Source organism: Gossypium raimondii, chromosome 4 (assembly GCF_025698545.1).
Source record: "Gossypium raimondii isolate GPD5lz chromosome 4, ASM2569854v1, whole genome shotgun sequence".
NCBI classification, from domain to species: domain Eukaryota; kingdom Viridiplantae; phylum Streptophyta; class Magnoliopsida; order Malvales; family Malvaceae; genus Gossypium; species Gossypium raimondii.
This window is the reverse complement of record NC_068568.1, coordinates 6,397,786-6,469,874: the sequence shown is the minus strand read 5'-3', so window position 1 is coordinate 6,469,874 and position 72,089 is coordinate 6,397,786. Positions and strand designations below refer to the sequence as shown.

At 32.9% G+C, this 72,089-nt stretch overlaps 2 protein-coding genes and 1 non-coding gene across 3 annotated transcripts; 1 reads left to right on the top strand and 2 right to left on the bottom strand.

The window, feature by feature from the left end:
- Nucleotides 1–2,340: 2,340 nt before the first annotated feature.
- LOC105780301 (NAC domain-containing protein 83) lies at nt 2,341–3,664 on the bottom strand. Its single transcript, XM_012604543.2, has 3 exons — nt 3,398–3,664; nt 3,021–3,310; nt 2,341–2,928 (listed from the first exon to the last, which is right to left on the bottom strand). Exons 1-3 carry the CDS (start codon nt 3,576–3,578, stop codon nt 2,635–2,637), a joined length of 765 nt encoding a protein of 254 aa, XP_012459997.1. The 5' UTR covers nt 3,579–3,664; the 3' UTR covers nt 2,341–2,634.
- Nucleotides 3,665–32,885: 29,221 nt separating this feature from the next.
- Nucleotides 32,886–48,918, top strand: LOC105779083 (ethylene-responsive transcription factor ERF113). Its single transcript, XM_052629147.1, has 4 exons — nt 32,886–33,062; nt 33,669–33,770; nt 45,938–46,259; nt 48,123–48,918. Exons 1-4 carry the CDS (start codon nt 32,886–32,888, stop codon nt 48,659–48,661), a joined length of 1,140 nt encoding a protein of 379 aa, XP_052485107.1. The 3' UTR covers nt 48,662–48,918.
- On the bottom strand, nt 43,161–43,264 carry LOC128040750 (small nucleolar RNA R71). Its single transcript, XR_008195556.1, has one exon. It is a non-coding gene; the product is annotated as a small nucleolar RNA R71 (small nucleolar RNA).
- Nucleotides 48,919–72,089: the final 23,171 nt, after the last annotated feature.

The following is a 72,089-nucleotide window of genomic DNA, read 5'->3' as shown; positions in this document are numbered from 1 at the left end:
AATATTTGAAACTATAATCTTCTTAATTAAAATTAAATGTATTGAAAAGAAAAAACATGTATATAAATGTGTTGCGTAAAGATGTGCAATAGCGTGAGATGATCTATAACCCATTTTCCGCATTTGCTTATCTTAGTGAGCTCCTTAGGATAGGAAGATGATGGAATTTTTATTTTAATACTATCATTGATTATTATTTTAACTTGAATTTCAGTCAAAATGATTTTGAACCAATCCAATCTGTTTATTTATTATATTAAAATATATCATAAATTCTTTATATTCCTCGTAAGTTTTAAAATTATTTTGTTACTTAAGCTTCATTACAAGATCATTTTGTTCAGTTACATTGCTATCGAGTGGGTGTTTCTTTTTAATTTCAAAATGTCACACCAACAAAATTAACAGTATGAACAATTGGGTCTGAATTTTGAAATCTGAAAAGTAGAGAGATTAAATTCTTAAAAAATAAAAATATGACGACTGAATTTCAAATCTATGAATAATACAATTCTTAACTAAATCCAACTCAACTAATTAACCGATGGAAGCAGTAAAATTTTGAATTTATAGGCTCAAAGCCCGAATGCCAACACTGTTAATAGAAAAATATTTCATTACTAAATAAAAAAGGAAAATGATTGACTCATTCAATAACTTGTTAAAGTTTAGATTGCACTATTTGTTTTTCCCCAAAACCAAATTACAGACTGACCTCATCAATCATCCCTCTCATATATTAAACTTGGATCGTGTTGTTTTTGCCTTGCCTGTTATGGCATTGCACTCAATTATGGAGATAGTGAAGATATATATAATTTTATGCCGCCCTCCGCCTGTGTGGCATCCACTTGGCGAGCACACAAAGCTCCATCGCCCACTGTTCAAGCTTTCAGGTTAATGATATCACATCCTTATGTAAGTAAGTATCTAATTTTATATTGTTTTATAATCATATTTTGGCTCAACAAGTCATGGATGATTACCATCATTGATAACTTGTATTTTCGGCTTAGGTTTATGGGGTTTAATTAATCAGGAGTGAGTCAACAATAAAAGGGGACATCCTCCTTTGCATGCAAGACACGTGTGCTCCGCAACAGTAAAGCTGCTCCTTAGTCCTCCCTTCTCTCACAAAATCAATAATTCCAAAAGGTACCACTCATAGAAGGAGACTACTGCCCCCTAAAACAAAATACAATAAGTTATTTGTGGTACAATTACAATAGAGCCCCTTATATTATGAGTCAAATTGTATTTTACTTCTTTTTTCTTTTATTTAAAAGATAGATAAATTAATCTTTATACATTAAATCAAAGAGTAAATTCATCCTATTTGTTAAGTATTTCATCTATTTCCACGGTAAAAACTAATGTGGTTAATGGAATCACGCATATAGACCAATTTTTAACAGTAAGAAAGAATTTGAATTAACTTTTTAACAAAAGGATCAATTTACTATTTGATCTAATATACAAGGACTAATTTACCTATTTTTTAGTAAAGGAGGCAAAACACAATCTGACTTCCAGTACAACTTTTACCGTTATTTTTCTATATATCTATTATTTTGGTGCAAATACTGCAGGGTAGGTGCACAATCGTGGGAGAATCTTACTGTTGAAATCCAATTGAGCTACAAAATTTCAAAGCATGAGACTATTTTTCTATTGTGTACCAAGTTAAATGAGGGTGACCATTTTTTTACCTACAAGTAATACTTAAATGGCGATACGTAGAAAGGAGGTGAAAAAATCTTGGAGTTTCAAGTTTAAGTTTTATGAATAAAAGGATCTAGTATCATTAACAATTTAGTCTCCTTACTTCCACCAACTAGTCTTTTAATTTCAAAGTTTTTAGTTAACCCTGTTTGCCTACAACCTTGGACCTACACACACTTCCCTGTTCATTGTACTGATTTGAAAAAAATTAAAGATCCGAATGTCAGTTTCTGGTTATAAGAGTTGGTTGGGCTCATCTTTCAATGATATCATACTGGAATGGAGTGTCGATGAAGGAATATGAGAACTAGGTGCCGCCGTTTATGATATCTTTTTGGTGAAGATTCTGACCATGGTGAAGTAGTGGATGTCAATGGGAATTGGGTTCTTTTTCTTTTCAAGTGACTACAAACTCGCCCAAATGCTGATTTGCAAAGATCTTATGCCTTATTCTCGTGCTTCCCAAAAAGATTTCAGCTTTTGCTAAAGTTCTCATATATATATTACTGTATGCCTTTTTCTTTTTCTGCATTTCCTTCTTTTAAAAACCATTAGCCTTTTTTACCTAGCTTTACAATGCTCATGTGCAAATCAAAGTGAAGTTGACCATAAATGAGGTACCAAAAGGAGGGTAATATCACTAACTTGATAACATTTAGAGATTACATTAAAAGGGGATAACCATGTTTTATAACACGGTTTGCTCTTTCATTTAATAGTTAATGCCGAATTCTATCTCTTCCTTATAATCACAGACAAAGAGACACAAAGACATAAATTACCAAACACTAGACTAGTTTTTTCTTTTCTTTTCTTTGAAGATGTTACACTGATTGGCTAATCAGAATCCGAGCTACTGGTACAGGCAGGAAAAGAGAAAAAAACAAAAAAAGGGGTGTGAACTGTGACTTTTTAAGGTTTTCTTCTGAAATAAGGAAAACTATTGCAACAACTGCTTTCCTCGTGGTCATCCGCGTCATTATTTGAAACTTGGGTGATCCCACTGGAGACAGATGACGAGGAAGAAGGGGCTAGGTTTAAGTCAGTCCTGTCTTTGGTCAGGAAATCATAGAAGACAGGCTTGCTTGTCCTTAATTTACCAATTCTTTGGTTGCAAGATTGCAGGCCTTCTTCATCGTTTTTAGCACCTCTTTTCTTCAAGAATATACGGCACAGCACCCAATTTTCCATCGGCACCACATTGTTCTGCACAAAGTTTTTTAATACAAAATCAATGATTTTGCTTTGACCAACACATACAGGCATAATGAAAGCAACAATGTAATATGGCAATTGACCTGAGTTTGGTTCTTCTTATTGGGTGGGGCATTGCAAGCAGCTGTCTCGGTGCTAACAACGCGATATTCATGCATAATCCAATCAGTCCTACATCCATTTGGGGCTTTTCCTCTATAAAAAACCAGAGTTTTCTTCATACCCACAGCTTGGTTACTCCTAGATGTTACAATTTGTTTGTCGATTCCAGTTGCTTTCCAGTAACCTGAAATTGTGGCTCTGTTGGATCTATTGGTATTAGGATACTTGGCTTCTCTAGTGCTGAAAAAATACCTCTCCTGCTCCAAATCACCTGCTCAACCACACAAACGAACATCCAGAAAAAAATCTAATTTATGGTCCCAAGAGATTTGGTGGTAAATGAGAAATTAAAACCAACCTGGCAAATCCCAAGGGTCAGCTTTACAAACATCGACTTCGGGTATGATAGAGGCAGGCAAAGGGCAAGCAAGCACTTTTCGTCTCAAGTACTGAACCACTAACTCTTCATCCGTAGGATGGAAACGAAAGCCAGGAGGCAATCTCAGCACACCATTCTTTACAAAACTAAGCTTCTCCATCTTCAACACAATTGGCGATATGAGAGAGAGAGAGAGAGAGAGAGGGGTGGTGGGTAATTGAGAGGGAAAAGTGTGGCGTCTTTATAGAAGGGTAATGGTGGGGGGGTTCTTAAGAGGCGAATAGAATAAGGAGGGCAGGGGATCCAATTGGCGTAAACTAGACTCAATCTCTTTTTGACGTTATTTTAACAAAAAACGTTTAAACAAGCTTAAAATCGAAATGGTTGAAGTAATTGATTTAAAGCAGAAGTGAAAGCGTCTAAAGTTGGAAGCCTAGTTTACTTCGACTTCCTCCCTATGCGTATGGGAATAACCGTAGCTGTTTCCAATTATTTACTCATTTACCTACACGTACATCTGTGATCTGTGGGGGCAGTTTGAAAGTCCCATTTCTTCACTTCACTTCATTTTTAGAAATAAGAGATATCTTTTACGTATTTATTTCTCAAACATTCTTTCCTCATCTTCGTAATTTGAGTTATGATTTAATTCACTCTTTCATATCATCAAAAATTTTAAAAATATAAATAAAAAAATTCAAGAGATTTTGTGTTTGATTGGACGGACGACTATGTTATCCTCCCTGCGGAGAGTTTGAGGGATGGGAGGGGTAGTTTGGTCATGAAAAATCAGGTGGGTCTTTCGGTAAATGTACGAAAATAAAGTGGTCGGACATACATGCCCTCGTAATTAAGGATTGAAAGGGGTGAAGTCAGGTCGATGTCATTATGGTTACAGCTGGAGCTCACCCAAAGACATTATAATGGGTGCGGTAATGAAAGTACGCAAGTACCCTTCACAAAACCCCCTTTATAGACAAGGCAACCACTCGTCGGGCATGCATCGCAGGGGACAACATATTGTTAGCCGTTGGTTTCTGGATACAGCAAAATCTCAACATCCATTCTATCCTTTTTGCCCTCTTTCCTTCTACTTATTACATAAAATCAAAGGTTTCATTCGTAATTTCACTCTTAAATTATATCTCAATTTTTTTAAATATTTTAAATTCACGCTTAAAGTTTTTCTAAAATAATAGTTAATTAGAGTCTTTTTTATAAATTAATTAATAATTATAGTAATTTTAAATCCATTTAGAATGCATGACTCGCAAATGAACAAAATATTCCACAATATCAGTAAGTAGATTTATATGTAAAATTCTGAATAAAAACCTTGTGAGGATGTATTATAATAAAAAGAAAAGAAAATGAAAATTATGAAGCATTTGATACAATTATTAGTGCATGTTTATCGTATGTAGGCGGAGACGATTACTTGTGCCAATGGGATTTATATCTTTCAATAATAATAATAAAAATAAGCCGTCTTGTCCCCCAAAACAAATATCTTCTTCACTCATGCTAATTTTTTTTCCCACCCCATACCCTATTTTTAAGTGAAATATGTTGTAGCTTTCAGTCATGTTTACTTATTATTTTAAATAATAACTGATGTGTCATTTAATATAAATTAAAATATAGTATGAAAATTTATATGCTCAATATTGATTGTTTTAATTATAAATTTGATTACCATGTTGATGTTGTTAAATATAAATATTCTGTTACAATGGTTTTATTGCATTTTATGTTATTAATTAATGGTATATTTTAATCTTAATATAACAATAAAATATTTACAAAAATCAGAGTGTTAAGTATAAAAATATTATAAAGCTAAAAAGTAAATTTTTAAACAATGTTGAAAGTGAATTATTTTGTTATTTACTATTTAAAGGATAGTTTAATCTTAAATGAAATTATAAAATTTAATCAATGTAATTTTTAAGTGATAAGTTACTTGGTATGTACTTTGCTTTTTCAGTTAATTAAAAAAAATTCTATTAAGTGATTTTCAATGTCAAATAAAAAATAATTTAATTAGGGCGTTAATATTGTTGACAAAGGTTAAAGCCTTGTGCATTATGGTATTTAAGTTTGAATTCCTTCGTGCACACCTGTCATATGATTGGTGGATTATTTTGATTGTGTGCTATAATAATTTGATTTTGTTTTACAATTGTTCAAAAACATGTATATTTGTAATTGTATTATAATTATATTAAAAATGATCCATGAAAATTTTTCAATGCATATAAGCCTTAGACTCGCTTGACACTACATTTGGAGGTGGAAAATTGTTTTTCAACCCAAAAGTAATGTCAAACACTTGGCTTTTGGGGTTAAAAGAAGGTAAATGATCAAAATATTCTTATTTATACTAATTATTTAAAATACATTTTAGAATTTAGATTAATTTATATTTTATGTGTTATTATATTAAATAATTTAAGTATTATTTAAAAAAATATGATTATAATTATTTACATATGATTTATTATTATATTTAAAATTTAAAAACATTTCATGTGTAATTAAATTTAAAAATAATTTATTAATTATTTAAAAAATTAAAATGTATATTTTAAGTATAATTATATTAAATTAATTAATTTTTAAATTTCAATATTATGTGATAAATGAAGAAAGGAGCAATTTTGTAAACTAAACTTTGCGGAATTACCCTTTAATAAAGTAAGTATAATTAAGTATAAACAAGAAGATCACAAAATGGTGGGCAGACAAAATCAGTTAGAAACAAAAACTAGTTGTGGAGTGACGATCGGGACGAAGGGAGAAGACCAAGACGATGATAAAAATGAATAAAAGAGATGCTGCTGGAGAGGGGTCCTTGAAATTGACAATGTCGCTCCTTTGACATTTGCTATCCTACCGTCTGTCAGTTTCTTTTTCTTTAAGGATGATAATAAGATATTAAATTGAGTGGCAAGAATCGTAGAAAGTCGAGTTGTATTTTATTTTTAGGTAAATTAGTATCAAAAAATAAATGGAAAAATAGGGAGGGGTAAAGTGGTCATAAAAAGTCATATGGGATGCCTTGTAAAAGGGGGGGGGGGGGGCAAGGCAACGACGTCAGAGAAAGGGGTAACGGAGAAAAGTGGGAGCTTTCAACTTCAAATGTGACGGATGACCCCATTTCCAAAGATTTCCTAAATCTTTCTTTCTTGTCTCACTATTTTGGATGAGATGCATCCATTTCACGTATATTTACTCTCTCTCAATAATGCTTAGGATGGAATCTCTCTGTGAAAATGACAAATATGCCCTCCCAAAGTTGTTTGCTGTTTGCTTCCTAGTGCCAGCAACGTAAGTTTTGTGCAGGGTGTAGGGTTAGTTTGGGGATAAAAGCGAGGTAGCGTGGGGACAGTTGAGATTTAGTTAAACCGGAGCCTCTAACATTGACAAATGAAGAAAAAGGGCGTTTCCGTAGGGCGAAGAGAATGTCCTTTTCCACATTTCATCCATTTGTGTTGCCAGGACACAACTGGAAAATGCAAATTGTATAAATATATTCGAGAAAGAGAGAGAGAGAGAGAGAGATCCACAAGGAATGCTCCTACCCCACTTCTGTCTTGTATAATATAATATAAAAAATGGAAGGAAAATATGGGTTTCGTAATAAGCCAAGTTGCGGCTCTGATTTTGGCTTTCGAATTTTCCTTTTTATTAATTTGGCTTGGGTTTGGGTTCGGGGTTGAGTCAAAGAAGATTGCGTGTGCGTGTGGGGGTTGAAGAGGGTTTTAAGGAGTAAGAGAGAAACGTCAAAGGCTGCAATTATTGTATTTTTGAGTAAAATATGTTGTTCACTGGAATATGTCTTTCTACTCTCTCCTAAGTATCTTTTACATTATATTTCTCCCTTCTCCCCAAATTAAACCCCTATTTACTAGATTTCACACAAACCTAACCTTCCATCACGTTCACATCTCCAAAGTAATTGCTTTTTAGATCACATGGGTTTCTTTACAACAACAACCCAAAAAAAAACTACTTAAAAGGTACAGATTTCTTCTACTTTTTTATTATTTGAAATTATGTAGCAGGAGTTATTAATATTCTTTTTAAACTTCATCAACAAGTTATAACCCTTCAACACATCATCTTAAATTACTTTGAAAAGCAGGAGAAATTAGAAAGTCGTGTAGAGCATCAAAGCTTGCACAAAAAACAATTTGAAACGCCCTTAATTATCCCTCCACATCATACTTAAAATAGTGATTAAACACTAAAGCTTGCCTTTAAGTCGAACATGAAAAATTAAATAAACCATTTGTTAATGTCTTTGTGTAATTATTATATGATAAGAAATTGAATGAAATGATGTTAGCGTTAGTGCTTAAAAGCCCTTTATGTCAATCATTTATGTATAATGCCCCCTTTCTCCTTTTCTTTAGGCATCATTTGTCTTTGCCCTTTTAAATCAAAATGCTACTCTCTTTATTCCACACTTTGCTACTTATTCCATAATTTCGAATCCTCTTCTTTTTTTAAAAAAAATTAATTAAATAAATAAAGATGAAATTATGCCCATCAAAAGGAATTTCTAGAAACAAATTAAGCAGGGTGTAGAAATTTCAAAAGCAACCAATGTATGTAAACATTTCAAAGTTGACCTAAGGCAGCACATTTTCTTGAGTTTAAAGCCAATTTTGTCAAATTAAATGCGGCCTCAAGCAATACATCCATACGGACGGTATTCGATAATTACATTGGATCTTAAAAGAAACTCGAATTCGAATTAAAAAGGGGATTGGAGGGAGCTGTGAAACATGATTAAATTGAGACTAAGACAACAAGTAGAGACTTAAACCTCTCCTACTTGACTACGCAACCGGATGAAACAGACGGGTGGTGAGAGTAAGGTTTGTGGCTTAGGCAGGCCATTTAGGTATCTGTGTCGGGTGCAACCCAGCAACTTGCATGCTCCCAACCCTTTAGAAATGTGCAAATTTCATTGCTATCTTGGGATATAATGAGTCAATTCCTGAATAGTTATTTTCATTAAATACACCTACTTTTCTTCCTCTTCTTATGTATCCATTTAAATAAGAATCCCCCTCCTGGATAACAGTTTTATACGTATACGGACGGATATTACAATTGTAGTCAACTTCTGAAATATGTAACTTTAATGCAAAATTAGTTTAAATATTTTATTTTTTACAGAAGACTTTGGAATTTATGGATGTTAATTAACTCATCATCCTACTTGTGTATTGAGTTCCACTTTGGGAAATGAAGGAATTTCCTAACAGCAGCTGGCAAATAAAGCATGGGAAGTTATAATTAGTACAATGAGCTAATAATATATTTATTCAAGCAGCAGCAGGTCTTGTCTGGAAGTTGGAACCCAACAAAGTTTCATCCCATCTACGAAATTCTTAAATTTGTTAAAGAACCCATACCTAGTCCCAGTACTATAGTCGAATCTACATAATTAAAATCAAGTTATCAATGCAATTTGATTGATTTAGTTTGGTTTCAATTTTATTTCATTAAAAGAATTAGTTTCCATAGATTAACTCCATTAGTTATTAGTTTGATTTGTTCACAATTATTCATCATTGCAAGAAGCATTAGTGAATAAAAAAAAACATTTACAATCCCAACCCAACTAATATGAAAGGGAGAGTTCATACCCCTAAAAGAACACACTCCCTATAAAGCACCTCTAATCCTGCTAATAGTACAATTTAACCGCAACTCCTTGGTAGTAAAAAAGTACGAAGCACAGAATGAAAGCCCTATGTTTCCACATAAGTTCACACAACACGACAATAACGAGTACTGGATAGTTATAGGACCATTATAGCATATAAATATTGCAGACTGCAATGCAGTGCAGTAGTTGTCACATCTCATACCCCTTCTTCCTCTTCTTCTTCTTCTTCTTCTTCTGACACATCACTCTCCACCAATCCCAGATGATTTGGCTTTTGCCTTGACTGATTTGGAACCCAGTTTTCACTCCATATTTACATGTATGTTTCTCTGTTTCATATAATTTGCCTTGTGATATCTCCTCTTTAACAAGCTACTCCATGCCCAAAAAACATTGCCTCCTCTACCTGCCTCTAGCAAAGACCTATGGGGAATGACATTTGCCTTTTAAGAACTGCTCAATTTGAAACTTTGAATTAGCTGCCAAGGGGGGAAAACTAACTAAAAAGATGCTTCCATGGAATAAAGGAACAGAAGAGTGTTTGGTAGGATAGAAAATCCTCACTTGTTCAAAAATTTAGTTATTATATTTTGTATATTTAACTTTCATTAAATATGTGTGGATGCAAGAGGAACCATGTTTGTAAATGTTTTCTGGCATGGGGTAGAGTGAGTGCTGAATTGAAGAGGAAGCTGAGATAGGCTAATGGGTAAAGGTCTAATTGGGTTTTTTTGGGTGCTAAGGAATCACATCACTGATCCAAACTGTGTTATAGGATAAGCCCAATGCTTCAAGAAAATGACCAAAACCAATAATACAAATATAAATTTACCATTTTTATATCTTATGTTATGGTGCATCCGTAAAAAAATATATTTATAAAAGGAGAAATATTTAGTGCACCGACTGAAGTTTTCACATTCACAATTAAATTAAAAGTTTGGTAAGTGTATATTATAGGGTGTAGTAAAAAATATAAAAATAATTATTTAAATAAATATGACTCACACCTCAATTAATTTGTGGAGTCTAAATAATTCTGTCAAATAATTATCCTAAAGATGAGTAATTGGTACATTGACAGTATACTTTTTTTATTCCACAAATAATTTTAAACAACCGACATCGTCTTTTTTAAATATGTATTTTTAACATTTTATTGTACCTTTAAATGACACTTGTCCACCCCTAACATTGTTTGTGGAGTCTAAAAACTCGATAGTATACCAAATATTTACTTTTAAAAATCGTGTGAAAATATCATTTAATTGATGAAATAAGAAAGTTCAAGCTTTAAAGATAAAAATTTATATATATTTTATATTTTTGCTGTTTTAATTTAAATTATGTGTAAAGTTTTTAGATTTCAATTATTTTGGTAATATACCTTTCCAATCGTTCTCAATTTTAATATAGAGTAAATTAATCACCTTTAAAGAAATTAAGGTAATTTTGTTTCTATCAATTTCAAAGTTTAAGGAATATTAATCAAGAAATTAATATTTCTCATCAATTATATATTATTTTGGTTGGTATAATGAGAAAATTAGCCCTCAATGTTTATATACTCTATATAAATGTTGATAGAACATGCAATATTAACATCAAATTGATAAAATGTGTAAATGTTGTGGGCTAAATTTATTAATATATCAATAATAAATATGTACAATTGATAGAAAATATTAATGATGTGATTAATTATTCTTAATTGTTTATTTTTAAATTGATAAAGATTAAATTATTTTGATTTTTTAGGAGAGAAAATAAAGATCTTTTTACCAATTATTTTTAATAAATTTTATATAAAAATATAAAGAATTATAAAAACGTCATCATAGCACTATTTAATTAAAAAGTGTTTTAATATTTTTTCTAACTAAGTTGGTGCGAGATTAATTTGTGAAACCAAGCCAATTAAAACTTAATATTTATTAAATAAATACAGATGGTAAAAGTACCAAGAAAGCCCTTGTATTAGGAGGTAAATTGTATTTTCCCTCACTACTAAAAAAATGGACAAATTTGCTCCAACATGTTAGAAAAAAGAAGTAGAAATTGGCCCTTATGTTAAAAGTTTATCCATATGTGATGTTAAGTGATTATTTGGCTTTTTTTTTCAAATATTTTATATAAGTGACGTGGAATTAAAGGATGAGTAAGCTTAGGTAAAAGTATCACGGAAACCCTTATACTAGGAGTCAAATTGCATTTTGCCCACTTTATTAAAAAAAATGGGCAAATTAATCCCTATGTTAAATCAAATAGCAAATTGGTCTTTCTATTAAAAATTCTATCGATGTCTACTATAAAGCGATAACGTGGTTGAAGGAGCACCTAGACAATGACACACAGTGTGCCACGTATACCTTATGCTGACGTGACATTTTGTTGTGTCATTAAATATTTAAAAATTAAAAATTTCAAATAAATAAATATTTTTTAATAATATTAAAAAAAACCACATGTAAGATGAACCTAGACAAAAAATTATAAAAATATTGAAATTATTAAAAATTATCAATACCAATGTCCAAAATGAACTTGGACAAATGGTTTTCATGATTCAAATGAGCCTAAACAACCATGTGTCTAAATTCATTCTAGAGTGGTTTCTTAGAAAATGGTAGAAAATTATTTAAGAATTATAAGAAATTATAAATGATTTTAAAAATTTTAAAAATTAATAATAAAATGATTGTGAAAGGGTACTATTATATATGTTTATATATATATATATATATATTTGAATTATAAGAAATTAAAAAATATTAAGAATTAAAAGAAATTAATAAAATAAGACTCATCAACTTGATTGATTAAAAATAAACTAGATTAAGAAGATACATATATGTATATATGTATGTATATTTGAATTTTTAAACACACTATATGTGTTTTATAATTTTAAAAATTTTAATCATTAATTCTAGTATCTTATAAATCTTAATCATTTTAAATAATTTTGTATAATTTTAATAGTTATTTAAGAAACCACTCCATAATAAACTTGGAGAACAATGGTCTATGTTCATTTTGAATATTGTTTTAAAATATTTTATTAATTTTAAATTTTAATAATTTCTTATAAATTTTAAACCGATTTTAAAAAATATAAAAATAGTTATTTTAGGATTTTTTAGTTTTTTAAATATTATCATATCAACATGAGGTACAAGCAGGACGCCACATATTAGTAGCAATCACCTTAGCACTTAACAATAAAAATGGATGAAATCTTTAACAAAAGTATTAATTTACTCTTTAATTTATTATATAGAAACTAATTTACTATACCCTAATTTAAGTGAATAGCAAATGGATGTCACAACATATCACATGAGCTGTCACCATTTAAATGAATGTTATTAGGTGAAGCTCTTTGTTTTTAGCTCACTTTATGTTGCCTGGAAATCCAAATAATTGACAAAAAGATGGAATGGAAAATTTGGAAAACTTGATTCATTGGTTTGGGTCCAAAACCTTTACTCATTAATTAATTATCTTTGAATCCAGCTACTCGTTTAGCTACTGCTAGATGCCAAGCTCCAATAATTCCCATGGCTGGCTTATTAATAAAAACATTTCTCTCTTTTCGCTATTTAATGATTCTTTTTTTGGCATTAATCAGGTTTCTTTTCCCCAACTTCTTACAAATCAGACTATAACACCTGAAATTAAAAGTAAGGATAATGAAACATAGTCTGAGGAAAACTGCTCCCAAATTGTTGCTTTGTTTGGGTTATTGAATTGGTTCGAAAATAGATTTTTTTGTGTGTTGAGTTTGATCCATTATTTGACAAAACATGAAGTATGATTCAACTAGGATTTTAAAGACTCTTCATCAAATTGTTTAAGGTGATCGGATAGACATGAAAGTCCTAATCTCTTGGTGATTAAATGCTATTTTTCAGAGATAAATATCAGTTTATTTAAGAGGGTTTTTCTAGGACTCTTTAGTTCTTTAATCGAACATATTAAGAAGTTTAAAATGATGACAACGTTTATCTTTATCTCTTGAGAGACTTTTAGTGCTGTTAACTTTTATTGATAAATACTTAAGATAATTAATGAGAGAATTTCAGCTTTTAAATAGGACTTTAAAACTAATCAAAACTCTTTTGAATGGACTCTTGTATCAACCTATAAATAGGTTGCTTGTGGTGCCACTTTTAAGTGCAGTTTTTTAATGTCTTTGTTTACAACTTCTTGAGGTACTTGGGTGAGTGATTTGTGATAACTGGGGTCGTTATTGAGACTGTAATTACTTAGATTTTGATTAAGCCAATAGGTAGTCCAAACAATTGTTGAATAAATTCATTCACTGGACAAGGCTTCCTAGACGTTTTCGTTCTAACTGTCATTACAATAAACGTTAAGCAAAATTGATTTATCATATCTACAGACTAATTATTTTTCAAAAATCAAAATTTACTTTATCAAGCAACATAATTATATTGGATACTTAATTTTATTAACATACCAAATAATTTTATAATATAAATTTAGTGATTATAAGATTCAATACTAAAAATTCAATATTTAATTTTCAATCAATTACTTTTTTTAGTTTATTATATAACTGTCGAAACCATTTTTTTTAATTTGAAAAAATGGGGGTCAACTTTTAAAAATGAAAACCGAAGTCACCACCGATCTTTTATTAAAGTGTGATCGGCTCACTTTGAAAATGATTTTGGTCTGCGAAATTTGAGAAAACAGGTTCAGGAGTCGGTTACGCACGAGGAAGGGTTAGCACACTCGTGACGCCCAAAATTGATACCGAATTGATTGTTTAATGTCTTAATGTTGAAACTTTGAAAAGCTTTTAAAATACGATCCTTCCCCTCTCTTATTAGTGCTAATTTTATAAAAGATGCATGGATAAATCGATGCGGATACCAAAGACCTTCTTGTCTCAGAGTAATAAAATGACGCACCCAATACATTAGGGCACGCCATTTTTAGTCCTCGAGAATAAGTTGTCTTTGGGTTTTCAAAACTTGTGGCAAAATTTAAAAAGGGTATTCAATTGCTTTAAGTCAAATGAAGAATTGAAACCCAATACATTAGGGCACAATTCCTCAAAATATTAAACATTGAATATTGCAATTATAAGAAAAATCCTCGTCTCGAGAAAACAACGTGTCATATCCAATGCGTTAGGACACGACGTGTTGAATTCTCAATAATGAGCTTTAGGTTATGTTTTAAAAAAAATAGTTTCGATTATTTAGATTCAACGAAGGAAATCGGAACCCAATACGTTAGGGCTCGATTCTCTCGAAGATCCTAAATATCGAGTATTATTTTTATTTTGGAATTTTTCTATTTTTGACAAATCCGAGTAAGAAAAGTGAATATAAAATAACAATAATGATGATAATGCAAATAAAATAATACAAACATAGGCTATAAAATAAAATAAATAAAAGGGCAAACTAATATGATACACAATAGCAAGCATATAATCTATGAAATTAAAATATTCATTCTAAACAATACGAATACGAATAAGTAAAAACAACATTATGGAAATGTAAAAAGTATTCATATGTATATATTACAAGATTATAATTCATGAAAACATATGTAAGTAAAAGCATACGTATATGCATAGAAGCGTACATACATACATGCATACATAAATTCTAGAAGCCACACAAAAGTATATTTTTATATTCATGTATTTTTATAAAATGTGCATATACATATTTGTTTATAATACAATTAATTTTAAAATTTAAATGAAAAGGTGCAAATGAGCCAACAAGAACAATAATAGGTAATACCAATGGTGCTAATATTAAACTTATTAATTTTAAATAAAAATAAATAAAAAATAAACGGAATAATAAAAAGACTAAATTAAAAATTAAAATGAATTTCAGAGTTAAAACTGTAAATAACTAAAAGAATGGTCCAGGGACCAAAATAAAACGCGCTAAAAGGGCGAAGGACCAATCAGGCAATAGTCCCCACCCTAACACGCAGCGTTTCAACGCGGCCTAAAATGAAACTATCAGAAAATTACGCGGCCAAAAATATAAAAACCACAAAGACCCGATTACACTACAGCTCAAAAGAGGAGGGGCCTTGCGCGCAAATAGGCCATTGAAGTGAAACGCGCGGATCCTTCCCTCGGGTCGGGTCACCACGCGGGTCACAGGCCTTTAAACGGCGCCGTTTTGAATCCGGTGGTCAAAACTAAAACAAAAACTAAAAAAAGACCTAACCTAACATTTTACCCTTTTTTTTAAAGCTCTCTTTCCCTCACGGCGCCGCTCGACGGTTCATCGCCTCGTTTGGAGGCTCTCCGAACCACTCCCCAGACTCCGATGACAACAGAGAAAGAGCAACAGGTCCGGTCGAGAGGTAAGCCTTCCTTCTTACTGCTTTTATTTTCTTTAGCCAACACACAAAAGAAAAAAGAAAAAAAAATTAATCGAAGAATAAAGAGGAGAGGGTGAACCCAAAAATCACCTTTTTTGGTGTTTTTTGTATTCTGATTGCAAAAAAATGTAAAGGCTACAACGTATCCCCCCTTTTATAATCTCTATTTACAAGGTATATATGACAAAATCAAAATATCACCCGGTTTTATTTTCTCTCTCTGCTCCTTTTTGTATACTGTTGGAGTTTGTTGCGTTGCTGGTTTATGCGTCTTTTGCAAGTACGGCGTGCAGGAGGGCCAACGTGTTGCGTGGCTCGGCTCAGAGGTGGCTGGGGCTTGGCACGCGCGAGCGAGGAGAGCTGCTGCGGCGCTGGGACGTGCGGCTAGGGTTCCAAGGCCTCTTTTCGCTGAAATTGTTTTGGGCTATTGGGCTGGTTATTTGGGCCGGTGTAAGGGTATCAGGTTTGTAATGTTTGGGCTTGGTGGGTCTTGAGACTTTAAGCTAATTGGATCTACTAAGATTTGGGCTTATTGATGTAAAGGACTGGACTGTGTTACTTTTTGGATTTTTAATCTTAATTTGGTTTTATTTTATTCATTAGTATATTTGGTTTATTTCACTAATGGGCCGGGCAAATTGGGCCTATTACAATAACAATAAGTGAGTAGTTAAACATAATTAAATTGTTCAAAATTTAAAATAAAATAAAATAAAATTTAAAAATTAGAAGGAATCATTTATTTTGTTATACACATCCAATAGAGATAACTCTCAAAATTATACATAAACTTTTTTTAATGTGTACTCTTAATACATAAAAATTTGATTTTGTTCAATTTTACACATGACACTTAGAATTAATTCAATTTTCACAAACCACTAACATCGTTATTGATATAACACTATTTTGTATTTACATATTACATACAGAGATAATTATACTTACATAAAAGAAAAATAAGTTGATGTAATTGAATTAAAATCAAAGTTTTATATATACAATTGAACCAAAATCAAAGTTCATGTATAATTTTGATATTTATTTCTATCCAATATCATTTCTAACTTAAATTAACTTTAATTAGTCAAGACTTGCTTGGAGTAATGGTTAAAAATCTTGGGGCACCTAGATGACACGGGTTTAAATCTTATCACCCCTCATCTCCTCCTCAATACTATAATGATAAAAGAAAATTATTTAAAATTACATAACTAATTAAAATTTTGAAAGGAAAAACAGAATACAGAAACAGTGAAATTTTTCTAGATTTTCCTAGGAAATGGCTCCTACCTTGAGCCTTTTACAGCTTGTTTTTATCAAGCCAATGGAGACTTGCTTTCTACCATCGTTGGCTCTTTGTTTCCTTTACACTTTGTCGAAACCATTTTTTGAAAATTTGAAAAACGGGGATCGACTTAAAAAGGAAAATAGGATTCGCCACTGATATTTTATTGAGGTGTGATCGGCTCACCCTGAAAATGATTTTGGTCTGCGAAATTTGAGAAAACAGGTTCGGGAGTCGGTTACGCACGAGGAAGGGTTAGCACCTCGTAACGCCCAAAATTGGTACCGAATCGATTGTTTAATGTCTTAGTGTCGAAATTTTGAAAAGATTTTAAAATACGATCCTTCGAAAAGAAAATTTGAGTAAAATGAATTGGATGATAAGATTCGTTTGTTTCAAAGAAATAAATTATCGCACTCAGTAAGTTAGAGTGTAATATTTCAAATCTTCAAAGTTAAGTTTATCCTTTGACTTTTAAAACCTATGCATTTTGAGAAGGATATCGGATTATTTGGGTCAAATGAGAACATCAAAACCCAGTAAGTTAGGGTTCGATTTCACAAAATTCCTAAATATCGAACATTGCCTTTATTTTTTTTTAAAAATCCTTGTCTCGAGAAAATAACATGTCATATCCAATGCGTTAGGACACAATGTGTCGAATTCCCGAGAATGGGTTTTTTATTTGAAATTTGTATGTTTGAAAAATTTCGATTATTTAGATTCAACGAGGAAAATTGGAACCCAATACGTTAGGGCTCAATTCTCTCGAGGATTCCAAACTTCAGTATTTTGAAGATTTTGAATAAATTGGTTTTGATACTCAAATGATATTAAGCATAACTTTTAAGCGAATAAAGTATGATGGGGCAATAATGTACATCGTGAAGTGATAATTAAGTAAATTTAAATATACACTAATGTATGAAATATAACCAAGTAAAGAAGCAATACAAATACATAGGAGAGATAATTTCATATCCCACATTGTACAATATTCAAAGATTAAACGAATCATTAACCAACTTCAAAGATCTACTACATGAATAATAATATTTAGATGAATTTTGAAACAAATGTTATGAAAATTAAGGCACGCAAATAATATACATGTATTAATTTAAATAAGTAATGCATAGGGATTGAAAAACTTTATAAAAATAATGATTATATAATAATATGTAAAGGTTGAAATATACAAAATATTAAAAGGTAAACTTTAAAACAAAATATAACATCAAAAATATATAAATTTTATCAAATCTTAAAAATGCATATTAATAAAAGATAAATTAAGTAATAATATATTAAATTTTTCTTGAAAACGTATAATGAAAAAACTAATGTATAATGCATTTAAATGATATAATTAACAATTTAAATAATATATTTTATATTTTAAAATCATACTAATAACAAGTTTAACAATAATAACAAACCTAAATACAAAAGTATTGTTTAAATATTAGAAACAACAATGTCAAAATAAGAATTAAATGTGTTTATCATCAAATAAATAAAAATAAATTGCAACCGAAATTAAGAAAGAAAAGCTAAATTGTTAGTTGATTCAAAGTTGAAGGATTTAAGCAGAAATTAAACACACGAAATTGGATGCTCAAATCCAATAAATGAAAACATGGATCTAAATGAAATTAAAACCAATTATGCAGTTCAAATTAAAAGAATAAAATCAAATTGAAGCTATACAAAACATCGAGGACCAAAACAACAAATAAACGCATAGGTTTGGGCATTGAACAATGGAAACGACGCCGCATAACTATGGATTAAATTGAAATCAAAATAAAAATGCGATAACAAATTAAAAAATTAAAAGGAAACCGAATTGAAATGAAAGCCAATGTAGAGGGACTTGTTGCGCAAAAAAATCATTGAACAAAATGCGCGGATCCTTCCCTCGGTCGGTCACCGCGTGGGTCATGGTCAGCAAACGACGTCGTTTTGAAGCTATTATGTTAGCATCAAACGGCAACGTTTTAGTCCCGTGTTTAAAACCTAACTAAACCTAAAAATCTAACACCCCCACTTAAAAAAAACTAAACCTAAACCTCCCCCTTTGCGCCGTTCGCCAAATCGTTGTTCATCAGCCCTCCAAACCTCCGTTCGACCCCGATTACGACGGAGAGAACAAAGATCTGGCCTCCAGGTAAACTCCTCTTCCTTCTCACCTTATTTTCTCTTTTATTACCTTATTGCTAATGAATAAAAGAGCCGAGAAAAAGAACAAAGAAATGCGAAGAAAAAATGAAATCACCTTCTAAAACAAAAAAAAACTCTATTTTTCTATTGATATTGTGTGTAATACAATATGCGTCTGTCTGAAAAAAAAAAGGAAATTTTTACATATTTCCTTGGCTCTTTTATAGCCGAAACGAAAAAATAATAATAAAAAATCCTCTCTCTTTTTTTCGATTGCTATCTGTCCTTCTTGCATTTGATGCTGCGTTGCCCATTTTGTTTGTTGTAGGTACGGCTGTACGGAGGCGCGGTGACGTGGAGCGGCTCGGAGGCGTGGCTGATTGGGCACGTGAGGGCAACAGCGGCTGAAGGCTTAGGGTTTTGGTCTCTAAGGTTTGCTGCTGATTTTTTCTGTTTTGGGCTGCGGGTATTTGGGCTTAGTTTTGGGTTTAGGCTAGTTGGGTTTCTGTAACTTGGGTTGGGGATTTAGGGTCTGCTTGGTTTGGGCCACATTGAGCCCGGTATAAAGGGAGTATTTTTGGATTTTTAATTTTGGTTTTATATTTATTATTTTTATTATTTATTTTTTTATTTTGTTTATTTATTTGGACCGGGCAAAATTAGGGTATTACAGCTGCCCCTCTTTGCTCGTTGTTGTGTAACGGGAACGGAGCAAAGACTCTAAAAATAGCCAAAGTTTGCCCGGTCGCACTAGATCTTGTTGTTTTTTTTCTTCAAGTAGCCTCATTCCATCCTACTGCATCTTCAGAGGTATAGGAATTGGTGCTTGGATCCACTCCACCGCAATGTCGGGGAAGCAAGATTCACCGTTGTGGCTTTAATCTGCTCTACTGCAATGTCGAGGAAGCAGAGTACGCCATTGTGGCTTTAATCTACTCCACTGCATCGCCAGGGAAGTAACACTCGCCGCTGTGGCTTTAGTCTTTTTAACCGCAATGTTCGGGAGGCAAGATTCACCAATGTGGCTTTAATCTGTTCCACTGCACTGCCAGGGAAGTAAGATTCGCTGTTGTAGCTTTAATCTTTTTAACTGCAATGTCGGGGAAGCAAGATTCACCATTGTGGCTTTAATCTATTGCACTACATCGGTTGGGAGATAAGATCAGTAATTCTTCGGTCTATTCCACTGTGATCTCAGGGAGATAAGACCTGATGTGATCTACTCTACTGTAACTTCAGAGAGATAAGATCCTTTATTTTGATCCGCTCCACTACAATCTCAGGGAGATAGGATTACTAGCTTCCATCTACTCCACTGTAATCTCAGGGAGATAAGATTTCTGGCTTCAATCTGATGCGATCTACTCTACTGTAACTTCAGAGAGATAAGATCCTTTACTTTAATCCGCTCCACTGTAATCTCAGGGAGATAGGATTACTAGTTTCAATCTGCTCCGCTGTAATATCAGGGAGATAAGATTTCTAGCTTCCATCTGATGCGATCTACTCTACTGTAACTTCAGAGAGATAAGATCCTTTATTTTAATCCGCTCTACTGTAATCTCAGGGAGATAGGATTACTAGCTTCAATCTGCTCCGCTGTAATCTCAGGGAGATAAGATCTGTAATTTCCAACCTACTCCACTGCTGACCAGGGACATAGGACTTGTGATTTCACCGATCTGTTCTCTGGGCAACATGACCTATATAATTCGTTTATGAACTTAATTATGCCTAAAGTTTAGGATGGCATGATCAAAATGTATCAAATGCTCCTAACTAGACATGTGTGAATGGTGTTTGCATGAATGCAGAATTTTATTTTTCCGAAAATGATCCCGCTTAGGTTGTCATTACTCGAAGTTTATTAAGGCTTTGTCGCTGAAGTGCTATAACACCTTCCTTCTCGAATGGCGTTTTCTGAAGAAACACTTAGTCAGATTGCCCCCACTGTAAACCGAAAAAGTTCAATCCATTGGGGCGCAAGATTTGTACCTTCATTCTCCCACTGTAATCCAATGGTAAAAATATGTGGCTTTTCCTCAATCCCCACAATTCAAGGATTATAGGATCTGAATCGTTCTGGTTTCTCACACTATTTTCAAGATGTCATACTAGAAACTTATGTGTAGATGAAGGCTTTTTCGAAATAACCTCTTCCTCTTGCCTGGTGATCATTGCTTGCTTGTTTACTTAAGCTTCGTCATCAACATGGCATCTTGCCCATCAATGCATTTGACAACAAAATCCAAAGAGAAAGTCCAAATTTAGACTCATCTTTCTCAAATTTCCAATCTTTAAAATTGGGTGTGTTCTAAACAATAGTCCTGTTTTAGGTTCCTGTATTATTTTGGAACTTTTCAGAGTAATATGCAAAACTTCCTTTTGTGAAAGTTTTATTAGTCCATTAATCATTATTCCAATGCAACATGCTTGCAAAAATGGTCATAACAATGGATAAGAATAAAGTTGGTTCGAGCATAACTCAAAATGAATAAGTTATCACAAATAGTAGAGAAAGATAATAAAGAAATTGATTGGGAATGTATGTCTTGGAAAAGAGAAAAAAGAAAAGAAAAATATTCCAAGAATCAACAAATTCAATAATAGGAGAATGAAGTTCCTCAGATATCGTAGCTTGAACTCCTCTGTACAAACTTTCTAAAGGCCTTTTTGAGTTTGACATGTGTTTAGGAGATCTGCAATACTCCGTCAATGCCCCAAGATGTCGCCTACCCTTTCTTGTTGATTCAGGTATAACAACATTACCACATGCTTGAAAATTCGAGTTGCTCTGATCGCTTCATGCCCCATTCTGATCAATATTCGCCCTTTTTGGGTTTTCAACTCAAATCCCCTTTGGCCTAAGGTGCCCTTTGCGGGTTCTCCCCTTAGCCTCTCAATTTTCATTTTCATTTTTCATTTTTCATTTTTTTCATTTTTTTGACTCAGAGTGCCCTTTGCGGGTTTCCACCTTGGTCCTTTCTTCTTCTTTAAACGAAGTATTTTTTGACTAGATCCGAGTGTACAGAATTTGGCGAGTTTTACCATCTATCCTACTGAAGATCAGAGCTTCTCCGGAAAAGGCCTTTGGCATCCATTTTCCTCTAAAATCCTTTTGTGTTGAAAGAATATTTCTCCAAATTAGGTTCCCCTTATGGAATTCTCTGAGGCAAACCTTTTGATTGTAGGCTTACATTATTTGCCTTTGGTACATCTGACTGTACTGAATAGCTTTTAGTCTTTTCTTTTGATCAGATTGGATTCACTCTACTCAACTAAAACCCAGAGAACAGGGATTTCTACTTCAATTGGTAGAACTACTTTCGTCTTGTAAACCAGAGAAAACAGTGTTGCCCTAGTCGAAGCTCCGATAAACGTTCTAAAAAACAAAGAAGGCAGATGGTAACTTCACATGCAAACCCTTGTAAGTCTCAGTCATTTTTCTTTTTTTTTGCAATTCATTATTTTACAATATAGTGACAAATCGTGGTGTCTGATTTTGAAATGATTGCAGCCCTCAACTATCGTGCTGTCATTTAAATTCAATGCATTTTCCAACATCATCTTCTCTGGAATAAGCATATGACGACATTGGTGTATGAAGCAGCCTCTAATGATCTCAAAAATGAAGCAATGCCCATTAGAAGTCTTCGATAATGGTGATGTCCATGCCCCATCTTGCTCAAAATTTGAGTCGCCCTTTTTGGGTTTTCAACTCAAAACCACATTTGGTCACAAAGCGCCCTTTTTGGGTTTTCGCCTTGGCCTCTCCTTTTCTTTTTCTCTTTTCATATTTTATTTTGACTTTTATTGATTTCTCTTTTTTGCTTTTGACTTTGATTTTTTCTTTTCTTTTTTTGTTTTTTGTTTTTTCTTTTAATTTTGATTTTTCTCTCTCTCTCTCTCTTTTTTAAATTTGATCTGAACTCTTGGGATTAGGCAAGTCCTTGTTATCCCTTTCAAAGAATCTTCTCTGATATCAGATTTCCTTTATAGAGCCTTTTGGGGTGAAACTACAACTGGAAACTTTTGATCTTCCTCTTCCATCAGGATAAAATCCAACAACATCCTGAAGGGATAGAAACTCGACTTCAAACGGGCAAAGCTATGCTGAATTGACGAGAACGGTATTGCCCCGGTAAAGAATTGTATCATTCATACAAGTTTTGACATCGTGCTGTTGTGCAGATTTCATTATCAGCGTTTATCCTAGGCATATCCTGGTATGATCCTATAAAGACATCTTTAAACTCAAGAGGTCACTCAATAAGGTGTTGCTTCGTCTTTGTAGTCAGGTCAGTTCTAATCTTCACCAAGCCCACAATTTCTAATGGTTTCTTGTGAAGTAGGATCCGTCTATCCTCCTGCTCAACCTTCCTCAATAAGTCCGGAGATAAGCTACAATCTTTGTTATTTTCAAAGTCATGAGATCCCTTTAAGCACATGCCCCGCTCAAAAGGAAAATCTAGTTTGTAGCAGAGTCATTCACGTAATTGATATCCGAGGACCCATAAGTACCGAAGAATGTACAAAAGAATGTATAAATTCATGAATAATTATTTGTACAATATGATTATGAATGAATGAATAATAATTTGGAAGAGAAATCCAAAAAAATGAGAGAATTCAGAATTATTTGTAAATAATGAAAATATTGGCTCAGCAATGATCGCAAAGATGTATTTCATTAGAATAATAACGTTCAGACATGAGCCTATTTCACAAAGGAATTTCTATCATTTTTAGGCTAAAAACAACAAAAATGTTCTGAACATTACTCTAGATAAGCTCTAAAAACTACAGGGATTTCTTCCGCAAGCCAATTGCTTAGAATGCTCCCAAATTTATAAGGGCGGACATCTAACAAGGTCCCTTTTTCAGTTGCTTTTTCGTCGATGTGAACATTTCCCGCTCTTCTTCATGCATTGCATTCACTCCATTATCAATTATGATTGGGTAACGGATTTTTTGCACTGAATTCATCAAACTTAACAACACCCATGTTAATGAGCCTTTCAACAAGCTTTTTAAAGATGGTGCAATTTTCTATCGAATATCCCCCAATTCCCGTATGGTAATCACACCGTGCATTCACATCATACCACTTGGGGTACGGAGGTTGCAGGGGCTTTGAGTAAAAAGGGGCGACAATACGCGCATCGAATAAGCGTTGATACAACTCTTTGTACGACATCGGAATTGGTGTGCACTGGAGCTTCTCAGCACTTGGTTTTACTCCAGATTCCTGTCTCAATGAACCTTGTTGAATAGTAACCCATTTACCTGGATGACTTGCTGACCTTGAATAACCTATGTTATTCACCTCATCATTTTTTCTCCTTGAGACTGATTTTTTGTTACTCTCTCCTTCCTCTATTCTTTCATTTCTGATGGCGTTTTCGATCATTTCACCATTCATGATTATATCTGAGAAACTCTTTGAAGCACTTCCCAACATGTGAGTGATGAACAGGGCCTTCAAAGTGTTGATAAAGAGCATCGTAGTTTCTTTCTCTAGGAGTGGCGGCTAGACTTGGACTGCAACCTCTCTCCACCTCTGTGCATATTGTCTAAAGCTTTCATTCGATTTCATTTCCAAATTTTGCAAGGTGATTCTATCGGGAACCATATCCGTTACATGACCGTATTGTTTCATGAATGCCTGTGCTAGGTCCCTCCATGAACCAATCTCGATACGGCTCAATTGATTGTACCATTTCGACGCTGCTCCAATGAGGCTATCCTGAAAACAATGTATTAATAGCTGATCATTGTTAATATACCCGGTCATTCTCCTACAGAACATGGTGATATAGGCTTCTGGGCAACTGGTCCCACTATATTTCTCAAATTCAGGCATCTTAAACTTGTGAGGGAGTACTAAGTCTGGAACCAAGCTCAGATCTTTTGCATCAATTCCATGGTGACTATCGACGCTTTCCAGGGCTTTGAATTTTTCCTCCAACCATTTACATCTATCCTCCCATTGTTTCGACAGTTCGACGTTTGCCTTCTTTTCTTCAACCATTTCATTGAAATCAGGAATAACAAGATTCACTAGGTTATCTCTAGGATTAGAACCTGACCCAGCCAGAAAGTTCATCGGCATTGAAACATCGGTTTGAAACCTCTGTGGCCCAATGGAAATAGAGGATCTACGCGGAGGTACCTCGGTCTGAATCTGCGCATGCGGAGGCGTAAAGCTTGGAGGATGGGTGGGTCCAGTCTTGTCTTCATCATCATCAATCATAGGGCCTTTCCCCTTATTTATTCCTTTTAATAATTGCGTTAACTCAGTCATCATGTCCTTTTGAGACTCCCGCATCCTTTTTGTCATGTCCTGTTAAATTTTTTCCAATTGCTCCTTCATTTGTTTCTGTAACTGATATTGCATATCCTTTTGCATTTGCTCCAATTTATCTAATCTTTGATCCATTTCCTTAGTTTTGCGACGAGTACTGTAAGGATGTTTGGTTGATCGATTTTCCAGATTAGCTGAAACAAATTTACTCGTTTAAACTCTTTCAATGGATTTTAATGCATGTAATGCAAATGCATGAAATGAATGCCTAAAGAGACGTTGAATCTGATTCAATTACATTTAGAAAACTTTTCTAGAAAGTAAATTCCCTTACATAAAACATATACATGTACGGCCTCACCCTCATATTCCAAGAAACAACATCAATCTTTTTCTTCAGGCGCATGTTTGAGGTAATCTCGCCAATAAATGCCACTGTTAGCTCCTTTTCTTGATCTTGGTGGCGATCCATCATCTGCCCATCTTCATAAGGCTCGTCAGCTTCTTTAAGAGAGTTGGAACGTCGAAAGCTTTTAGACAATCGTCTCGAACCCTCAGGCTACGAAGCAAGGATCACGAACTCTTCCATCGCTCTTCTTGTGTTTCTCAGAATATATTCAGGCAACCGTATTATTTTCCACTTTATCAAGGAATCCGTATTCCATGGCAAGCTTTCTAATTTAGTAACCGAGACTGAATCAATATCTCTTTCCTAAGATGCAAATGCAATGCAATCATAATCAAAATGAAACAGATAGGTTAGTACAAAACAGAAACAAGCACGGAAAACAAAAAGTACCTAATCAGGTAAATACTAAGGATTTGGAATGGCTCTACCTAGGTTAAGTTCCTAAGTCCACTATATTAGGTTTGGCTCTAAAGATAAGGTACCCGAAACAGCAGATTCCTCGATCTTCACCCATTATAGGCTCATCAGACTGAGTTCGGTTCAGGGGAATACATTTCCCTATGGCTGCACGGAGATGAAAATCTCACGAAGACATAGGTACGGATGTATTCCGAAAGTGATCCACTATCCTGCACGGAGGTGAAAACCTCACGAAGGAGTAGCTTCTCACTCCTACTTAAAAGGGAAAGACTAACAGTCTTTATGCAATATGATGCCAAGATATAAAACAGTAATTATACAAACAAATGCAAAGAGAGGATCGTAATTTTTTCAAATCAAATTTTCAATTTTCGATAATAAGACAAGAAACAATCAATTTTACGGCTTGACTCCCTAATGTTCCCAGCGGAGTCACCAAGCTGTCGAAACTATTTTTTGAAAATTTGAACAAAGGGGATCGACTTAAAAAGGAAAATAGGAGTCGCCACTGATATTTTATTGAGGTGTGATCGGCTCACCCTGAAAATGATTTTGGTCTGCGAAATTTGAGAAAACAGGTTCGGGAGTCGGTTACGCACGAGGAAGGGTTAGCACCTCGTAACGCCCAAAATTGGTACCGAATCGATTGTTTAATGTCTTAGTGTCGAAATTTTGAAAAGATTTTAAAATACGATCCTTCGAAAAGAAAATTTGAGTAAAATGAATTGGATGATAAGATTCGTTTGTTTCAAAGAAATAAATTATCGCACTCAGTAAGTTAGAGTGTAATATTTCAAATCTTCAAAGTTAAGTTTATCCTTTGACTTTTAAAACCTATGCATTTTGAGAAGGATATCGGATTATTTGGGTCAAATGAGAACATCAAAACCCAGTAAGTTAGGGTTCGATTTCACAAAATTCCTAAATATCGAACATTGCCTTTATTTTTTTTTAAAAATCCTTGTCTCGAGAAAATAACATGTCATATCCAATGCGTTAGGACACAATGTGTCGAATTCCCGAGAATGGGTTTTTTATTTGAAATTTGTATGTTTGAAAAATTTCGATTATTTAGATTCAACGAGGAAAATTGGAACCCAATACGTTAGGGCTCAATTCTCTCGAGGATTCCAAACTTCGAGTATTTTGAAGATTTTTGAATAAATTGGTTTTGATACTCAAATGATATTAAGCATAACTTTTTAAACGAATAAAGTATGATGGGGCAATAATGTACATCGTGAAGTGATAATTCGTAAATTTAAATATACACTAATGTATGAAATATAACCAAGTAAAGAAGCAATACAAATACATAGGAGAGATAATTTCATATCCCACATTGTACAATATTCAAAGATTAAACGAATCATTAACCAACTTCAAAGATCTACTACATGAATAATAATATTTAGATGAATTTTGAAACAAATGTTATGAAAATTAAGGCACATAATAATATACATGTATTAATTTAAATAAGTAATGCATAGGGATTGAAAAACTTTATAAAAATAATGATTATATAATAATATGTAAAGGTTGAAATATACAAAATATTAAAAGGTAAACTTTAAAACAAAAATATAACATCAAAAATATATAAATTTTATCAAATCTTAAAAATGCATATTAATAAAAGATAAATTAAGTAATAATATATTAAATTTTTCTTGAAAACGTATAATGAAAAAACTAATGTATAATGCATTTAAATGATATAATTAACAATTTAAATAATATATTTTATATTTTAAAATCATACTAATAACAAGTTTAACAATAATAACAAACCTAAATACAAAAGTATTGTTTAAATATTAGAAACAACAATGTCAAAATAAGAATTAAATGTGTTTATCATCAAATAAATAAAAAATAAATTGCAACCGAAATTAAGAAAGAAAAGCTAAATTGTTAGTTGATTCAAAGTTGAAGGATTTAAACAGAAATTAAACACACGAAATTGGATGCTCAAATCCAATAAATGAAAACATGGATCTAAATGAAATTAAAACCAATTATGCAGTTCAAATTAAAAGAATAAAATCAAATTGAAGCTATACAAAACATCGAGGGACCAAAACAACAAATAAACGCATAGGTTTGGGCATTCGAACAATGGAAACGACGCCGCATAACTATGGATTAAATTGAAATCAAAATAAAAATGCGATAACAAATTAAAAAATTAAAAGGAAACCGAATTGAAATGAAAGCCAATGTAGAGGGACTTGTTGCGCAAAAAAATCATTGAACAAAATGCGCGGATCCTTCCCTCGGGTCGGGTCACCGCGTGGGTCATGGTCAGCAAACGACGTCGTTTTGAAGCTATTATGTTAGCATCAAACGGCAACGTTTTAGTCCCGTGTTTAAAACCTAACTAAACCTAAAAATCTAACACCCCCACTTAAAAAAAACTAAACCTAAACCTCCCCCTTTGCGCCGTTCGCCAAATCGTTGTTCATCAGCCCTCCAAACCTCCGTTCGACCCCGATTACGACGGAGAGAACAAAGATCTGGCCTCCAGGTAAACTCCTCTTCCTTCTCACCTTATTTTCTCTTTTATTACCTTATTGCTAATGAATAAAAGAGCCGAGAAAAAGAACAAAGAAATGCGAAGAAAAAATGAAATCACCTTCCAAAACAAAAAAAAAACTCTGTTTTTCTATTGATATTGTGTGTAATACAATATGCGTCTGTCTGAAAAAAATGGAAATTTTTACAGATTTCCTTGGCTCTTTTATAGCCGAAACGAAAAAATAATAATAATAAAATCCTCTCTTTTTTCTTTTTTCGATTGCTATCTGTCCTTCTTGCGTTTGATGCTGCGTTTGCCATTTTGTTTGTTGCAGGTACGGCTGTACGGAGGCGCGGTGACGTGGAGCGGCTCGGAGGCGTGGCTCATTGGGCACGTGAGGGCAACGATGGCTAAAGGCTTAGGGTTTTGGTCTCTGGGGTTTGCTGCTGATTTTCTCTGTTTTGGGCTGTGGGTATTTGGGCTTAGTTTTGGGTTTAGGCTAGTTGGGTTTCTGTAACTTGGGTTGAGGATTTAGGGTCTGCTTGGTTTGGGACACATTGAGCCCGGTGTAAAGGGACTATTTTTAGACTTTTAATTTTAGTTTTATATTTATTATATATATATATTTTTTTTGTTTATTTATTTGGGCCGGGCAAAATTAGGGTATTACACACTTGATTTGAAAGGCCTTTCTTAATCGTCATGGTCATGGTCATCAGTATCGAAATCAACATACCAATTCGTTGAGTTTTTAGTGGTTGATGCCCAAAGATGTATGTGTGTTTTTTATAGTTTTGATAGTGATTTAGGATCAAATGTACGATTTCATCTTCAATAAGGTGGGCATACCATTTTTTCCAATAATGGTACGTGGGTGGCTTCCATCCCGGTTTCTTCTAAGCTTTGACTCATTGTATAGGCTTTGAACTTCTGTGAGCTGGGGTTGGGCTTAAGGTTCATTGTGCTTTTATGTTTTCTTACATCTGTTCTTTTCAATATCGTCTATTGTAAGAGCGAAGTGATGTTATGCACATGAAGGTCAAACATTTTTTTTTTGTCAACATGGGCAATTGCTGAGTTTCGTGTCAAAGGTCATGTCATGTGTCGTATTAATTTAATTTAAGTCATGGATTGCACATTCATCCTGTCCTATACCTATGTATGTACACTGTCGGCATTGCATAATTTATAAAATCAATTTCTGTCTCTCAAATCAAATGCGAGATGTGATGGCACATGCACCCAAACGCAACCGTCCATTCTTCATCTCCACAAAAAAAAGTCTTGATATTCAATCAATATATTATAGGATCTCAAAGATCATATGCTAATTAATGTCGACTATTGCATGTGCAATGCATGTGACATCGAATTGCACCGTCTTAAAAATATAGAGAGAAGTATACATATTCTTCCAAGATTTGATGAAAAATAAAATATATATTCCTATCCATGCTACTTAGTGTTGATATTCACTAAATTCTTACCCTTCCAAAGAATATATATAATTTATATTTTGATTAAATAATCTTGCTCAACCATTTAACTAATAGAATAAGTTTTACTGGTGATATAAAGGTTAAACTAGTTTAACTTACAATCAAATATTACAAACAAAAAAAATTCAAAGATCAAACTTAATTCTCAAATCAATATGAACTCAAAAACAAAGTCGAAAGTATCATCAAGTGTAGTAAAAGGGGAGATCAAAACTCCTACCTCTTCGCCACCATTTGAACCCATGCCGGCTATATTACCATTAGATCAATAGCTTGTTGGCAATTTTTTTACTCATAGGATAATTCTTAAGGAAGTATTTAAATGAGTAATTTTAAAATTTTAAAGACTTTTAAAATGTTAAAGAATTATTTTATTTGGATAATTTTTTTTAGAAAAACGTAGGTTATATATATATATATATTGAAATTTCAAGTTAAAAAAAGTATTTATAAATAAGAGTAATAATATTAAAAATAATATAAAAATATAAGATGAGTATCATTATTAGTTTTGTAAAAATATATAAATATATAGTGAAACTGCATACACTACACCAAAACAGGCTTTTAGCGGCGTTTTTAGTGGCGTTTGGATAAAAAACGCCGCTAAAAATCAAGTATTAGAGGCGCTTTAGAAAAAACGCCGCTAAAGATCCAGTATTAGCGGCGTTTTTAGGAAAACGCCGCTAAAAATGAGCATTAGCGGCGTTTTCCAAAAAGCGCCGCAAAAAACTGAAGCACAACGATGTCGTTTTTTGAGTTTTCAGGGCGTTAGCGGCATTTTTGAAGAAGCGCCGCTAATGCTCGGGTCTTTAGCGGCGCTTTTTAAAAAGCGCCACTAATGCTCAGGGCTTTAGCGACGTTTTTGAAAAAGCGCCGCAAATTTTTTTTTTAAGTTTTTTGGGTACATTATTTAAAATACTATTATTTAAAATAATTTTTAAGTTTTTTGAGTACATTACTGAGTGTTTTTTAATTTACATATTAAATAATTTTGCTATCTATATCTGATTCTTGTTAATATTTGTGATTCCAGCTGGCATTGATAACCGTAAGTAGTAGATCTTCATAAGCATTGGTTAATTCACAAAAGACTTACAGTGCTTGAGTATATGAGGTTCCTATAAGTGAAATGAAAAATAGTATAACTATCTCAAAGTTTTAAGTGTCTATGACGTGTTTGATATTTATATATTAAAAATATCTTATATAATCGTAAAAGAGATAGTATTAATTTTAAAATATTGAATTAATTATCATTATAGTTTAGGGATTATGGGTTTAGGGATTATTGTTTATGATTTGCGGTTTAAGAGTTGGGGTTTAAAGTTTAGGGGTTTAGGATTTTGGGGTTAGGGGTTTATGTTTTATAATTTAGGGTTTAGGGGATAAAGGTTAAAGGTTTAGGATTTAGGGTTTAGATTAATTAGTTTTTTAATTTATATATTAAATAATTTATTATATAATTGTAAAGAGATAATATTAATTTTAATATATTAAAATTATGATTATAGTTTAAATTATTTAAGAGATAATAATTTTACTTTAAAAAAGCCCCTTTTAGCATAGCATAGCAAAAGCAGTAGTTTTGTTCAAAATGAATTTTTTTATGCTTTTATGAAAAACGCTAAAGGTAAGCAATAGCGGCGTTTATATAAAAAGCATACAAAATAATTTTACTTTAAAAAAGCCCCTTTTAGCATAGCATAGCAAAAGCAGTAGTTTTGTTCAAAATGAATTTTTTTATGCTTTTATGAAAAACGCTAAGGGTAAGCAATAGCGGCGTATATAAAAAAGCATACAAAATAATTTTACTTTAAAAAAAAGCCCCATTTTAGCATAGCATAGCAAAACGGCGTAGTTTTGTTCAAAATAATTTTTTTTGCGGCGTTTTTCATAAAGGTAAGCAATAGCGGCGTTTATATAAAAAACGCCACAAAATAATTTTACTTTAAAAAAAAGCCCCATTTTAGCATAGCATAGCAAAACGGCGTAGTTTTGTTCAAAATAATTTTTTTTGCGGCGCTTTTATGAAAAACGCTAAAGGTAAGCAATAATGCGTATATATAAAAGCATACAAAATAATTTTACTTTAAAAAAAGCCCCCTTTTAGCATAGCATAGCAAAACGGCATAGTTTTGTTCAAAATGAATTTTTTTTGCGGTGCTTTTATGAAAAACGCCGCTAAAGGTAAGCAATAGCGGCGTTTATATAAAAAACGCCACAAAATAATTTTACTTTAAAAAAAATCCCCCTTTTAGCATAGCATAGCAAAACGACATAGTTTTGTTCAAAATAATTTTTTTTGCGGCGCTTTTATGAAAAACGCCGCTAAAGGTAAGCAATAGCGGCGTTTATATAAAAAACGCCACAAAATAATTTTACTTTAAAAAAAATTGCGCCTTTTTTTCCCTAAATTCCCCCCTAAAACCCCTAATTTTCCCCCTAAAATTTGTATCCTCAAAACACCCTTTAGGTGTTTCTATCCGCCACCACGCCTTCATCATCATCGTTCCCTACTTTTGCCACTTTAAGCTCCTCTTCTTCTCAACCACCGTCTTTGTTTTTCTCTTGTTTATCCGGTCGGTGTATTTTTCAGGAAAATCCAAAATTTTCCGAAAGATTTCCCGACCGACGATTATTCCATCTTTATCTTTTCGTCAAAATCTCGAAAATCAAAACAATTCCGGTGTTTTTGTTTTTGAAGCTAAAGAGTCATCTTGTTTTCCTTCTCCTGATCGCTTGATTTTGCTGTAGAAATTGGAAGAAAAAGTAGGGAGAGTGATGGATCAAGCCAGGGAGTTGCACGAATCTGGAGCTTCGCTTTTATGGAAGATTTCAAACGAGGAGCAATCTCTTCGCCAAAAAGCCATTTCTCTTGAATCTTCTATTCGCCGTGTTCGTTCTTTAATCAATTCGCTTATATCTAAAAAGCTTTTGGATCCTGAGTTCGCTCGCAAGGTAAAACTCCTTAACCTGTTTTGCATGTTCCTTTTTCCTATCATTTCTGTCTTTTAATTGTTTCTTTCTTTCTTTATTTTTTGGATCGAGAAACAACGAAGAGGATTCTGAGAGAGCCACTCCATCCTAACAGATGGAGAAGCCGCTGCTTTTCTTCCCGCCAAGCTCGTGGTATACTTTGATACTTGCTTGTTCTCTGTCTCTTTCTTTTTAAGTGATTTGATTTCTGTAGTTGGATGTAGCGATTAATTATTTGTAATTGGTATGGCGGAAGGTTTCGAGGATGTTTCGGGACCAATCAATGTGCGAGCATCTCGTAAAGAAGTCCAGTTGAAAGTTAAGGAGGAATATAACAACTACTGAGTAAGCATCACTTCTCTTTACTCTTTTCTAATTTTTATTCGTTGATTGTCTTTTGGTTTGCATATGAATATATTCTTTAATTTAACGATAGCATGCCATTTCCTCGTATAGAAATTCACCAAATTAATAGTAGGATTTATCAAATTCATGAGTTGTTTGTGAATTTTTATTAGACACAAAATTGGGAATTTTGAAAATTGAAGTATTTATGTATGCTTACTCTATCTTGTCTTCCTTCAACAGATAGGACCGCCTTCTGCTTTCTTCTTTTCCGTTAACTTTGCTTATTTTAAAATCTTGGATTTGGGAAGGATGCTTGCTGGATTTCCAGTTCAATTGTACGAGGTATTATAAAGGTTACTTAGATTTGGTTCACTTGTTCTTGATTTAAGGCGAGTTATATTTTATGAATTAATCTTGAATGTATGATATGTAATTGTCGAGCATGGTTGTTGTTCCTTTACACTGGTTTGGCTATGCGAGAGAACATATTGCGAGCAAATGGAAGTGATATTCGTCCATGGTAATTCGCACCTTTTTTTTTTCTCAAATGTTTTCAAAGCAAACTTGTACATGTTTATTTTGTTGTGTTGTTCCTGAAAGCGGGCGTGTAATCGGAGAGTTAGTTAGAGGAGGTAGATTTTCAGTATGATAATGTGAAGTTGATGTTTCTTTAAGTTTTGATGGGTGGAATCGATCCTTTTGGTTGTTTCTCAGAGGACATTGAAAGGAAATGGTGCATATGTTAAATTCTCCTTTGGTTACCCCGTCATCACAATTGAGTTTATGTATTGGTTGTAACTTGTAACCATTTTCTTATGTTGTAGATAGCTTATCTGTATGTTATCCCTAACTTAGTTAAAAAAAAAAAAAGAACACTCTCTTATTGCACATTTCTTATGTTGGCTATGTTGCCGGATTTGCGTGAGAGACCATGGAGATTTGGCTTGCTTGTGATTATATACAAGCATTTTACTCCAATGGCATCTTATTTATCCATGAAAGCTTTATGTGGATCATCTGAAATTGTTCAAATCCATTTAATCTTGTGGATCTCCTTTTGCGGCTTACAACGACTGTGAGAACAATTATTGCCTGTGTTATGGAATGTGTATATGTTAGTTGATTATCAATTCTAGAACGTATAGATTTTCATTCTTGATGTTCGTCTGTAGTTTGTTTGTGTGCATAGTATTTTATTTGATAACATTGTTGTGATATAATTTCTTAAAGGAATAAGGTAAACATCATACTCTTGATTAAATTTTTCAAGTATAGATACTCCTGCATCAAAAACTCTTTCTTGGCACTTATCCTCGAAACCAAGTCTACTTTGAAAGGTTAGTTTGGCTTAAAATTCTATGTTGAATGGATATTTTCCTTTGAGTGTAACTCTTCTAATGTTCAAATTGAGAAAGAAGTTATTAGCATTGCTTTTATAAATCACTTCGGACTGTGTGTGATCACATGTTTTGATGATTGATGTTAATATATATATATATATATATATGATTTTGCTCTATGAAAATCCTTTTGTTTTCACATGTTGCCATGCTAAACTAGTAGCACTCTTTATCTTAATTTTGCAGTCACTACTCGTAGGTAGGTTCTTGCATGAAAGACACATTGAAGAGGAGAGACCACCTTCGATGGCGATGAGGGAATTAAATCAATTAAGTCACTACTCAGAAGTAAAATATCCATTAGCCTGTTACTTTATCAGAATGTGTTATATTTCCTAAACAATGTCTAATTTGAGTTTATAGAATCAAAAAACTCATGTAGTAAACAATGGATTTTCAAGTTTATTCTTGTACATTTTGAACTTGTGCATTTTTTTTTGCAATCTATTTGAACTTGTAACTTTGCTATTTAAATATTAACATGTTTTTCAATATTTGACTAAAAAATTAATTTATTATATGATTAAATACTTTTTGACTAAAAGTATATATTTAATACTAACTAATTTTTATATTAATAATGTTTGATTTTAATATTTAATATTTTAACTTTTTAAAAAGTTAGCGTTTTGTAATCAAAGCGTCGCTAAAAGGTCTTGAGCTTTGTGGCGTTTGTAATCAAAGCGTCGCTAAAGGTTGTGATTTATAGCGGCGTTTGTGAGAAAGCGTCGCTAAAGGTCTTGATCTTTAGCGGCGTTTTTGGGTAACGTGCCGCTAAAGATCATGTTCTTTAGCGGCGTTTGATGGTAAAGCGCCGCTAAAGACCATGTTCTTTAGCGGCGTTTGTGGGTAAAGCGCCGCTAAAGATCATGTTCTTTAGCGGCGTTTTTTATCATAAACGCCGCAAAAGTTAGCGACGTTGTCAACAGCGGCGTTTTTTGCGGCGCTAGTGAAAGCGCCGCAAATACTTTTAGCGGCGCTAAAAAGCGCCGCTAAAGGCCTAAAAAAACGCTGCTAAAAGCCTGTTTTGGTGTAGTGATATATTAAATAAATTTAAAATTTCTTTGAAAAGGTATTTTTTAGGTGAAATTTGAATAGGGAATTTGAGTTATTAAAAATCTCTTTTGGAATTATTTATTTTTTTTACCAAAACAAATAATATATTTTTTAAGGTATGTGTGGACAATATAGAATTTATGTAAAAAAGTGTAATTACTAGTGTAATAATTACATCATTTGTAATTATTAGTAATTCTAATTCGATTATTAGAGTGTAATTACATTTTAATTTGCAATTAAAAAATGAATAAAAAATTTGAAATGTAATTATTCCAATTCTCACTCATCCCTAACAAGTTAAATAATAATTGGATTTATGTGTAACCAATTGTAATTACACTTTCTAATTCTTAAGGAGTGTGAAAATTGGAGTAATTATGTAAATATTTATCCATAATTACACTCAAATCTAATAATCATATAGCTTTTCATACATATTCGTGCTTGATTTAAGTTTTAATAAATTGTTTCTGTACAATAATAATAGTATTTTAATTTTAAAATATAATTATAAGTTATTTTGCTAATAATTAATATATAAATTTCATTGGTAAGAGATAATTTTCCTAATATTTTAAGTTTCCCCCTACTCTCAACCTATAAAGCTAACTTTATATTTAAAGCCTTAAAAGGAGGAGAAATATCACCAAAGTCTCGCCACCGGATGCATTTGGGTGCACCGTCAATGGAGAAATACCACCCCAAATTACACTAAATGGTTAACTAGTCCGTCAATGGAGGGAGAAAGTTCTCTTTTATTCCTCTACTGTTTTTTTCTTTTTAATTTATTCAAATTTACTAAAAATTTAAATTATTTATTTTAAAATTTTATTGATTTAACTCTTAACAAAAATAGTTTCAATACTTTTTAATTATTATATATTTCATTATTAAATGTGTTATACCACCACTCGGTTGGGACACATGGCAACATGAAAAATAATAGAAGGGATACCCGTGAACGACCTTCCGCCTTGTACCGTCCGAATGGTCACTCAGTGATCTACTACCCGCGTGCCTCGTACCTCTTTTGAGAAGGATTATCTGTCCTTAACCACTTGAGTGGGTCCTCTGTTAAGCCACTCATTATTAACGGATGTGGTCTCCTTAAAGAGAGGCCACCCAGGAATCCCTACACCCTCCATCGAATCCCTACCTTAATTTGGGCTCTCTGTTAGGTCCTCACCTCCCCTATAAAATACCCCAAGATACCACTTAATAGGAGGATTCCTCTTCTCTCCTCTCCCAAAACCCTAATACACTAAGCCCTCTAGAACGTCTGCTTGAGCCACTTTACTTTTTTTTACTCTCGGCCCAAAAATGGGTGAATCAATAAAAAATTGATCCGAATTGCTGTGTTTTCTATTCACAAGTTAAAAATTGCAGTTATTCAAATCAAATTATTTTTTATTTAATTATAATTAATTTTAATTTTAATTTTTATAATATAAAAAATATTATATATAAATGATGGTGACAAAATTAACTAAAGTTTTGACTAAGTCAAGATATCATTCCCACGAGGACTATAAGTATTAATAATTACCGTATTTCTATTATTTAACCGAATAATTCAAATGATAGATTAAAAAACTAAAATTAACTAATTTAATTAACTAACGAATGTAGCAAAGAACAAAACATGAAGATAGTCGAATAACAACCAAGAAATGAAATAATACCCAGGTAAGAATCCGCCTAGATTTCATTTGTTACCATCAATCTAAATTACACAATTTCTTTATTTAGCACATTGATCCGTAGAAATCCTTGACTTATGCTAATATCTCTGTGGAGCATAAGAGCAATTGACTCTAGGTTGAATAATTGAAATTTCTTTCTAATTAAAACTCCTATTATCACATTAACTCGTGTTATGGATTCCCCTATTAGATTTGACTCTAATCTAGTAGATTTATGTTGTCCTATTTCTAATATTACATGCAATTCCACTAAATTACGCAAGATCTAATCTTAAACAAGATTTATTCAACCACCGATTTAAGCACATCGAACATGAATTAATACTCAAGAAATATCAAACCAAGAATTAAGCACACATAATTGAGAACAAACAAACTAAGTATTTATTGCATAAAATAGAAATCAAACGACAGAGTTCATAATAGGGTTCATTTCCCATAAGTATTTAAAAAATTAGTTCATACTCGGAAAGAGAAAATCCAAAGATACAGTATAACCAAAAGAATAAAAGAAACTTGTTGTACTATATGTCAATAATAGTAATAGGCATGATCGCAAAGCAATAAGAAAGAAAAATAAGAACATGTAGATTTTATGTGGAAAATCCTTATTGAGAAAAACCACGATAGAGGAGGAGAAATTCACTAATATTGAAACACAACAATACAAGAGGTTTTCGACTACACACGTTTTCAGGGTTAAACAATCGATTATAATCAATGTCTAATAGAAGAAATATAGTCCTACATGGATTCAACTTGTGCGGCATGGTTCATACCCACACCCCCAGTCGAGTTCAGTGGTGGATGGGGATCTGTGGCGGGCTACAGCCTCAGGCCTTCGACCCTCGATCCTTCACCCCCACAGTTCCCTTATTTTTCCTCTCTATTTTATTTCTTTAACAAGTGAGTTACACCTCGAACTTTTCAGGCCCGATCAAATGGGATTCGGGTCACACAACTCCAACAATATCCACCTTGACACAAATTCTCGACAAACAATTTTTTAACCTCTTCCATGATACCCCTTAAGGGGTATTCTTCAACAATGAACACTAACCAAGTCCAAACAATGCTCAAACTTGGCTATAGGAAGTGACTTAGTCATCATATTTGCAAGACTATCATGATTGCTAACTTTGCTTACAACAATATCATTACAAGCAATAATATCACGCACAAAATGATATTGAACATCAATGTGTTTCGTCCTCTCATGAAACATTTGATCCTTCGTAAGAAAGATGACACTCTGACTAGACCGGCTAACCGACCGGTTAACCGACCTGAAATAACATTAATCGAATTAACCGACCTTTCAAAATTTTAACCGTTAACCGAACCGAAATTTTTTCAAAAAAATTAACCAAACCAAAATTTTTTCGGTTAATTCGGTCGGTTAACCGAATTAACCGAAAATTATATGTTTTTATTTTTGGTTAAAAATTAACCGAATTAACCAAATTGAATCACTACATAATTAAAAACATCACATAAGCCTTTGAATCACTACATAATTAAAAACATTACATAAGTCTTGAAATTAACACATAATTGAAATGTAAGTCTTTAATATTCTCCATTTGTATCCATTTCTTCTCTCCAAAAGATCTCCATTTGCATTAAACCTACAAAAAAAACATGTGCCTATTTATATATTATTTTTATTTTTATTTATTAAATTATTTGTAATTTTATGATTGGGTTGGGTTGAGTAATTGGGTTGGGTTGGATACTTGGATTTGGATTGGGTTTAGGTAAATAGTGGGCCTATTAATATATTATAATTTTATTTATTAATTTTTTCAGTTAAATCGAAAAAATTCGGTTAATCGACCAGTTTCGAACCAAATTAATTGTTAATCGAAAAATAAAAAAATAATTAACCGATCCCTGACCGAAAAAATTCGATTAACCGACCGATTAACCAAATTCGGTCGGTTAACCGAATTTTTTCGGTTTTACCCGAATTTTGCACACCCCTAATGTACACCTCATTAACGTTCATAATAATTAATTATTGCTCCTTTAAAAAAAATTGCTAATGTAATAATTATCTTTCCAAGGGAATAATAAATTTTGCATAGAATGAAAAACTATCAAGGTTTGTTTTATTGAAGTACATTAAAGCTAAAGGATAGTACATGAAAATTGATAACTAGTGAAACAACTTGGTAACTAAAACCAACCACAACAAGGTTATATTCTCATATATATCAAGCAAAATAGAGCAGAAATTAGCACCCAGCGTCAGCAGCAGGACAATAGTGAAACAACACCCAAAATAGCACAAAAAACAACCTGCAAAATGTAATAAACCATTCAAAATATCTATATATCAAGCAATCAAAATATTTAATTTTATAATAAGCTATAAGTTCTAAGGTAAATTATATACCTAAAAAGGAATCAAAGAATCATCGTTCAAATCATCTTCTTCATCATTCTCATCATTGTTGCAATCAATTTCTAATATAAAATAAGAATAAATAGTTAGATAATCAAATTGATAAAATGTTATAAAATTATAACAATAAAATGAGAATAATAATTACCTGTTGAAAATCCCTTAGCTCGCATCCAGTTATCAATGCAAACAACGACTTGAACCGTTTTTTGGTTTAAGGGGACTCCTCAAATATGTGATAACTTTCTTCCAGATGCTAAAAGCCGACTCGGAAGCTACAATCGATATTGGAATTGCCAAAAGATCACGAGCCAAAAAAGAAAGCTCACGATATTGAATTGAACTTTTACTCCAATAATCCAGTACATCTATTTGGCTGTTCAACTCAAGCTCTGGTTCTTCCAAATAAATGTCCAACTCTGATCTTTCACTCTTAGTACTGGATTCACTTAAGTATTATCTATAATCATCACTCTAATCATAATCTCCTCCCAAATCAACCCTATTAACATTGAGTTGATGCAAACTAGAATCAACATGATCATTATCTAAAACATTGGTACTTTTGGCCAAAGAGGAAGACGTGGATTTAGAGTTCTTAACATACTCATCAAACAAGAGTTTAAGATTGCTAAGAATGGTTTGCACAATGTCTGAAGCATGAGCACGTAGTTGTAGTAAAGAAATACTGTACATCATTTAACTTGTAACGAGGATCTAAAATTGCATCACATGACAATATCAAAGAATACTTAGCTCAATATTTATTAAATTTCTCTTGCATTTACATAACCATTGGAATTAAAAATGAATGACGACCTTTAATTGTATTAATTAAGACCTTTTGAACCTTGCAAACCCCTCGAAAATAAAGATTAGCCGTTGGGTAATTAGAACTAGAAAAAACACAAGTCACATCATAAAATACTTTCAATAATTTACAAAGAATAGCAATATTTCCCCACTCATCATTAGAAAGTGCAAATATTTAATAATCTTTCCGGTTGGGCCTAATAATATAACACATCTTTATAGTAAAGAGCATATTCAAGCATCAAATAAGTAGAATTCCATCACACACACACACACACACACACACACACACACACACATAAGAAGCATTATCCAAAGTGATGTTAAAAATTTTCTTCTCCATACCCCACTGAGAAAAACATAAAGGAAGTTCATCCGCTATGTTCAAACCATCATACGGAGGAGATAAAGCTCTAAACCTTATGATTCTCTTTTGTAGCTTTCAATCTTTGTCAACCCAATAAGGAGTAATGCAAATTTATTCATCATTAGTATGCTCATAGTTCCAATTATCAGAAGTTAGACAAATTTTGAGTAAAAGTATCAATACTCGAGACCAAAATATTCATACCTGCTTGTTTAGTATTGGTACTTTTGTTGTTTTTTGAAAATTTTAAAAATAGTCATTATTATAGATAAATCTATTTATATTGTCGATTAACTGTTTAATTAGTCATGAACTCATCTTTAAATGTTAATTATAGTAGTTTACATATGTATAAGTTCGGATAGTTGTTGTAGCATCTTGTTACTTGAGTCTGATGATCAGACCGGGTGAGGGTGTTACATATATGACACAAATAAGAAAAAAACGTCGAAAAATTCCATTGAAACCGATTCTGAAGTAGATTTTTGTCAAGATTAAGGATCCGCAATTGATTTCTTAGAAAGTTATCATGAGTTTCTTTATTTCTTTCGGTTATACTATCTCTTAGATGTTTTTTTTATTTTCAAGCATGAACTAATTTTTTAAATACTTAAGGGAGATGAGTCTTATGATGAATTCTGTCTTTTGATTTTTATTTTACGTAATAAATCTTTAGTTTCTTGTTCTCAATTATATGTGCTTAGTTCTTGGCTTAATATTTCTAAATTATTGATCCATGTTCGATGTGCTTAAATCAATGGTTGAATAGACATTGTTTAAGAGTAGATCTTGTGTAATTGAGTGAAGTTGCATGCAATCTTAGAAATATGATGACATAAATCCATAGTACGAGTTAATGTGATCATAGGGGTTTTAATTAGAAAGAAATTTCAATTAATCAATCTAGAGTCAGTTGCTATTATGTTCGAAAGAGATATTAGCATAATTTAGGGATTTCCACAGATCAATATACTAAGTAAAGAAATTGCGTAATTTAGATTGATAGTGACAGATAAAATCCATGCGATTCTTTCCTGGGTATTGTTTTGCTTCTTGGTTGTTAATCGATTATTTTCCTGATTTGTTCTTTGACGTGTTTGTTAGTTAATTAATTTAGTTTTAATCAATCACTCGAATTATTTGGTTAAATGAAATATGATAATTACTAGTACTTGTAGTCCTCGTGGGAACGATATATTTACTCGCGGTAGCTATACTATTAATTGATAGGTGCACTTGCCTTAGTTAAATTATTAGTTAGTTTCGTGACACATCAAGTTTTTGGCGTCGTTGTCGGAGACTAGAATATTAGGAAAACTTTATTTCTATTAATTTAGCCATTTTTTATTTTTATTTCAATATTTTTGTTTTTAATTTAATTATTACATTCTAATTTTTCTTTTGTTTGATTCTTACTGGATCTTTTGGCTTATGACTAGAGTCAACCCGTGTAATTTTTGATAGTGACATCGAAAAAACTACTCGCATAAATTGGAGAAAAGTTAGAGAAGCAAGGGAATGTCAACAGATTTTAATAGACGATCAAGAGCAAAAGGACTTTACTGTAGAGATGGATAATAATCCTGGTAATCAACAACTTCTTGTATTTCATGCTCCTCGGACTATGTATAAATATGTTACGCCCACTCTAATTGGGGTTGAATCAAGTATTGTCAGATCGACTATTACTGCAAATAATTTTAAGATTAAGCTGAAAACAATTCAGATGGTACAGTAGTATGTTCAGCTTGATGGGTTGAAAGATGAATATCTGAATGCTCATTTAGCTAACATTCTAGAGATCTGCGACACATTTAGATCAATGGTGTTACTGATGATGTCATGCGCTTACGGTTGTTCCTATTCTCTTTGAGGAACAAGGTGAAAGAGTGATTGAATTCACTTTCATGTGGTTCCATCATCGCGTTGGCTCAAATGACTAAAAAATTTCTATAGAAGTATTTTCCACCGACCAAAACAACTAAGTTGAGGAATGACATCTCTTATGCTTAATTTGACCTTGAGACATTGTATGATGCATGGGAGTGATTCAAGGATCTTTTGAGAATGTGTCCTTATCATGAATTACCTTTGTGGCTTCAAGTTCAAACATTTTACAACAGTTTAAATCCCTCGACTAGCAAGATAATCGATGTAGCAGCCGACAGAACAATAAAACACTTGAAATAGCTCAAGAATTTATTGCGGAGCTGACACTGAATAACTATCAATGGCAAGTTATGAGAACAAAGCCTATTAAGGTAGTCGATGTTTTTAATATAGATGCAATTGCTATGTTGGTGAGTCAGGTGAAAGCACTGAGTAAAGAGATTGATAGTTTAAGTTGCAGTAAACAGGTGAATCTGGTAATGCAATGTGATGCGATTGGAGCGGAGATTATCAATTTGGAATGTTTACCCTTCAAGTTTAACACGGAGCATGAGCAAGTCGACTTTATGGGTAATAATTCTAGACTTCAGAATAATCTTTATAGCAACAATTATAATTCAGGATGAAGGAAATCATCCAAATTTTTCTTGGGGTGGTCAAGGAAATCAAAAGTGACAACCCCCTCTAGGTTTCCAATAACCTTATCAGCAAGAAAAGAAGCCGATGTTGGAAGAGATGTTGATTAAATTTATTTCAATGTCGGAAACTAGACTCCAAAGCATTAAAACAATTTTGAGGAACTAGTAAGCATCTATTCAAGGTCTCGAGAATCAAATTAGTCAATTTTCTAAATTGGTTTCGGAGAGGCAATAAGGTAGTTTACCTAGTAGCACTGAAACCAACCCAAAAGAGTAAGTCTACGCAATCAGGGAAATGTGTTAGCCGAGCCTAAAAATAAGTTGAATCTAAAAGCTGTTGAGAAAAATGATAGGGTTGAGGAATGCAAGAAAGAGCATAAGCCGATAGTTAGAGAATACAAACTACCAATTCCATATCTGGAAAAGTTAGAGAAAGACCACATCAATGAACAATATGGTAAATTTCTTGAACTATTGAAAAAATTAGATATTAACTTATCTTTTGTTGAAGCTCTTTCGCAAATGCTCAAGTATACAAAATTGGATGTTAACTTACCTGGTGAAAGGTATCGATATATATTGATGGGTATCGATACTTGTTATCATTTTTGAAAGATCATGAAAAAATAATGCACAATTGGTATCGATATAAAGTTTTGTTATCGATAAAATCCAATAGGTATCGATACCTATTATTTGTGTTCAATTTTTTATTCAAAACAGAGAGCATATTTGGTATCAATAAAAATAAGGCATTGATAAAATTGTACAAGTATCGATACATTTTAAAAATATCGATCTTGCTTGTAGGAGTAATTTTATAATTGATTTGAAACAGTTTTAATTAAGTTCAAGAGTTTAAAGTCATTTTTAGAACTTTGTCAAAAATATTCTAAGTGTTTAAAGCATTTTCTAATATGTTTGGAAGTTTTGAAATATTATTTATGCTTTAAATTCTTTGTTCAAAAACAAATTTTTATTTAAAGATATTTTTGTTTGTTATATCAAAATAATTTATCAAATAAATCAGTTCAACACTTTTTCGTACCCTTAACCTAAGCCCCGTTACAGCCTTGTAAATATCTCTTGATTGGTGTGTCATCTCGTTCTATAGTGGTGGAGATTTAATTTTCAAGCAAGCATATAGTAATAGCATTTCTTGTTTAACTATTGAGTGCACATTATTTGAACATTAAACACCTTGAGTGCTTTGAGTGAACCTTAGCGAGGATGTTAATTCTTGTTTACTTTGAATTTTAGGTAATTGTTGAGATATGGGAGACGCCTATATTTTATGCCTTTAAAATCTCTGCTTGGATTGCTTGTGTTCTTTAGTGTCATTTTTGTTTAAATTTCCAACGTATGATTATTTGAAGATTCGCAGTTGATTTTTGTTTAAAAATCATGTTTTCTTGAGTATTCTCTTTAGTGTTATTTTCGAGTCATTTTCCTTTGTTCAGTGCTCAATCTCGTGAAATTGGCATGGCCTACCACACGCTTGTATGGTTCATACGGCTGTGTGGTCTAGCCGTGTGAAAAGGTGCAACCCGTGTGGCTCATTCAGTTTTCTCCAACGCTCCGATTTGTGCTCATTTTGCTTTCAAGTGCTCTATTAAGCATTAAAACTTTAATATAAAGGATTAGGAGTATAAAATTCACAATTAAGATCGGATAATCACCCAAAATACGTTAAAAATGAGGTTAGAACATATTACTTTTAGCACTTATTAATAAAAAAAGAAAAACAACATAAAATACTATATAAAATATTATTTTTGAAAAAATATAAAAGAGTTATTGATATTTTTATTTATTTGAAAAAAATAATTGTTTTAAAATTATTTAAGGAAAGACTTTAAAACATTATAAAAATCATAGGATAAAACTCAATTTATTCAAATAAAGTTGCAAATCTAAAATTAATATTAAAATAAATTAAATTGTCACGCATAATTAAAAAACCCAAAATTTTTTTATCGAACCAAATTTAACTTGTCGAGTAAAATATTTAAGGATGGTCCGAACCTTATTTTCCTCTTCTAATTTCATCACACTTCCCTTTCTCTCTCTCTCTATATATTATCCCAACTTACAACCCTATTTTCCTCCTCAAGTTTCCTCCCACATCCCCCAATTATATATTTTATCCCAACAAACATCTTCCCAATCCCAAACTCGATCCGATCCATCCCCCATATCTCTCCGTTCATATTGATTCCTCGTGGCACCTAGCTATCTATCAAAGTATTTTATGTATCTCCCAACTACTTAGCATACATCATTCATTCAAAATCTTTTGAGAAAAAAAAGGTGGATCATCGAAGACATGGGAAACGGCCACTCCCACCCGAAACATCGGCGGAGAAAAGACAAGGACCCGATGACTTCAGAACAGCTTCTTGGCCTGAATCAGCTGATACGTCAGCCATCGTTACGGCTCTTAGTCAAGTGATAGGCAGCGATGATCAGCAGCTCATTGGTTTCCCACAATCATCGGCGCCCTCCTCAGCGCAGCCACACCCTGGCCCTCCTCAACTCGCAGTTCAAGATCAAGGTGCATATAATCTATTCTTCTTTTTTTTTTTTACTACAACCAAGAAAAGTTATCTGTTTATTGAAATTTGATTGGTAATAAGGTTGCAAAGGCAAGCAACTAGGGTTTGTTCCTTTTTAAGTTACGTGTTGATCTACCTTGTCTTGGTTTTACCTTTCCTTTTCAGTGTGTAATAAATGGCTCTTCAAGTGACTCAAAATGGAAATACCAAAAGTCTCTAACGTAGTGTTGGTCAAAGTTCAATGTATCTACGCCTTAACCTTAGCTACTTTCCTTAATGAAGTCTCTCTCTTCCTATCCCTTTGCCTATAAAAACAAATTAAAATATTGCACTTTATTGTCAACTGTGTTTACACCCGACATTTTTCATGCTTTCACAAAACAAATACATATATATATTTATATATAGGAGTATTATGGTCATCATAATTCCAAGTGTCTTGATCGTATAGCAAGCTAGTTAGCTTGTTCTTACATGTACATATATATATACACTAGTGGATGAAGCTGTCTTTTTTTTATTATCAACCTAACGTGCCGGGATCTATTACGTGGATTGGGAAACATTCATTCCTTTTTTCATTTTCATCCTTGACCAAGAAACGTTTCTTTTTTAAGTTTCTGAAACTTACATTCCTTGCTTTTAAATTGTGCCTAACATTGAAAATGATTACTAATGAGATGGACATTACTGCTATCTATTTTTTAGACTTGAGTTGACATGTTTTAGCTTATAGAACTTGTTAAGTGGAAGAAGAAAAGTAGGGAAATAAAATACATTGAACCCTCATAATTGCATGCATCTTTTTCTTCCTTTTGCAATGCATTTGCCAAATGTATGGTGTTAAACCACTGTTCTTAAGTGCAATTTCACCTAACTATATATGAGAAGGGATCCACATGCTTTTAAGTTTTAATATCTTTATGCATTTATATATATATATATATATATATATATATATATTAGAATTAGTATTTTAAATTTCAATTTTGAATTTATCATGTAAATTTTTAACCTAAACCTCATTGTATTGATTAAGATTATTGCCATTATTTTGAAAGTTTTTACATGAATAGCCAGTCATCTTTTATTTACTCAAAATTTGATATACATGATCTACGTGAGTCCAACATAAAATATAATGGTTGAATTGTTAAAATATGACTAATACAAAATGCTATAGAAATATATATATAGTAGTTTTATTCACTCATGTATTTTTATACGATTAATATTTTAATAATGTAATTGTTGAATTCATCAATGTAATTGATGCATGTTAATTAGTGATTGATCGATATTTCTATTATATTGATCCAAAATGATATCTTTGCTAATATATATTTAATGGTTGAAAGTTTTTTATATATAGAACAAATGTTTTTATTGATATCATTTAAAATTTTACATGTTCAAATGTTTAAAACTATTAATTATAATATTAATTAAAATAAAAATTATGAAATTGTTTAAAACTATTTTTTTTTCGTAAGGCCTTCGTTAACTTTAATCCAACTATGCAATAAAAAGGAACCAAACTTCGGTAATCAATTTTGGACATAAAATTACTTTCATATAGATTATGCTATTAATTACACAAAACTACTTTCACTGATGCTTCAGTTCAGTGTTGGGTGTTATGAGTTTTTGCTTGTTACTTGATTTGTAACCTTATATTTGGCTTGGGAGAAAAAAAAGCACAACCTAAGGCCTTCACCACTTCTTGCTTCCCTTTGTATCATGATTGCATGCAAAAACATACAAACACTTTAATTTGCATATATAAAATACATAAAATGTTTATATCATAAAATTATATATATCATGTCATGTCCTAATGCATTGGCTTTATGCATGTGAAGAAAATACAACGAAGAGACATTACAGAGGAGTGAGGCAAAGGCCATGGGGCAAATGGGCGGCTGAAATTCGCGACCCAAAGAAAGCAGCCCGAGTCTGGCTCGGCACTTTCGACACAGCTGAGGATGCAGCCCTTGCATATGATAAAGCTGCTCTCAAGTTCAAAGGTACCAAGGCCAAACTAAATTTTCCCGAACGAGCTCAATGGAATATGGAAGCGCCGAGTCCCGGAGATTCAAGTACCATGCGATCTGAACAAAACCCTACACCACTAGCCCCACCTTCATCATGGTCTCAGGAGTCATATCCCCACTTGCTTCAATATGCACAACTCCTTTCGAGCAGTAACGATGCTGACATCTCCTATTACACTTCAAACCTCTTCAATGAGCAGCAACCTTTATCTCCACAGTTACCTTCGATGTCTGCATCATCACAGCACTACCAGCAAGACCTCACAAGATTTTCAACCGAGTACCAGAGCTCTGAGTATCAGGGGCAATATGGAAAGGACTTTGATCCAAGTAACAGAAGCCAGTAAGAAAATATTAGTAGCCTTTTTTTTCAAGTTCTAACTCAAGAGAATTTGATAAATCTACTTTACTACAACTATACATTTGATTAGGCCAGGAAATAGGATAATGCCGTAAGCACTCCCATTTCATACTTGCAACTCCCACCCTTATATGTATTTTATAACTTTCCCATCACATGATCCCTATTGGACATGGCGATTAGGGGTTCTTCATTTTCTACATTCAATGGAAAGTTGGATCAACAATCGAGCATGTTAGTTCAGTTGATGTTGTTTTGATCGAATTTGAATGACGTAAATAGGGTAAGAGGAGTTTGATTTTAAATTCTATCTCCATCATTAATTCTTCTCTTCCATTTTGCACAAATTCATCTGAAGCATAATAATTGCAACTATAATCTAAAATGAATTTATTTAAAAATAAAAATAATTTGTGTTCTTTTTATTTATAGAAATAAACTATTTACAGGTTATAAATTGAATATGTATATAATTTAATAGCCATTAACACCTTCAGTAGGTAATCTTACATTCCCTTAATAATGCGATATTTTAATAATTTCACTCCAATTTTAATGATTTTATTATTCATTCTACTTGAAGCATTATGAAATAATAATGAAAACTAATGAATCTTTTATAGCAATTTCACCATCCTTATTTTATCATTTTGATTAAATTTGCCCATATATGACAACAAATAACATTTTAATCACTTTGATTGAAAAAGAAGTGCTAGTTGCTTCAACCTTTATGCAGTAAACAATAAGCGAATCCTACCATGATATAATTTTATCTCCATAAACCAAACAATGGACTAAATGTATATGTCTATTTTCAAAAAAATCTTGGTCCCATATATATATATATAATATGTCTATTTTCAAAATGGAGGAAGATTAGGAGGAGCACTGCTTTCAACCAAAACTGGGGTCATGAGAAGACAGATATTAATATTCCATGATTAGCATCAACGTCATGCATGAACTAAACTGTAAAATTCTTAGTTTTAGATTTTAACCTGTCTTTAAAAAAAGAGAAGAAAAAAAGGCTATACGGCTTTTCATGTGATTGCAACCTTGAATATTGAGTTTTAAACTCTTTCATGTCTAGTTTTTTGTTTGTTCCTCCTTAGTCCTTACCAGAGTGGGGCAACACGACACACGGTTCTCCAACATTTACCATTCCTGGCACTATCTTAAATTAGATGATGCTACTTAGTTATTAATAAAATAGTTTGTAGGAGTTTTAATTTTTTAATAAAATGACACCATTATCATAATATATCAAATGTGAGTTTTTTTATCATGGCCGCCTTTCTCAGTAATACTCTTTCTAAGACTCAAATCTATGTTCTCCTTTGAAAATAGACTGTATCACATTTTTGAGTAAATATGAGTTGATATTGTATTCTCCATTTTAGTTCTCTTGTCGGTGTTTCTTAGTCAAACAAACTTAATTTTTAAAACTATAAAATAAATATTTTGAGAAGTTTGAAATTATACTTTCGAAATTTTTGTCTTATAGTCAATATTCATGATCCGAAAAGCCATATGAAGGAATATAACATTTATGACAGTGAAAGAAAATTTTATTTTAAAATTAAATTTAAATAGAATGGTAATAAAGTAATAATGTTAATTATAGTTTTATAAAGTGGTTAAGGGTTCCAAAAGATTGAGAAAGAAAAATTCAATAATTTTGAAATTTGATAATGCTTAAGTGCTTAAGTTTTTATATATGCAAATTAAAAGTTCTATTTACATTCGATTATTAAATTCAAAAAAAATATTTCATTAATTGTATAGGAAATATCCATATGTTGTATTAAATACAAAAAAGTTTTTTATCATAATAAAAAATTCAAAATAATAACTAAATAATTATAAATATCCATTAAAAGATGTGAAAAATTATGAGTTCATTGCATGCATTGGGAGGCGGGACCAACTTATGAGCATTATGCTTTTGTTAGTAAAAGATGATGCGGGATGATGATGGATGGCCTTTAGGCAAAACGCACGCAGTAACTCCAGTGGGCCTTTGCCTTTGCCAAGTTGCTATTCACTAACCGACAAAAATATATCACTACTTTTTTTTTTTATTTGTTTCCAAATGTATCTACCGGAGCAAATCTAATGAATAATCTTTTGTGTTTTGTAGTCTCATTAAGAGGTAAATAATGGTCATAAGTTTTAAAGTTACTTCATACCTAAGATGAGAATCAAACTCTCAACTATTGATTAAGGTAAAAGATACTATTTTTATCCCATCTAACCTTCGTGGTTATATTAGAGTATGATGTTGAAAACGCAAAGATATTTTGTAAAAGGAATATCTCTAAAAGTTACATATAAGTTTTGATTTAATGTATAGTAGTATACATAAATTTTGATTTTTTCATAATTTTATACAATAAAATTTTAATTTAATTCAATATTTAAAACCATTAATGTCGGGGTGGATTAAGAGCGGGCCCAACCCTCCTAAAATGAAAAATTTTCCATTTAAGCATTTTACAATTTATAAAATTTTAAATTAGTAATGATAAAATTACACCTTGATTCCTAAAATAATAAAATCTGATTTAATCCTCTAAACAAATATAAAGATATAGGTGAAATTGCATTTTACTATCATGAAAATATACCAACCTCCCCCAAAAAATTCTGACTAACATTATTATTAATATAACATCATTTTACATTTAAATATTACATATATAAATAATTATATTTATCTTGTATAAAAATAAATTTATTTTTAAAACATGTACAATTGAATTAAATAAAACTTTTACTTAATTTTAAAATTTATAGAGGTGATAGATTTGATATTTGGAGAGGGTTTCTTCAAAATTAAGAACAAATGATAAGGAGTGTTTGAATTACTAAAACAAAGAATATGGACGTCAACAAATAAAGTTGGGAATTGAGAGAGATGGAATCCTAAATCAACTAGTTAGAGAAATCTCGAAAAATTTATCACTTAATCCACCCATTTACTCTAATAAGCTGCGTGAAATATGGGAGTGGCAAGAAAAAGAGGCTTTTGGAAGGGGAAGGGACCACCCATTTTGTGGATGCAGACGAATGCTTTGGGTTTCCCACGTCAAATTTTGCGGCATTGCCCTTTTATTCTCACTCGTATCAAACAAAGTTGAAAATATATGATCTGTCTTTCATTATCTTTTTGAATTGAAACTGAAGGTGTTCTTTTTGAAAATGTTAGGCTCTGCCGGCATGCACATGAAAGCTCTACCGACGGCCAACGTGCTTTTCTGCTCCTTCACATATTTTACTTTCTTTTCATTTTTCCAGCAAAAGTGAATATATTAATTTAATCTGCTCATCGTGTTTAGAGAAAAGAAAAAGTAGGAAAATAGTCAAACAGAAAATCATAGGAAGACGATTGAAATGGACATGCATGCGCATGCAAAAAAAAAAAAAAGGAAATGATTAGGGTCAAGTGTGCTGCATATTAATTAAAAAATATTGATGGATGAGTAAGTGCTGCGTGCAACAGTAGGGTATATTGTATTTTTAAAAAGAAAATATTGTTCGGAAGGGTAACAATATATCTTCGAAAGGATTAGTCTTCATGAACCGTAAAACAGACATGAATGATTCCTTCGTTATACCAAAAAATAATTGTTATGGTCATATAAATGTAGCAATTTTTTTAATACTGTTATTATACGTTCTGATCATATCTGTTCTTTTTTACACCCTAGAATTACCCATATCCCCTCCCTAACCCATAAATAGGAGGATAATGCGCTTCAGCGCACTCGAATCCCCATTCGTCCTCCTGCATTGGCAATAATACCCATGCCAATAGAGTTAAGACTAAATCAACTATAAATGTAGTATTTTTTTAATTCTATTTTTCATATCTTTATAATATAAAAATAGTTACCAACACTACAACAAAAGATGTCAAAAGTGACAAATGACTTGAGATGCGCCAGGGTTGCGTCTTCTCAAATTAACTCGCATCAATATGTAAAAAATGCACATAAGTAGTGTCTCCTTAGGTAGGCACTAAAGAGACATCACCACGACACGTCTCTTTAGGCCTAACTTAAGGAGAAGCTTTCTCGCCTCTCTTAAGCTGTCGATTGTAGAGACGTCAGTCATAATCTCTATAAGTCTCTAAATTGTTTTGCACAACTTAAACACCGAAATGTTTTGTTCTTGCTTTTTTCGTAGGTCTCTTGAATCTTGCTTTCTTTCTTCCAACGTCAATCTCTCATTCTCCCTAATTTTCGCTTCCTTACAAATTCACGATCTTGGAGTAGAGACAGTGGTATGTCCATATTCATTATCTTGAAAATTTATCCATCCATATGATTACAAATTCACTTATATCAAGTTTAATGGGTTTTTTTTTGTTTACTTTTATGTATATTATCCCAAATATCCATTGCGTGAATGAATTTGTGATATAAGTATTTCATTTGTATGTATGCAAATAATGAATAAGTTTGTTACTGAACATGCACATTATATATTCGTTGAAATGGCTAAGTCACTATATTGTTTATGATGTAGACACTGGACAAAAGTTGGATTGATGCTCCCAGATTAAGTGTGGTTTACATGAATGGAATAGCTTCGTTCACTGAATATGCCACCAACACTACACCAAAACAGGCTTTTAGCGGCGCTTTTTTAGGTATTTAGCGGCGCTTTGATAAGCGCCGCTACCTTTAGCGGCGCTTTCACAAAAAACGCCGCTAAAGGTGTTGGTCTATAGCGGCGCTTCTATCACAAACGCCGCTGAAGACTAAGAGCTTTAGCGGCGTTTTTAATATAACCGCCGCTATAGATTGGTGTCTTTAGCGTTTTGGATAAGCGCCGCTATAGATCATGGCCTTTAGCGGCGCTTTTGCCAAAACGCCGTAATAGACTCGATCTATAGCGGCGCTTATCCGTAAAACGCCGCTAAATACCCTTTGTCTATATAGCGGTACAAGAAAAACGCCGCTAAAGACCCTAATCTATAGCGCGCTTTTACCAAAACGCCGCTAAATTTGGCGATTTGTAAATTTTTTTATATTTTACGCCTCTCGTAAAAAACAAATCAAAAGAAATCATATCTAAACCACCAAAAGTAACAAATCTATGGATTAAACAAATAATATAGTAAATATCAATAAATATAAACAAATTAGTATTATTCTTACAAAATGTTAAAAGTTAAAATGATAATTGAAAGTCAAAATTGAAGTATATTTACACGATAGTCTAAGGCGGTACATGCATCATTAAACATCTTCATTATACTCTGAGTGCTGCTGGAGTTCATCGAACTTTGACGCTTTCTGCTTCCTCGCGACCTCTCGCTTCCCTCACTTTAGCCTCTGCTTCCCTTGTCGCAACTTTGTTCTTCTCTCGCGCCGCCTCTGCTTCTCTTCTGCGCATCTACTCTAAGTCTTCTTGGAGTTCTTCATACTTCGTTGAACCTCGGCTTCTCTCGTCACGATCTCGCTTTAAGTTGTAGCTGGAGTTCTTCATATCTTTTTTGAACATCAGCTTCTCTCGATGTTGCCTCCGCTTCAAGTTGTGTAATTTGCTCAGTTGTTGTCGCTTGCATCAGAGCAATCTGGTCTCTTAACCTCTCGAACTTGACTTCATTTCGACTCCCAAGGCATATCTTTGTATGAAGCTAGATCCAAAATATTGGGACGGGTTAACAAAAGATCCTTGGAATCGAACCCGACCATACCTTTCAGGACCCAAAACTTCAGTGATAATCCGGTTATTAATGTCGTCAATATAAACAGAACTATCACTAGATGCAATAGCGTCGTACTCCGCCTTTTTATTCTTTAATTTTTCCTAAAAAATAAATCACACATAGATAGGAACGCAATATATATTAAAAATAAGAATGCAACATAACTTAACAATATTTGCATTATAATAAATGAAATAAATCATTAGAAAGTAAACACTATATAAATAATTAAAACAAGTGAAATTGTATTAAGCAAACGTACCATAATTTCTGCAGCTTCAGGAGTCATAGGGTTTCCATCTTTCTTCCTATGTGTAATGTCAAAAAGTTGAAGTCGTCCAACTTTTTGACCGGACGACAGTTCCTACAATACAATAGTAAAAATATTAATTGATAGAAAGTAATAAATATCGCCAATATTAAAAGCATTTCAAAATACCTCTGCATGAGCTACACACGTAAAACTTTTCGACCCAATTTGTGTGAGTGAATTTTTGTTGCTGCCTACTCTGTTTTCCAACTTGTTCACGATCCTACATTATGAAATTATTAGTACGTTAATTAGGAAATACTATACACCAAAATAATTACAAAATTTTATAAGTTACACATACCTCTCCTTTCTTCGAAGTCCAAAATCTAACGACCTCTTCCCACTGGTACCTCAGCATTCCCGGCGGGACATTTTGTAATCTCTCGTCGAGTGTTGTTTTTGTTTTAAAATATTCTTTCTTTAAAGTGCTCTTATGGTCTCTCCATCTTTTCCTAATGCCTTCTTTACATAAGCATCGGAGACCTCTAGAGCAAATCTACTTACAAAAAACACAACTTAAGAAAGTAAATGTAAACGAAACTTAAACCCAAGTATTATAAATGACATACACGTTTTGTTACCTTAATGTTATCGAGAGCTTGGTTCTTGTTACTCTCGGGCACTTTATGCCATGACTCGAAGTTAATTGGCAACATATTTGCATTCCGTGCTAGAATGCCCATGTATCCTGCTAAAAGGCGGGCTTCTGATCTAATAGGCTGACCAAAGCTATTACTGGATACTTGGATACGCTCGACTGGATCTAGGTCGTATAAATCGCTCGATCTTGACGTCCGCGAACTCTCCGCGTCTCACCAGTTTCATCTGAAAAATAAAAGTATTGTAATATACGAAATTTTAAAAAAATAAACAAGAAGTCAGCACACATGAAAATTAAATGTTAAATTACTTTGAACTTCTATATGTTCCTCAGGTGTAACCGGAACATTGGAAGATCCAATTGCAGTCTGTTGTTCAAGGTCTTTGTTTGTTTCACGAGTTTGGAGTACCTTGAATAATGCGGTGCGATCGCACTTTTCTTCTAGGCATTTTATCTGCAATACAAATAAATTAGTTGAAAACTTAGTATACAATTACAACAATAACATCATTCGTAAATATAATTAGATAATCGTAAAAGCTGACTACATTATAATTCCTAAATATCTTCATCCGTATCCTGGCGGACCCATTGAAATTGTGTACTAGTACTAGGGATGTTTTCGTTTAAGTTCTGTTCTGGAAATGGTAAAGTTTGTGTTCTGTCATCAATGTCATCTCTACTTCCACTGCCCATGTCAAACAAGTCTCTAGGGATGTTACGAGTACAACGTACCAACCCTCATCGATTGGATCTTTTGAGTAAAAACTTGTTTGACTTGAGATGAGAATACATACGGCTCATCTATCAGTTGTTGTCCTGTGTGAATCAATCGGTCAAAGTTCACCATTGTAAAACCAAATTGATCTTGCTTGATTCCACGTGCAGTATTAACATCGGCCCAATCATCTCGAAATAAGACAACTTTCCATTTGCCGTAGTAATCCAACTCAATTATGTCAGTAAGAAGTCCAAAATATTCCACATTTCCCTCCACAGGATTATTGTCCCTAGCACTAGCATAACTTGTAATTGAGGAATTAACAACTATTCCATAATTTTATGCGTTCTCCTCAATCTCGCGATATTTTGTATGAAATCGAATCCGTTTATGAGGAATGCACTATATATTTTAACCACCGATTTGGACCTTGGGAAAGCCATTTAACTTCGTCGGTGACGTTCTTCCCACTCAAACCTATTGAATGGAAAGTAAACTGAGTAATTAAAATGTTTTGAACAAATATTATTATTTGTCGGTGAAAGCTCCAATTACATACCGTTTGACTTAACCATTCATGAAAAGATTCTGTAAACAACTTATTGATATCTCGATGTTGTGTTCTTCAGGAGCGCGAACGAGATCTCAATATTTGTTTGTACTCACTATGTTAGAAATATGTTAAGTTTGTTAGACTATAAAAAATTTTTGAAATGATAAATATTTATCAAATTTCTAGAACTTACTTGCGTAAAGGTTCCATTGATTCGTGGTGAAACAGAACATATCGATGTGCTTGTACCCACGATAAATCATCTAATTCTGTAATTTCAACTTTACCGATTGGTTCTCCAAAACTTTGGAACAAATAACTGTCGGCAAAGTTACGATCCGTGAGTCCAGCATTTCTATTTGGTCTGTTCAACCTTGTTTCAACATCTTCCAAATATCTTGAACAGAAGGTCATACATTCCTCTGCCAAGTAGCCTTCAGCAATCGATCCTTCTGGATAACGCTTGTTGCGGCAATAAGACTTTAATTTTGATAGGAACCTAAACACAATATACAACATTGTCAAAAGTTGTAACTAAAGGCACATGGGTGAATGAAGGAAAATTTACAAAATTGTAATTAACACCTTTCTATGGGATACATCCATCGATAGAAAATGGGTCCGCCAAGAATTGCTTCATGCGGGAGATGGATTATCAAGTGAACCATAATAGTGAAAAAGGAAGGTGGGAAGATTTTCTCCATGTTGCATAGAGTTAAAGCGGCTCGATCCTGTACCTTCTGAAGTTCTTGAACATCCAAAACTTTGCCACAAATGGCTTTCATTATATTGGATAGTTCAATTATACAAGACGTCACCTTCTTCGAAATACAACATCGTAGAGCAACTGGCAGTAAATCTTGCATCAAGATGTGATAGTCATGTGACTTTAGTGAATATAGTCTTCGATCTTTAACACTAACACATCGAGATATATTTGATGCATACGCATCTGGAACCTTTATATCCTTCAACACCATGCAGAACACTTCTTTCTCTGTCTTCGACATTGAGAAAATTGAAGGCGAAACCGATATTTACCATTCGGAAGTGGATTCGGATGAAGATCGTGTCAATTCCTATCCGAACTAAATCAAGTCGACTCAAGATTGTCTTTTGATTTTCCGTCTACATTCAAAATTGTACAGACAATGTTCTCGCAGACATTTTTCTCAGTATGCATAACATCAAGATTGTGTCGTAAAAGGTGGTGCTCCCAATAAGGTAACTCAAAAAAAATACTTCTTTTTTTCCACAAGTCCGCTTCATTAGGATCGTCCTCTTCATCGGAGTTATCGTCAGCTTCATCATTTGATCTTCTATTTCTTTGAGTGTTTGCCGGTTGATTCATCTTCCCATAATTGAAATTCATATCTTCCAACATTAACAAGATTTCAGATCCACTTGTCTGCGAAGAAGCTTCTCTGAACTCTTCAGTACCGTCAAATGCCGAACTCTGAAATCTAAATCTATGACTTTCCGGTAACCACCGACGATGCCCCATGTAAGAGAACTTCTTCCCATTGTATAACCATTGCGAACATGTCTGTGCAGCACAACAAGGGCACGCATAACGACCCTTGGTACTCCAACCGGATAAATTGGCGTAAGCGAGGAAGTTATTAATGGTCCACATCAAAGCTGCACGTAAATTAAAGTTCTCCTTTCTCAGCACATCGTATGTCTCAACACCAGCCCATAATTATTTTAACTCTTCAATAAGTGGCTGTAAATAAATGTCGATATCATTCCCGGGCCCTTTCTCTCTAGGGATAATCATAGATAAGATAAGGGAAGATTGTTTCATGCAAATCCACGGAGGCAGATTGTAAGGAACAAGCACCACTGGCCATGTACTGTATGCAGTACTCATGATCTTGTAAGGATTAAATCCATCAGATGCTAGGCCAAGCCTGACACTCCTCGGATCGCTTGCAAAGCTTGGAAATTTATTGTCAAATGATTTCCAAGCTAAAGAATCTGTCGGATGCCTTAATAGTCCATCATCGGTTCGTCCTTCATGGTGCCACGTCATTGACTCCGCTGTCTTCGACGACATGAAAAGCCCTTGAAGCCTTGGTATCAGCGGAAAATACCGCAAAATCTTGACCGGCTTCTTTCTTGGCTGTGCATCATTTTCATCGTCGTTCCCATCTTCTGTGTTTCTATTCATCCAACGGGATTCGCCGCATACATGACAGCACTGTTGGTTTCTCCGATCACCCCAGTACAACATGCAATCATTCGGGCAACTATGGATTTTGTTGTACCCAAGACCTAAGTCTTTTATCATTTTCTTCATATCTTTGCATGATGGGGATTTTTGCAAGCGAAACATTTCTCTCAAAAACTCTAACAAAGATTGTCAATGAGTTCCGGTCCACCCTCCCAAACATTTTAACTGGAAAAGACGAATGCGAGCGACATTTTGAAAATTTCGATCCTCATATAGTTCTTCGTTCATCTCATTAAGTAGCGCGTAGAACTTTGCCGCTTCTCCATTCGGCTCTTCATGATGTTGGTTTCTTCCGGGTTCGGTAAAAGCATTTCCACCGATATTACAATCATCGATGGCACAAAGTCGGGTGGGAACGATCAAACCATGATTGTGAATATTAAATGCTTCCATAACATCCTTCCATGTCATCCCTAATAGACCGATGGTAGGCGAGACTATCATAAGATACATCCATCCTTGAAGAGGAAGTACTAGGCGGGCATTCTCCATGAAAAAACCATTGTTTATAACCACGAACAAACCCATCAACAATTAGATGCTCGTATACAACTTCATGATAATGCCAGTTTATGTTGACACACTTCTTACATGGGCAAAGAATCCTGTTCTCTTGGCTTGCATATTGAAATGCAAAATTTAGAAAAGTTTGTACTCCATTTCGGTAACCGTCGCTTACCCTTGACAAATTCATCCAAGACCGGTCCATTTCTTATTTCTTGAAGCCTAATCTTGACAATAAATTGCACGGGTTTAGGATTTAGGAATAAGTATAGTTAAGCTATGTAAGTTATGTATTATGTAAGTTATTTATTACCCAAATTATGTAAGTTGTGTATTATGAAAATTATGCTATGTAAGTTATGTAAGTCACATAAGTTATGTAAGAAGTTATTTATGTAAGTTATTTATTATGAAAATTAAGTAAGTTATGTAATTTACGAATAATTAAAAATATGTAAGTTATGTAAGTTGTAAGTTATGTATAATATTAATTAACTAAGTTATGTCATTTATGTATCATATTAATGTAAGTTATGTAATTTATGTATATTAACTAATTAATTTATGTAAGTTATGTATAATATTAATTAATTAAGTTATGTCATTTATGTATCATATTAATGTAAGTTATGTAATTTATGTATATTAAGTAATTAATTTATGTAAGTTATGTATAATATTAATTAATTAAGTTATGTCATTTATGTATAATATTAATGTAAGTTATGTATAATATTAATTAATTAAGTTATGTCATCTATATATAATATTAATGTAAGTTATGTATAATATTAATTAATTAAGTTATGTCATTTATGTATCATATTAATGTAAGTTATGTAATTTATGTATATTAAGTAATTAATTTATGTAAGTTATGTATAATATTAATTAATTAAGTTATGTCATTTATGTATAATATTAATGTAAGTTATGTATAATATTAATTAATTAAGTTATGTCATCTATGTATAATATTAATGTAAGTTATGTATAATATTAATTAATTAAGTTATGTCCTTACAATAAGAGACAAATATTGATTTTATAATATAAACATTGGATAAACAATTTTGTTTAAAAAAGATTGGATAAACAGTATTTTATAATATTATACAAATAGTATTTTATAAGGTAAATAAGCATTTTGCATGCAACTTGACTAAGAAATTAGTAGCAAATAGGAATTGAGTTTGTATAAAAACGTGGACCGTCTCTCTATTAGGTAGTCATCAATGGCATTTTAACTCCAACCATCTCACATTCTTACCGAATTGAATGTGTGTTTTAAATTCTCAACCCATCAAAATAAAAATTAAAGAGAAATTTTGAATTGAACTTTATATACAAAATAGAATACAATATATTACCTCCTTTTCTTTCTACCATTTAATCAAATGAAAGTTATGGTTAATCTCTTCTTTTCCTTATCTTTCCTCATTTTAGATAATCTAATAAAAGAATATAGTTTAATCCAAGCGTAAAATTAAAAATTAAACATTATTGGGAGGAACAAGAACAAACCTTAAAATAATTAATTTTCATGGATAATCAAATAGACATAAAAGCATAAATTGATTTCAAAGAAGACGAAATGTAAATATCCAACAAGAAAAATAACTTCATAATTATTAAATGTCAATATAGTCTACTTACAAAGAAAAATAACTCAAGATAATTTAAGATATAACATTATTTCTTAAAATTGATCATCCTAATTGAGTTATACTCTTCAATTTTTTATTAAATCGAAGCCATCAATAAGAGAATTGGTTGAAATTTGTTGAGCTGTATCCTTATCAATTTTTTATACTAGCTTTGGTAGTTTCGATTAAGGGTTGTATTTGCTCTCCCTCCTCCTTTTTACTTGCGATCTGGTGTGTTTTTTTTTACTGAGGTTGCTGGTAGTGGATTTGGTTATGATGATGTTCGGGTTGACTGGGGTTTTGGGTGTGAGGTTGACGGTAGGTGCAAGCTGAAGTAGTGATCTGGACTCTGATTTAGTGAATAGTGTGATGGTAGGGCTGGAGTAGAGGTTGGAGCAGTTGGCGCTGGTGAAGATGGGAGAGGGAGTTGTCCTTGGCAGTGGTGGTTGGCGACTTTGACTCCATCAACAGGCTCAAGGTCATATGGACCAAATATTGTAAAATATATTTTCAGAATTATATAAATCTAACATTAATGGTCAAAGCCAAAAAAATATATATGTATTTAGCATAAAAAATAAAAGGATCATACATTACCCAAATAGTGAAAATGGATCCAAATTCAATCAAAGTCCTCTAATTAATTTGTCCAAATCAACATTGATTCAGAATTTAGAATTTTCTTTTCATTTGAAAAATTAAACTCAATAATTGGTAGACTTAAATAAAATTGATGTCTACACTACTCAATAATTACCAGCTAACAAAGTGATGAATTCAACTACAGTAAATTTGGTTAACATCAGTTTTGGATTTCATTCATGGACTCATTAAGTTAATAATAATCATAATAATTAAAGTAAGAAAGTGATGAACATTTGCTTTAACTAATAAATTTAGCAAATTAAATATACATACCTCTTAAAGTTCACAAGGAAGTAAAGGCTGCAAGGAAGTAGAGGCTGCAAGTTCCTGGGATTGCTTCACGATTGAATTTCCAGCAGTTTATCAATTGATCAAAAAGTCTACTTTCTGCTGCAGTTGACTAAGAAAACATTATACTGAGGTCATCTATACGAGATGAGCCAAGCAACAATAAGGAAATAACATATATAAAGAGAAAGCGTAGTTTAAAATATACAATATGCATATAATTTTTATGACAAAACATGCAGACATAAATTTTAAATTTCAAAATATACATATATTCATACCTAACACTAATCTCATTTAACTCAATTCATACCCAACACTCATCTCATTTAACTCGAATATCATAGATGGCAAATCGTCAAGAAGACTAACCAAAACCAAAACATGTAAAGGGATAGTGAAAGTGAATCTATTGAGCTCTCCCTAAGCCAATGTTACAAAATGAATTGCCATTGATCCAAACCCAAAATGCACAAAAAATACGGAAAGGGAAGTCCATCGATACCGAAAATAATGTTGTTCGGCTATCGAAAGGGATTGAGCAATTGGGAAATTGGGGAAAATACTTTGGGAAGAATAACTTGGGGAAATTGGGGAAAAGAAGTTGGGAAATTGGGAAATGAAATCGTGGAAATTTGACTTGGGGGAACACTAAAGGAAATTCCCAAATTCCCAAACCCTTGACACGCAAAAGCGCCGAAATTCCCCGAATTCCCAAACAAACAGGCCAAAGGTTGGTGATTGAATTTATTATTTAAACCCCAGTTTCCCAAATTACACTTAACCCAAACCCTAAATCAAGATACAGCGGTTTAAAAGACAAAAAGCTTACCTTTTTCACCACAAATTCTGCAACTTTGATGGTATCCTGTCAAGATTGGCTCAACTGTTGCTTCGTTTCACCCGATTAATGAGTTCTCCTCTCCCTTTTTTCCTTTGTATTTTCTCTTTCGATATTATAGCTTTCGTTTTCTCCTCTCTGATTCTGTTTCTGTTTGTGTTCTGCCTTACAGAAAATGATAAGTAAAAACACGCGGAACAGAAACGGCGTCGTTTTGCCAAAATTTTAAGACACCATTCCGGCGTTTGTTAGGAAAACGCCACTATTTCTTGTATATTTCCGGCATTTCCAAAAAACGCCACTACAAATTGAAGTTATAATCTGAAACGGCGCCGTTTAATAAAGCTTTAATGCATATTTCAAACTATTTTTTAACTTATTAAACTTAATTCTATTTAAAATAATATTTAAATGACAAAAACATTAATATAATTGATATCAATTGGTACTTTAATTTGATTTTTTAAAACATTATTTAAAGAAATTAATCTAAACTAACCTAATTAAAATCCTTATCTGACCCCTGAAACCCTAAACCATAAATTCTAAACCACTAACCCTTAGCCCGTAACTCGTAAAACTTAAACCCCTAACCCTATATCCCAAACCTTAAATCCATATATACCCCTAATCTTTAAAATAGCACGCCATCGAAATAATCCTAAATCTTTAATAATCATATATAAAATAGTTATAATTGATTAAACAATAATTAATAGTAATAAAAACTTTTAATAATTTGTAATATTACATTTATAATATTTATTTTTTTGTATAAAGTTTGAAATTTATAATATTTAATTTTATTGATAAATAAATAAATTTAAACTATATACTCATAATTTCAATATATTAAATTTATTATATATTATATATTTTAGAAATATATATATAAGAACATATTTGATAAAACTAAATTAATCTAACAACTTAACTCTAACATAACCGTTGAAACCCTAAACCCGGCCCAAATCCATAACCCCCTAGCCCCTAGCCCCTTACCCCTAAATCCCCTAACCCCTAAAGCATAACCCTTAAACCCTAAATCCCCCTAACACCTAAACCTTAAAATTTTCAATTCCACAAACAAACGGTGACGTTTTCACAAAATTGTAGACATATTGATAATTATCGATTAATCGACATGCATAAAGTGATCATGATCTACCTATTATAATATTCAATATATTAAATTTATTCTTGAATATCTATTTTACAAATATATAAGAACGTATATATTGATCACCATAAAAAATGATAAAAAAATAAATCTAATTAATTAAACCCTAACACATGACCGTTGAAATTAACCCTAAATCTCAAACCCCAAAACCTCTAACCCCTTAATTAACCTTAAATCCCCAATTACCTTAAATCTATACCCCGTACTCATTAAAATACCGTCCATAAAAAAATTCCCTAAATCTTTAATATATATATATATATAATCATAATTAAATTAAATATATAGTCAATAATTATTGTTAAAATATATATAAATTAGTCGAACAATATATACGTACTACCAAAATTAATTTATTACTCTTATAAAAGTTAATTATATTTTAATTTACTCTTTACATTAATACAACAATTTAAGTTTTACTATATTTTATTTTATTCATAATTTAATATATTTTCTCTCGTAAAGTAGTTTAAATCAACTGTTATAAATAGTTAGTTTATTACATATATCGACTTCTCTTTAATAAAAACTTTTTTATTAATCAATATTATTTGTTAATTATAATTTAAATGTAAATTGTCCCACTATATATATATATAATAAATAGAACAAAATATTAATTATTTCAACTTATAAGATTTTTGTTACTATTAGCGGTAACTTGCAAAACGCCGCTAAAGATTAATACATTCAACGCTTAGATACAAACGCCATTGAATACAGAGAATTAGCAACAAGATATATAAAAACGCCGCTAAAGACACGAGCATTAGCGGCGATAGGCTAAACGCCACTATAGACACTGAGCATTATCGGTGATTTAAAACGCCGCTAAAGACTCGAGCATTAGCGGCGCTAGACAAAAGCACCACTAAAGACTCGAGCATTAGCGGCGCTTATCTGTAACGCGCTATAGACTCGAGCATTAGCGGCGCTTAGACAAAACGCCGCTATAGACCCGAGCATTAGCGGCGCTAGACAAAACGCTATAGACTGAGCATTAGCGGCGCTTGACAAAACGCCGCTAAATGTTTAAAAATCGCAAAAACGACGCCGTTCGTCTTAGGTTTTTGTGGCGCTTTATATAAACGCCGTTAATTCCTATTTTTAGCGGCGCTCAGATAAACGCCGCTGATGCTCTACCTTTAGTGGCGCTTTGGCTAAATCGCCGCTAATGCTCTATTTTTTGTGGCGCTTTTGTTCCAAACGCCGCAAAAAGTGCCGCTAAAAGCCTATTCTGGTGTAGTGCAAGAACTGCATAAACAGCCAGAACATATATTGTTCATGCAAGAAGTGCTCTAATAGAGTTTTCCTTCGTCCCGAAGTTGTACATAATCATCTTCATCTATATGGTTTTGTGAAGGGATATAAGAGATGAATTTTTCATGGCGAAACTTTCGCGCCAATTTTTCCACAGAATTCCCCTAATATTGCAAGTCATACGAGAAGTTTGAATGATACTGATGTTGATTTAGGAACTAGGGACTTGATCAGGGAAGCTATTGGATTAAATGTGCCAATACATGACATAGATGAATTTATTCACAGTGGTCATGTTAATGATAGAGGTGATTTTGATTCCACTTTGCTTCCTTCTAAAGATGTTAGGTGAACCACCAATGAATCTAACAATCTTATGGATGATTGTGAGGTACCTCTTTATTCGCTTGTCAGAAATACTCTATCATATCATTCCTCCTACGACTCTTTCATATAAAGGCCTTGAATGAGTGGTCAGAAAAATCAATTACCGAATTACTAGATTTATTAAATGATGCTTTTCATACTTTACTCCCTATAACATATTATGAATCAAAGAAAACTCTCAGAAAGTTTAATCTTCGTTATATCAAGATTCATGCATATCCAAATGACTGTATATTGCATTGGGGTCTGGATGCAAATGCTACATCATATAAAAATGTGGGCTCTCGAGATGGGTTACAAGTATAGCTAAAGGAATTACAGATTTAACTAGTGAAGCAACAACAACATGTTCGTGTCAAAAGCCTATAAAATTCCTCAGGTACTTTCCTTTGATCCCTAAACTAAAAAGATTGTTCAAGTCATCCAAAATTGTGGCTTCTATGACTTGGCATACCATTCTCGTGTCAAAGATGAACTTCTCCGACATCCAGTTGATGCTGAAGCTTGGAAAGCTTTTGATGAGAGGTTTTTGGACTTCGCATTTGATCCTCACAATGTTCATTTAGGATTTGCAAGTGACGGTTTCAATTCTTTTCGAACAATGAGCACTATACGTAGTACATCATCGGTGGTGTTGATCCCATACAACATGGAACCATGGACGTGTATGAAGGTTTCATCTCTCATGTTATCGATGATAATACTAGGTGAAAAAGGTCATGGTAATGACATTGACATCTACTTGCAGCCATTAATTAACGAATTGGAACAAATTTGGAATGGAATAAATGTATTTGATGTATCTAAGAATGAGATGTTCACTTTATGTGTGTGTCTCATGTGGACCCTCAATGATTTTCCAGTATATGCAACCCTGTCAGGCTAAAGTACCAAGGAGCATGTCGCATGTCCAGTATGTGCAAAGTCAAATGATTCTCGTTGGCTACAAAATGAGAGGAATTTCTGCTACATGGGTTATCGTCGATGGATTCCCTCAAATCCTCCATTCAAGCATCAAAATAATGAGTTTGATGGAATAAAAGAGCACTCATATAGGAACTTGACGATATTGTATTTTCTTATGAGAAGGCACCCAAGGATAGGAAACGGAAAGATCATGACGAAGCTGATTATAATTTGGGAGAATTGAGTGACATTCAATTGGATGGTGAAGATGAGAATCAACCGGATCTGTCAAACTCATTTTTGACATTATGGAAGAAAAATAGTGTTTTTTTCCCACTTCCATACTAATGGTACAATCTATTACGTCATAATTTAGATATTATGCATATAGAGAAAAATGTGTGTAAAACCCCATAACTCGGCCTAAAAGTTTCAGCTGGATCTCGGAGGTCACATTGTCTACCAAAGTGATCTAGAGGCAATTTTACAAAACAGCTTGTTAACATTTCATTTTGAACATAGTTGCTAAGTTCAAACTAAACCATTTAACCATTTAGGATCCAAAACAGAAAATTTAAGTTACGTATTAAACATTTAAAATATAATTCTGTAGTTTCTAAAATTCAATCCAAAATAAAATATATACAATAGTTCATGTAAAACAATTACAGACAAAAAACAACTTAATAAAATAAAAATTGAAGAAAAACTTATTAGCTTGCTTCAAAATGTAACACTCTAAGACCTCCGACATGCCGAGTCCAGCTTCAGAACATTAGAGTACCTGAAAGGGGAAAAACTAAGGGATGAGCTACGCAAGCTCAGTGTGAGTCTGAAACTCAACAGAAGACAAAAGACCGAGTGACACAGCAAAATAATCCAGTGCGGCTTATGTTTACATATCACATACAAATATCTCAAACAACAATCCAATATATGAAAAGTTATCATTAACAAACCAAACACATTCATATTATCATTCCAAATACCCATGTACCTAAACGCAACAGATTACTCAAAGCATTTCATAAATGTGCTAATGGTCATCCAACAGACATAAATTCAATTGCGTAAAGTATGCGACAATAAGATGTCCCACCCATCCATCGAAACACTTTTTTGTCCATCCTGCACACTACATAAGGTCTACAAAAGGCTCATCCACCCTGCACACCACATAGAACCATAAAAGGTTCATCCACCCTACACACCATATAAAGTGGAACTAATCCACTAAGTAAAGGTATACAGCTGAGCTGGTATACAATTAGTATAGTACGGTAAATCGTTATACAAAAGATTGCAGTTAAAACTGCCAAATAGACTTCCTTCTCTTCGTTACCAAATCCCAAACCTTAATGCAAATGCAAAAATGTCCACCACATACAATAGACATAAAGAAACAGAAACACACGTTTTCAGTTGCCCAAACTCAATGATAGATTAACTTACTTACAAACATGAATACCCGATCACAGAACCTCAAACAGATATACCAAATACACAACAATCCAACCAAACAAAATCATAACTCACTCACATTTAAACAAACCATTAATTAATTTTACAATTGTAAATAAATGCACGATTTTGAACTGATCAGAGTCCCAAACATCCTTACTAAGGCCTAACTGAGGGTCAGAATACACAGAGGCATTAAACGAGTCAATTATGACATAGTACAAAAATTTCATGAAATAGGGCCACATGGCCGTACACGGTCATATGGAAATGCCTAGGCCATGTGGGGGTCTACACGCCTATGCGGAAGGAGGCACACGGTCGTGTGGTTATGACACACCTCCGTGTGACTAAGTGACATGGTCATGTGAATAACTCGTGTAACTCTTTGTCCAAAAGTGCTAAAATTAAATGTAGATGAGACACGGCTGTGTGGAAATCCCACATACCCGTGTCACTGGGACACAGCCGTATGTCCAAAACACACGCCCATGTGAATATCAACTAAAATCCCCAAATTCAATCACACGGCTGTGTGGCACCAAAACTCGCTCAAAACCTTAATTTCCTAATTACACACGGACGTGTGGACCGTCTGTTTACGGCACACGCCCGTATGGCCACTTGTGTTGTCACGAAACCACCTCAAAATAGGCTAAAATTGAGGTTTTGTGATAGTGAAATAAACCCCAATTATTGACAATTCAAACCACATCAGACTTCTATAGATTTTTCCAAAAATCCATCAATAATTCACTAACAGCTTCAGACAGTTCAGAGACATACAAAGGGTTGTCGAAATCATGCAATTCGATAACGAAATCAATCAGTTCCAGAACATACACCTTAGAATGGGATCTGAAACAATGATGAACAATCGATCCACTTAACCTCACTAACCTACAACTCAATTTTTCAAATATACCTAAACCATAAGAATATTAATTTAGCCATGAATAAATGAATCAAAAAAACCAATTAAAACTAAAAAATAACAGCATTCATACTCCAATTCATCACTAAACTGAACGAAAAAAAACAAGATAGCTACTAATTCCCTTAAGGAGGTAATCAATGACAACGAGAAGGAAGAAATTGAAATACCACAAGATCACCACAACTGAATTGAAAGAAGTAAGAAAACATAGCAAAAGAACTGCCCAAGTCTGAAATTGACAGAAAGAAAGAAGGAGGAAAAATGGGTAGAAATTATCGTGAAAAATAATTGGAATAGGTGAGAGAAGTTTTAGGACTTGTTTTTTTAAAACAAATTCAAAATAACCAAATAGAATAATAAATAAAATTTCTGCTAAATTCTAGAAACAAAAGGAAATTGAAACCAAAGTCAAAATAAAAATCAATTACTCTCGAACCTTCACGAGGATTCAAACATAAGACCCAAGGACAAGCTAACACACCCATAACCACTAAACCAGTAGGCTCATTCTAGCATCAAAACTCGACTACCAACGTAATTGCTCAGTCTACCTTCTGACCCTAAACACATACCTCAAACTTCTAACCCCAAATTCCAGAGTGTTACAATGTGTGTGTTAACATGATTGACACTTTTCTCAATATGGATCGGAAGGGTAAAGATATTTTGAAAGTTCACATTAACTTATATGATATTGGCATAAGAAGTGAACTTCACCCACGAGAAGTTAATGTAAGATTCTTCTACCGTCAGCATGTTACAATCTAACAACAAAGGAGAAAAACATATTCCTTCAACTTTGAAGTCATTGAAGTGCCCAATGGTTATTCGTGAAATATTTCAAGGTACATGAACCTAAAAGAGCATACGTTGTCTAACATGATGAGCTATGATGGGCACATCTTGATGCAGGATTTACTTCCAATATGTTTGAGAAATATGGTAGACAAATAATTACTTGTTTTTATATCTAATTTTTCTAGCTTTTTGAAGAAGCTATGTTCTAAGGTGCTCAATACAATTGAGCTTGATCACTTGCCGACACATGCTACATTGGCACTTTGCCAACTTGAGAAACTATTTTTGCCGAGCTTTTTCACCATCATGGTTCATTTATTAATTTATTTGGTTGAAAAAACAAGATTAAGTGGTCCTATCCAATATAGGTGGATGTATCCCATTGAAAGGTAAATACATAAGAGATTATGAATTGTTTTTCCATATATTCTATATAATTTTTGCATGTACATGTTAAGTTAAACCTAAACTGCACATAACATTTTTCTCTTATTTTTCCAGGTTTTTGGTTCGACTTAAATCACTTGTGAGTAATAGAGCATACCTAGAAGGGTCAATTGCTGAAGGATATTTAGCAGTTGAAAGCCTCACATTATGCTTACAGTATTTCCCGAACATGGAAACAATTTTTTCACGACCCCGCAGGAACAAAAAGGTGATTATGAAGCTTTTTTAAATAAATAATATAAAAAATTCAAAAATGGTATACCAACTTATTTATTTACGAAAATGGTATACCAGGGGTGGAGGAGGGTGGTGTATAGTCGGCACCACCCCTATTTTCTGACCCCCATCACTTTCAACTAAAATAAAATAATAATTGTGTAGCCTTCTTGATAGGCAGCACCAGAGTATTTTTCCCATACAATTCCAATACATGGGTTAAATACAGGTTTGGGTGGTGGTGCCCAAGGAAAAGGCGGCACCAAAGTACTAGTGTCAATGTTTTAGACGGTACCAACAGTGCCACTCTTATAGGTGGCACCAGTTCCCAGCCATTATTTAAGTAGTGTTTGGGAAAAAAATTGAAGAGTTCAAATAACAACAAAAAAAATTTTCTGCAGAAGAAAAGTAAACACACAAAGAAGAATTCACAAGGTTAATAGAGATTAAATTCATTTTTTACATTACAGTAATTATTTTGATTAACATTATACTGAGAATTTTTTTTAACAGATCTAGTATTGAAGATGGATAATAAATTTTTCGTATGTCTTTATTTTGATGGAGTAATTTTGACAACTGTTGGATGTATATTTGAATTTCGCCAAAAAATAGTAATGAGATTTAATAGAAATATCTCGGTTGATGATATAAAGGAAATGATTAGTGCAAAAATTATTAGACGTTGTGGGAAAAACATCTCAAAACTTTTATACAAGTGGATCTTAATGTTGCACCTAAAACTGATGTGGCTGTTGATGATGGATATGATAGTAGTGATACTTCTGATCACGAAGTTGATAGTGATAGTGATCCCGATGTGGATGAGGTCCCGGATGATATCGACGTCAAAGGCGTGAATGACGATAGAAATGCTAATGCGTCTTCAGTCAGGAACCCGGTTCGACGCATTGTGATACATAATGATCCTAGGGCACACATGTTGCTAATAAGCCTTGACACACCGCAGGCAGCCGAGTTCCCTGAGCACCTTGATATACTACTTGCTCACCGGTTCGTCGTAGATTTTGAACCTGAAGAGTTGTTCGTGGGCCAAAAATTTGAAACTAAAGAAGAGTGTGTATTTGCCATTAAATGGTATAGCATGAATGTGTTGGTGGACTTCAAAGTCACCATGTCTAAATCGATATTGTATATTGGGGAGTGCTGGAGGTTGACGGAATGTTGCGGTTGGCGGGTACGAGCCGCATTTAATCAGGAGTCGCAAATGTGTAAGATACAAAAATTTGTTGGGCCTTATACATGCACTTCAATATGTATGACAAAAGATCGTCAAAAACTTGATTCCAAAACTATCTGTACATGCATCATGCTAATGGTTAAAGACATGTCGACCATTAAAGTTTTGATATTGTTTGCCGAAATGCAAGCATGATTCAAGTATCGAGTATCATACCGGAAAGCTTGGATAGCTAAACAGATGCTAATGGAACAATTGTATGGAGATTAGGATGCATCGTACAATGAGCTACAATAGACCTTGTTGTTTGCATCTGGCATGAGTACACCCCTATAATATGCATAATATTCACTCGATCGGCGCACATCACCCCCAGCTCAGTGGCATTAATTGGTAAATACTCGAAATTGACCTTTAATCATGAAAACCTCAAACCCAAAAATTTCAACCCATCATCACCGGGTGAGACTCCCAGTAGGTTATATAGCAAAGGGCGGGCGGCTCAAAGATCGCACTTACGCCCATTATCACACTCCTGTTTTATA

Coding starts and splice junctions, on each gene's coding strand:
- LOC105780301 (XM_012604543.2), bottom strand. CDS start 3,578: ATGGAGAAGCTTAGTTTTGTAAAGAATGGTGTGCTGAGATTGCCTCCT. Junction 3,311..3,397: donor TGACCCTTGGGATTTGCCAG/GTTGGTTTTAAT, acceptor GTGGTTGAGCAG/GTGATTTGGAGCAGGAGAGG. Junction 2,929..3,020: donor ATAAGAAGAACCAAACTCAG/GTCAATTGCCAT, acceptor AACTTTGTGCAG/AACAATGTGGTGCCGATGGA.
- LOC105779083 (XM_052629147.1), top strand. CDS start 32,886: ATGGATCAAGCCAGGGAGTTGCACGAATCTGGAGCTTCGCTTTTATGG. Junction 33,771..45,937: donor TTCCAGTTCAATTGTACGAG/GTATTATAAAGG, acceptor CGTGGCACCTAG/CTATCTATCAAAGTATTTTA. Junction 46,260..48,122: donor ACTCGCAGTTCAAGATCAAG/GTGCATATAATC, acceptor ATGCATGTGAAG/AAAATACAACGAAGAGACAT.